A 72,089-nucleotide genomic window follows, 5' to 3' on the forward strand; every position below is an offset into this window, starting at 1 on the left:
ATTTTTGCCCACGCATGTAGTCTGGGAGATGGGTACCTGCTTCACAAGGGCAGTCTTGCAGGGGGACAGCCCTGGCCAAAGACTGCCACAAATTGGCACCCAGGTCTCCTCCCACCCACATTACTTTGGTGGAGGAATGAGTATTGTGACACATCACAGCCCAGCTCCTCCTTTTTAGGTACCTGATAAGAATGGTCAAATCAGAGAAAGCAGAGACCAAAGGGGACCTAGGGCATTGGAGAGACCCATTTCTCAGATGAGGAGACTGAGGCCTGATGAAGAGAAAGGATGAGCTGAGCCTCAGGTCAAGGCAACCCTGGGCTGAGTGGGGCCTGACTCACTTTCTCTTACCTTCCATCCCCTTGAAGGACAGCAGATGCCTTTTCTGGGCCTGGCAACTCAAATGCTTGACAGAAACTGCTTGTGTTTGGTTTTCGGGGGTTGTTTTACATATTTAAATTTTGTTTTTATTTATTTTTTTTTACAACCAGTACCTCCTCACCCCCTCCCCTGCCCATTTTAGACATTTTAAAATATAGACACAACCACAACACTGGGGACTCCAATGGAGGACAACCTTGACACCTGCTTTCTTTCCAAGGCCTCTTGGGTTCCTGTCGGTGAAAGTGTCAGACCTAAGAGAAATAGTTGGTCAGTTACGGGCAAGGCCACCCCTCAGCTCTCCTAGATTTAGAAGTAAGGTATGTAAATGTGGAGTCCTAGCGTCAGAGTAAGAAAGAACTGAAGAGGTCATCTGTCAGCAGTTTCTAATCAGGGGCCTTCCTCAGAATTACCTGGAAAGCCGTTGAAAATCCACATACCTCATCTAACCCCCAGAAATTCTGATTTAAAGGGGTTTGGGTGGTGCCTGGATAGCCAAATCAATACTAGACTTCCCAGGGGTTCTTAAACCTAAACCTGGTTAAGATGACCGAACCTGGTTAAGAAACCCCCCCTCTAGTTCAACTATTTTACTTTATAAAGGAAGGATTTGATCATTCCTCGCCCCCAATAGATTCAGCTTCAATCACTGCTGTTTGAGACTTTTGTTTAATGTTCTTCAAGTTCCCCCCAGAAGGACCCCAACCACTCCCTCTCCACCCCCTCCCCACCCCACACCCATATCCGCTCAACTCTGGACCCTCCACTTACCCGTTTCAGTCACTATTGGGGGAGTATCGGTGTGCTTTCGAATCCATCTTTTCCCTTCAGAATTCCATCATTCTAAGCTTTGAATCTCCCTTCCTCTCCTCTCAATCACCCCCACCCCTCACCACCACCCTGGATCGCTCAGTGCTTAGTTCTCAGATGTGGTTGAGCATTTGAATCCAGGACGCACACTACACGGGGAGCTTTACACGTCATGCCCAAAACCTACGCCTAGAGATTCTGATTCCACTGGTCTCGGGTCTTGTTTGTTTGTATGTTTTTACATTTTCCCCAGAACTTTTCATTTGAACATTTTCAAACCTATAGAACACACATTTATTTACCCTTTCCCTGAGCCACCTATTGTTCAGTTTTTGCCACTGATAACGTTTTGCGATTGATAAAGTTTTGCTTTGTCTTGTGTATGTACATTTCTTTTTTTCTCTTTTCTCTCTCTCTCTCTTTTTCTTTTTTTTGGTTGAACGATTTAAAGTTCATTGTATAATTTATAATATCTCCTTAAGTATTTCAGAATGAAATTCCTATGAATAAAAACATTCTCCTACATATCTACAATCCCATTTTCACACCTAAGAAAATTAGCAATAATTCTGTGTCATCTAATATCTATCTAATATGCTACCTTCATCATCAATCCAATTTCCATGTATATTAGGGCCTTTTGCTGGACTTTCTGCTGTTGCTTTGGTCAGTCTGTCTCTTCAGGCACCAGCACAACACTTCATAATTGATTTGATAACGTAGGTTTTAATATCTGGTAGACTGCCCTGCCTGTGACTTTTTTCCCCAGGGTTTTCTTTACTATGCATGCATTAAATTTAGAATCAACTATCTAGCTCCAGAAAAAAAAAAATTGTCAGTAAATTTATAGGGATTGTATTAAATTTATATATTAGGTTGGTGCAAAAATAATTGCAGTTTTTGGAATTATTTTTAACTTTTTAAGCTGCAATTACATTTGCACCAGCCTAATACTAACTTGAGTATAAATGGCATCTTTATAATGTTGAATCATCCTATCCAATAGCAAGAAAATGTCCTTTTGTGTCTTTCAGTATCACTTTTAGGTTTTGCACATATCTTCTTAAGTTTATTCTGTAGTATTTTATCTTATTTATTGGAGTCTTCCTTATGACATCATATCTTCCAATTGGTTACGCAAAGTTTTAAAAAAAAAAAACAGCTCCTCAGGTGATTTTAAGGAATCGCCAAATTGAAAATCACAACTTTAAATGAAAATTCAGTGTCATCATTCAATTTAAAGGCTACAGCTCAAATCTTAATCCATCTCCACCCCCCAAATTGTCCAGCTTCCTTCCAGATGCCTAAGGTCACAGTGCTGTTTGTTCTCCATTTCATCCTCTCGGCAACCCCCTGGTCGATCTTTGATCTTTGCTTTCCACACCGACATGCAGCCAGTGAACTTGTTTACCTGCTTCCTTCTCTATGGCGTTGTTCAGACTCATGCATTACATTTCATTCCTGTCCCCAAATTCTCTGGCAAGGCCTTGGAGCTTGCCTGCCACTTTATTATCTCCTTTCCCTTGGAATGCCCATTTTCTCCTGTCTTTCTCGCTCCAAGCATTCTTCCTTGCTTCAATCATGTTGCTCCACGCTCCCAGCCACAAGGGCCCATTAAATGCAGGCTTGTGACAGCAGCCACAATAGCCCCACTTTAGGTAGGGGAATCATCTCCTCTTTGCCACTGAGTGTCACTCAAACCTTCGCTCACTCTCATCTTCATTCCTCTCCTTAGGTTTTCCAGAGGGTGTGGAACCATCTCCTTACTGGGTCACCTTTTACCACCAGTTGTCCCTTTCACTTCCAGATTGAGGTTTGATGTTTTCAAGAAGTTTGCTCTGATTAACTTCACAAACTTCTGGCTCCCCTCGTAATTCCTGAATCATCCATTCCCCGATGCCCTCTCATACAGTTAGTGAGGGGGATTCATAGCTTGGCTTTGACATCCCACCCAACCGCATTATAATCCTGGGAGATCATTTACTATGCTGCGTACTTCCCAGTACATTTGAAATTTTTCATGATAGAAAGTGGGGGGAAGTGAGTGTTTGTTGAATTGAATTAAAGGAGAGTTATGGCCTCTCTGCTTGAATTTCTACCTGGGGCTCTGGGCATTGGCAACGGTCTTAGCTCAGAAGAAGTGAGTTCCTCATTTCCAGTGGCACCTAACTCCCCTCACGGTGCCACATGGAGGAGAAGGCACTTGATCCAGGAGGCAGCTGCTCCCCGCAGCTGATGTCACGCTCTGGCAGTCAGCAGTCCTGAGCAGGCCGGTGTGTAGCCGGAGCCCCGTGTCCACGTGTCCACGTGGAGGGGACATCAAACAGGCAGAGGAAGATGGCTGGGGAGGAAGAGCCAGGCTCCCCGAAGGGGAGCGCAGTGGCCCTCCATTCGTAGCTTCTGGAACTACTGACCATTCTTGAGACACAGTACATCTTCTTTCCAGCTCATCCAAAAATAAATGCAGCTCTCTGCGCTGGCTGTGGGGATTAGCTCTAGCTGGGGCATGGCTGAAAGAACAAGGGCCCCTCCTGTTCCCCCAAATCTGGCTAATAATACACTTTTAAGTCATCTGTCTCGGTTGTCCAGAGGAGGAATTCCACACGCAGAGTACCCAGTTAGCCCCGAGAAAGCTGCCTCTTAAAGTAACAACATGAGGTTCTCTTCTTTAAGATTTCTCTCCCTTTGGATGGATTTTTAAAAAAATATTATGTATGTTCCTTTTCCCTTCCCCATCTCAATAAAACAAATATTCGATATAATTGACTCAGGGTCATCAAGAAAGCCAGTCGTACTGTGCTATATAACACATGGAAACCTTCAGGGAGAAAAGAAAACGTAAACATCTACAATGTGCCAAACGCAGCCCAGGTATAGTGTGTCTGATATTCTAATATCCTACTGAATGCCTATAACTAGCTGTGAGGCAGCCGTATCATCTCCACTTCACAGATGAGAAAGAGAGGCTCAGAGACGTTAGGCTCAATGCCCGCCATCACACAGCTTGCAAGAGGTGGGCTGTGGGCCTCACACCCAGGCCTGTCTGACTCCCAGGGTCCATGCTGGTGATACGACAAGCTGCAGCTGCCACTGTTACATGTCATTCTTCCTTCTCCTGAGGATAATTTCCCAAATGACCGTACTTTCTGATTCCTGATACCTAGCTTTTAAACCATTTTCTATGTGGCAATTGTTGTCACTTCTGGCTTCAGGGTTTCTTCTGGAGAGCTGAGTTCCACCCCTCACTCAGATTCTCTAGTTTATGGCTTGGGGCACGCTTCCTACCACTGCTGGCTTCCCTTTTCTCATATGCAAAAGGAGGTTGTTTAGCAAATGATCTATATGATCTTCCGGCCAAACGCTCTGATTCTACGATGAAGTTTGATGGAGAGAAGAAAGAAAGGATGGGGTGGGAGGCCATCGGTGGTTTAGAGCTTATATTGGGCTCCATAATGGACAAGGTGCTGTATCACAGGAACTCCAAGAAATCCTATAAAGACTATGTCCCTTCAGTTTCCTGGAGGTGGATAGGGACCTGGTTAAACAGAGAGATGGATAAACTCGTGACTACAAAGGGAAACATCCAAACTGACCCATGTTTCATTTCCCACAGAGTCCCTCCCAACAACTCCCTTGGAGTTTAGGAAGAAGGGACTGAAAGCACCCATCCCCCACCCATGGCCCATGCTGCATCCATCACGGCCTGAGATGTAGCTAGGGCCCCGCACACTGTCCCTTGGCCCTATGGGGCTTGTTAACACCTGCTCCCACAGGTGACCAGGCCTCCCAAGGAGATGGCCAGGCAATGGCACACAGACTGGGACTCATGTACCACTGAGCAGGCAAGAGAGGGCCGCAAGGAGAGCACTCCCTTTCAGGGCCTGGATGGACCCTTTAGGAGCATCAGCGCTCTCTCCTTGGATGAGCAGGGGCTCCAAGGATGGGCGTTTCATTCCAAACTACAGGAGATGGAGCGACGTGCAAGCAGTTTCACAGTAGACTGGTAGGCAGGCAAGTAAGTGTGTTAGCAGCCCGTCCGACATTCTCTGCTGGTGGCCACTTACCTTGCTTGGCTTTCATAGAATGGGCACTTAATAAATGTATCACTTCCAACTGAAATTGCCCAACTCTTAAAACCAATTGACTCATCATTTCTAATATAAACTATTAAGAGTAAAAGCTGCATCTCCCTTTTCTTTTGTATCGTCTTAAAGTGCTTTGTATTGGGGCCTGCATACAGTGATGTTTGATTAGTGTCCCTTCCTCCTGAGGACTGCTTCCCTTTCCCACCCCCACCTCTTTGAGTAGCCTCCATATCTGGCCTTAGTGTGGGTGGGAGGAGGCAGTCTTTATTCTCAAGTGGGAACTGTTGACACCCAGTTCTATTGAGAATCAGCAACCAGGCGATGCTCACCAACCGCCCTCCCAAAGAGTCAGTCAGGAAAAAAAGGGACAAAACAAACAAAAAGCAGCAGGGAATGGGCAAAAGCTTCACCTATACCCGGATTCTTCTCTGAGGCTTTATTTTTCCAATCCTGATTTAGAAACAAGCACAGTTGTTAGACACCCCTTTGACCCCCCCTTTCTCTGCAGGCCACTACTCTTCCCCCTACCCCCCACCGAGGCTAGCAGCTGGTCTTTCCTAATTGGTAATATATCTTAATAACAACAGGGCCTGAAGCAGCTGTTGCCATGAAGAAGGGCTGGTGGAATAGCTCCCTGTTGTTAATTTACTTCTTGGTCCTATTGGTGTTTAAGAAAGGATTCAGTTAATAATGATACTAATGAAACAGAAAGTTACACAGTAAAAGGAGGAGAAGAAGAAGAAGAAGAGGGAGGAGGGGAAGAAAAGCGAATTATTATTGTTGCTGTTCCTGGCATGAGTATTACAGTCACCCAGCCCTGTCACAACCCTGTGTCGTGACTAAAGTCACTCAAAATTCCAAGAGGATTCGAACTTTTTCAGGCTCGGTTTCATTCATTTCTCCATATGATGAGATTTCCAAGCAAATTGCTGACAGAATGTGCTCCTGGCTGCCTGCATGTGGAAGCAGGCAGGCCCTCCACAGAGAGGCTGTTCCATCACATCAGGGGAAGGAGCGCCAGGCCCAAGTTCAGAGAAAGGCATTTCAAACTCCCAACTTTCTATAGTCGGAAAAATGGCTATGATCCTGCTCATTTCTATATATACCTTTCCCTTGGCAATGACAAAAAAAAGAAAAAAAAAACGTGAGGAAGGAGCTGCTTCTCAGCTTATGGTGTGGGTCATTCTCTTTCCAAATATAGAAAAGGAATGAACTGTGGGGGTTAGCGGGACCTATAAAAGCCCAGGCCAGCAACAGCCCCTTTGTAGCTGCTCTCTCGTGGGCAGAGGTGAGTCACAGCCCCTCTTTACCTCATGTGGCTGGGCACTCTGTGCCATGGCCCTGCCTGCCTTTGGTGAGAAGTAGTTATGGAGCTAGAACCCCCTAGCCCCAAATGCCCACCCACCCTCTGCCTCCAGCACCCCACCGAAGCAGGGATCCTTCAGGCCCCCTTACTCCTCCCCAATCTCCCCTCATGGGCAGGATCTGTCTGGATACCCCATAGACCGCGGTCTGTCCCTTTGCCTCTCTGCGCCGTGCAGAGGACCATGGGATCCGGTGCCTTCTCCTGCCCCCACCTCTCCACCTGGGTTGTACGCCTGTCAGGTGTCCTGTCTTCTCAAGACCACACTGGCTGTGTATCAATTAGCCCATCTCAGAGATTTTTCCCTGTTCGCAGAAGAAAAGAGAACTGACCCTGGCCTGGAACCACAAGCTTTTCAAACAGAGATTCTGTCTTTCTAGCCCAATTCTAAATGGGAGGCATTGCAGACTGATGAAGGTGCCATAGTGGGCTGGTAGGAGCCAGGTTTGGGGGCAGTTGGGGGCTTTTACTACCTTCGTGGCTGACCTGTGGGTCATGTCCCATCTGCTCCTGCAGCTCGCCTCCAGTGTAAGGCTCTTTTTAAGTTATTAGTCCTTTATCCTTGTTTAGTTAATTTATCAAGAGCTGATCGGAAGCGGAACCAGACACTTCCAGGTGTTCTGAGTTTTCTTTTTGTGTATTTATGGCAGGTCTGATTCCTCAGCTGTTGAGAACTTCTGCTGTCCTGCGGGTGTGACTCAGGTGAGAATTCTGGCCCTGTCCCTTGGCTGGTGGAGGTCTTCAGGTGCTGTGAGATTCCCAGTCCCTCCCACCTCCCAATGGCCTGAAGGGAGCAGAGAGTCTAAGAGTGGTCACATAAGGACAGGTTAGGCTGGAGAAGAGCATAGATTTTCCACACGGAGCACCAGCCCGTTTCTTTGTGTGAGGAGGTAGCCACCTTGATTGAAAATGGTTCAATAATTCCTTAGCTATTTTCCATTGAGTATACTCTCTGTGAAGAAGGACCTTTATTTTTTATGGTGTTTATTTATTTTAAAGCTTCCCTCAGCAACACCTGGGTTTTCCAGCAAGTGAGGTCCTGAGAGAGTTGCACTCACCTTTAGGTCCTTCACCCATCCGACCGAGCCTCAGATAATCGAGGAGCTTGAGGTACATGCACATGCTCTGGGCCCTTTGCACAAAACAGCCACTCAATAAATATGGGCCCATTTGACTTTCTGAGCACTTAAGTCCTATGGGTGGAGTTCCTAGGACCGAGGACAGCCTTGCTCCCAGGGCAGCAGGACCGCAGAGCAGATGCAGAGACAGGACTGGAGCGTGGCTCCAGGGGTGGCTGGGCTCACCTGCTGGGCTTGCCTTCCAGCTGACAGCATGAGTAGTGACACGGAAATGGAAGTGTTCGGCATAGCCGCTCCTTTCCTCCGGAAGTCGGAAAAGGAGAGGATCGAGGCTCAGAACCAGCCCTTTGATGCCAAAACCTACTGCTTTGTGGTCGACGCAAAGGTAGAATATGCCAAGGGGAAAATTAAGAGTACCCAGGACGGGAAGGTCACGGTGGAAACCGAAGATAATCGGGTAAGCCTCGTCCTCACCGACCGGCCCTCTGTCTGCCCCTCGCGGCTGCCCAGTCCCTGCCTCCACGCCTCCCCAGCCACTTCCTGATGTGGCTCTGGCACTGGACTGCCGCTCACAGGGTCTCTGTTTAGCTTTCCCTAGTGTCCTTGGAGAAAGCACCGTGAATTCTGGCATCAGGTTGCAGGGTAGGAGAGGAATCTGATTGTGTCTGGTCAGAGCAATTAGTGTTCAGGTGCTTCTGTCATGTCGTGTTGCTCCAGGTCAGAGGGGACTGGCTCTGTGCGTCCCGAGGGTGTGGAGCTGGAGGTTAAACAGTAGGAAGACCTCTTCTAGAACACTCTCTTTTGGTAGCCTAGGTTTTCCCCGAATGCTTCTAGCAGTAGCCAGCTAACTGAGGAAGTAAGGAGAGTGAGTACGGGACCCTCGTTCGTTAAATATTCAATGTGAAATGGCAGCCATCTCATATCGTGAAGGCCACAAGCAGTGTAGCCTGCAGTGGGCCATTGTGGGAGAGCTAGGAGGAATTCTGGACTTTGCTACTTTCTGGAATCTAGACCAGAAGAATCTGGAATGTCCCAAGAAAAATTAAAAAAAAAAAAAAAAGAAGAAGAGAGGAAAAGGAAATGGGAAAGAGAAAAGTGTCTAGCTTTCCCAGGTGTCTGCACCCAGGTTGGGTGTGAAGGAAAAAGGCCAGGAAAACTGCCCTTCAGTGCCATCAAGTATTGGCCCTGCCAGGGCATGGCTCTCTGTATATTTCAAATAACAGGGCTAAGAATGGGCTTACAAACCAGCAGGGAAGACAGAAGCTAAACGTAATGGATGACAGTCTAAGACCATCTAGACTACGCCCAAGGAGGGCTGGCTGCACAGGTGGTTTAAGTGAATCTCTGCTTGAAGGCAGGGAAAGGCAGGTTTCCCACCCGCCTTGTCCAAAGATGGGACCAGGGCAATGATTCATCTTCAAAGGAAGTCTCAGAGAGGAAGGAGTTGAGGGCCGAGCAGGGGAGAGGAAGCCAAGCTCACACCTTCTGTGCTTGAGGAATCCTGAGGGCATTGGGGCTTTTCCTCTCAAGGGAAGTACAAGCACACTTGTCAGTTCCTGGAGCCCTGCTCTGCCTCATGGCCGCCTTACCTGGTGTGTAACCCTCTGACCCCAGAAAGGCGGGGCGGGGTGAGGTGGGGCTTGGTTCTCATTCATAAGCATGTGCGGGAGGGTGGTGAAGAGGCACGAGAGCTCTGAGTGTGGGTAACTCTGGGTGCCAGCCTGCTAATCCAGTGCCACCTCCCACCTTCTCTTCTGTCCCTGCCTCAGGGACACCCATGGACATGCCATTCTCTGAGTAGATAAGAACAAGCTCATCAGCTGGGGGAGCAGGGTTGTGGTCCAGTTCTTGTTCCTGAGCTAGAAGGTTCCTCTGGTTTCCGTCCTGTACCATCTCCCGCATCCACCCACAGAGATCCTCTTTCCTTTTTTCTGTCACCTTTCCCTCACCTCAGGCCCATTGGAGAAGGAAAACACAAAAGCCCTGCATGACAGAAACAAATCACATTGTATCACCACCATCGCAAGCTGCCTGCAACCTTGCTGTTAAATGGGCATTTTCTCTAATGCGTTGCCCCTTCTAATCTCGGTTCACAAGCCTCTTGCTGGGGGACAGATGTCTACAGAGGGCAAACCGCACAGAGAATGGTGGGTAAGCACTGAACCTCTTCCCTTTCAGACCGTGGTGGTCAAACCAGAGGATGTGTATGCGATGAACCCACCCAAGTTCGACCGGATCGAGGACATGGCGATGCTGACGCACCTGAACGAGCCCGCCGTGCTGTATAACCTCAAGGACCGCTACACCTCCTGGATGATCTACGTGGGTGCTGACACTGGCGGTGGTTTCTTGGAGCATTGGATGGGGCTGGGGCCGAGATGCCTGTGTGGGTGATCGGATGTTGAAAGATCAGTGCTTGACTAAGCTGTTGAGCAAAAGAGGGGAAATGGGGGAAAAGAAGAAAGGGGGAAGAGAAAGCTAGAAGATGAGAAAGCAAGGGATAAATAGGGTAGGAAGAAGACAGGCTGAAAGAAGGAGGGCGGGGAGGAGGAAGAGTGAGCACAGAAGGTAGGAAAGCCCGCTCTGGGTCTCAGCCTTGTCACCTACCAGCTGTGGGAAGGCCGGCTACACTTTTCTCTGAGCCTTCCTTGCCTCACCTATGAATAGAAATTACATCTTCCCCCCTTTACTAGTTTATTGTGAAGAAAAGTAAGAAAAAAAATAATAAAGGCAAAAGGTTTTATATTTACATGCACACACATACATATGTATTTGTTACCCTCCCCCAGACCTACTCGGGCCTCTTCTGTGTCACCGTCAACCCCTACAAGTGGCTGCCGGTGTACAACCCCGAGGTGGTGGATGGCTACCGAGGCAAAAAGCGCCAGGAGGCCCCGCCCCACATCTTCTCCATCTCTGACAACGCGTATCAGTTCATGCTGACTGGTAGGTTTGCAAGGAGGACGCCTGGAGTGGTGGGGCAGGCACTGGACAGGGCCCAGGAGAGCTGCCCTGTGGCCCCGGATCTGCCCCATCTGGCCTGTGACCTCCACACAAAGGAGAGGAAGGAAAAGGTGCTTAAAGAGGCAATAAGAGGCCAGATCTCTCAGGGCCTTGAGGCCTTGATGAGGAGTTTGCACTAATGTCCGTATTGGTTAAACCATATGAAACTGACATTTTTGTAGGCCAAAACCAATATTGAAAATTTCATATGGTTCAAGCTAATATGATCAGGAACCACTGACTGGTGGCAAGCCACTGGCTGGTTTTAAATAGGGCTTAACCTCTCTGAGCCTCATTCTCAAGCTCCCACCTAGGACTAAACAGTATTGGAGGGAAGAAGAATTGTGCACTGAACTCTGACTGCTTGAGAAATGGGGTAGAACTGGGAAGCTCTTTTTATATTGCCATCAACGCTGTTTTATTTTTTTCCTCTTGCAGATCGTGAAAACCAGTCCATTCTGATCACGTAAGTATCCAAGGGGTAGAGCAGTTTCATAGCTGTGGCTCCTGGTCCCCAGTGCAGGAGGCAAAGGTGCCACTTGCTGTATTCTGTTTGTTAGAAAGTATTTAGAAAAAAATCTATACTGAAAAAATAGATTTAGGGATGGGCAAGAAGGTATGTGGAAGGCCTCAGAAGCTGGCGTTACCCATCCTTGGGTCAGCTCAGCGGTGGAGTCTTCCCTCAGGTCTCTGCCTGTCTGCATGGTCTCTCACTTTTGTTTTGGTAGGTGTGTATCTGATGTGGCTCAGAGTATGTCCAGGCCTCTGTGTGACATCCTGGGGAGCCTCTGTATACTCACAGAATGTGTTTCTTTCTCTCTCTCTCGTGATCGTTCCAAATAGCGGAGAATCCGGGGCAGGGAAGACTGTGAACACCAAGAGGGTCATCCAGTACTTTGCAACAATTGCAGCTACTGGAGACCTCGCCAAGAAGAAGGACTCCAAAATGAAGGTATGGAGAGGAGGAAGGCTCGCTTTGCTCTGACTTCTAACCTTTGTCTTAACTTCCAAAGGAAGGGGCAAAGGGAAAGGAGAGCAGGCCAGGATTTGAAATCTTGAAGGACAGCCAGTTATCTTCAACAACCCAGTGTGTGGTTGATCGTACAGGACCAGATCCTGTCATTTTTCTGGAAAATAAGGCTCTATGGCTTAACTAAGAAAGGTTAATTTGGGAGCAGCTCAGAGAGCTTCTTCTTTTATGGCAGAATCACACACACCAATTTGAGAGAACTGCAGCATGTACCAGGGTGCCAAAAAAATGTGTACAAGTGGACACTTTAGTCAATGTTGCTCAAGCAGTAGTTCATCATAATCAGAAGTGTCTGGACACTGATGGTAACCACTTAGAGCACCTCTTGTAATTGCAGAAGTCAAACGTGACTTGTATTCATCTTTTGTTATTCATATATATTGAGTATTACAATTTTAATCCAGTTTTCCTTTCTCAAAATATGTATACATGTTTTTGGTACCCTCTGTACTTACCTTACTAAATGAAAATATTACAACAGTTTGAAGTGAATACAGACACCCTAACTACTGGAGAATCAAGGAATTGAATGAGGCATTAAAAGAATTTTTTGTTTTTATTAGTTTCAGGTATACAAAACAATGTCATAGTTAGACATTTCTCCCTGACAAAGTGATAACCCCCTCCCCCAATCTATTGCCCCTCTGGCATCGTATACAGCTGTTACAATTCCATTGACTATCTCCCCATGCGGTACTCCATATTATATATATATATATATATATATATATATATATATATATATATATATATATATATATAAAATGATAGTTGATATACAATATTATTCAGCTTCAGGTGTACAGTGCAGGGGTCAAGCATCTACACTGTCCATGAAGTGGTCTCCCTAATAAGACATGTGCCCATCTGACACCCTACAAAATCTTTACAACATTATCGATTATATTCCCCAAACTGTCTTTCATTGCCCTGTGGCAATAATGTAGTTACCACTGTATGCTGTCTAATCCCTTCCCCTCCTCCCTCATCCTCACCCCCCTCATTAAAGGAATTTTAAGGCAAGGCACTCAACTATAGCTAAAGAAAACAAAATGGCCAAAGTGTTTTGAGCGTGACGCGCTGGTGATTTGGTTGATTCTCCACCTGGAAAGGGAGGGAGGGAGGGACTGGCTGGGCCATCGACAGCCAAGCAGCAAGGGCAGGCAGGACTGCAGAGCTTGGAGCGTTGCTTACCCTCATGCCGTGGCTTCTTTCTCCCTTGATTTCGCACATCAGGGGACTCTGGAAGATCAGATCATCAGCGCCAACCCGTTGCTGGAGGCCTTCGGGAACGCCAAGACCGTGAGGAATGACAACTCCTCCCGCTTTGTGAGTCTGAGTTCAGGACCGCTGGGATTTTCTCTGGCGCCTCCTGTCCTCACGGAGGTCACAGTGCAGTGGGAATAGAAAATGCAAGAAGGAAGCAAATCAACAAGAAACTTTCCGATAATAAATCGGGCGTGTGATAGAGTAAATGGGGCCAGGGTCTCCTGTAGACAAGGTTGGCAGGGAAGGCCTCTCACTGGACTGGCCTGTGAACCCCAAGATCTGCAGGATGAAGAAGGACAAAGGGCAAAGCAAGTGTACAGTCTCTGAAGTGGGGGAGGGCCTGGTCTAGTCACCGGATCTAAAGAGGGTTGGAGTGGCTGCAGCAAGTGGGCAAGGAGGCGTGCCCTGAAGTGAGGGAAGAGGCAGAAAGAGACTCGGTCACATAGGAGCAGGTAGGAGCATGAGAAGCAGTTTAGATTTTATTCACAAAGTAATGAATGATTCTATAAGCCGGGAAGTGATAGGTTTGATTTGCATCTTGAAAACAATCATTCCCTTACTTTGTTTGATTGGATGGGGTAGTGCAGGTTGGAAACATTGTGGGAAAAGGGGGATGGAAAAAAGGGAGGCACATCAAACTGGACAAAGAAGAAGGGAGAGAGAGGAGGACATGCGTAATTTCAAACTATAGGAAAATAAAGCTCCTGTTCACATGACCCAGGAGACTAGTAGAAACATCTGGAGCCATGGTAGACGCTGGTCTCTCCCCAACAGGGCAAGTTCATCCGAATCCATTTCGGTACCACTGGGAAGTTGGCCTCTGCAGATATTGAAACTTGTAAGTAGATTATTGGGATCAGATGATGTCTCAGGGTGGTGGGAAGCGGTTTGGAAAACAGTCCTGTATTTGTGTTCCTAGATCTGCTGGAGAAATCAAGAGTGACCTTCCAGCTGAAGGCTGAGAGAAGTTACCACATCTTCTACCAGATACTTTCAAACAAGAAGCCTGAGCTCATAGGTGAGGAAGTCCCCAGTGGGGTTGGTCTTTTAGGCATTTCAGCTCTAATATCACTGGACCACGGAGAGCTGCTCCTACCTATGTGTAGGGGCCTTGACAGCCAACAGGGAGTTTGCTGTAGAAATGGAATGTGGCTGAATGCACAGTGACATACCAATTAAAAACAAAAACAAACAGACAAACAAAAGAATCCAATTGACAGCAACAAGATTCGACTGCTACTGAATTCAGCACTGGTTTATAAAAAACAAAACAAACAAAAAAAACCCTTTGAACAACTAAGCATTTAATTGTCCTTTAGCGCCCCCTTGTGTTCTGATACGGAAACCAACCTTTCACCAAACGCTGTGAGGCCAATGCAAAATCAGATGAATAATCCATCCTGCGGATAGTCACCCTGTCCTTCCTTTGTTCTGCACTTAACGGAGGCCTCCTGTCCATGGTCTTCTTTGCCCTTTGGCTGTGTTTGCTCAGTCTTCTTGTCCGAAGCCTGGAAATAGGCTGCAGCTTTTCAACAGGCTTTGGGAAAACTATGGTGTTATACCCAACAACCTATGTTTCCCTCAGTGTGGGCTCTTGTCCCGACCCACACTCATACAGTTCCCCTATTACCTTTTCTGGTCTACGGCCATACCACCCTGAACGCGCCCGATCTCGTCTGGTCTCGGACGCTAAGCAGGGTCGGGCCTGGTTAGTACTTGGATGGGAAACCTTTTCTGAACCTGCATCAATGTGCACCTTTTGCTTGCAAAGCAAGAGAATTTAAATACTGTATTCTCTCTAGGGCTCCTTAACCTACATCACATAGGTGGGCTACACAGTCTTTCCTGGACTTGTTCATTCACAGCCTGAGTATCTGTTTAACAGGGAGTTCTAAGTCTAAATTCCACATGGGCTCCAACAGTGAAAGTCTCAGCCCAGAACACAGGAGTTCAAATCCACTGGGTGGATGCTTTCTTTGCATCTCTGTGACCTCTTTTATTCGTCATTTCAGAGCTGCTGCTTATTACAACCAACCCCTACGACTACCCCTTCATCAGCCAGGGTGAAATCCTGGTGGCCAGCATTGATGATGCTGAAGAGCTCTTGGCTACAGATGTAAGTAGAACTGAAACGTGAGGGGTGCTCCTCCTCGGTCATTGGGCTCAACCGAGTGACGTGCTGTCCTCTCAATGCCAGAGTGCCATTGACATCTTGGGCTTCACCCCAGAAGAGAAATCTGGACTCTACAAGCTGACGGGAGCTGTGATGCATTATGGGAACATGAAGTTCAAGCAGAAGCAGCGAGAGGAGCAGGCAGAGCCAGACGGCACCGAAGGTAGAAAATCACCGCAATGGGGTATAAGCCAAAGTTGAGGGGTTGTTCAACTGAGGTTGTTTGTTGCCTCTTTTGAAAGTGATTAATCCTTCTTCCACCCGGAGACGTGAACCTCTCTGGGGCTCAGATGCCTGTAGGCACTGCTACCACCCGTGTTTGCTGAATCACTAGAATGGTTCTATTTCAGCTGCAAAGAGAAGTGACCAGGGCTTTCTGGAACCCAATCCTGCCTTCTCACAAAATATAGCATATTCTCTGAGTGACTTAACTTCCATTGGCTGCATGTAAGCAGTTTAGAGATATGGAATGTAAAACACACTGAGATAAACTGAGCTAAGCCTTGCAACATCTGGGTGATTTTCAAAGTGGTTCTACTTTGCCAAGCATTAGGGCTTTCCCCTTGTGATCGTCTCTCTTTTCTTACCAGTGGCTGACAAGACAGCCTATCTAATGGGCCTGAACTCTTCAGACCTCCTGAAAGCGTTGTGCTTCCCCAGAGTGAAAGTTGGGAATGAGTATGTCACCAAAGGTCAAACTGTGGACCAGGTAAGCATCTGCTTCAAGGCTAAGAAGCAATGCAGGTACACAGTGGCCACTGCTTTCAGACCCATCAGCTGATCTTTCCCAACAGGTGCACCATGCTGTGAATGCCCTTTCCAAATCAGTTTATGAAAAGTTGTTCCTGTGGATGGTCACCCGTATCAACCAGCAACTGGATACGAAGCTTCCAAGGCAACACTTCATTGGCGTTTTGGACATTGCAGGCTTTGAGATCTTTGAGGTTTGTGGTGCTTATATTCATGCTTTCATGTGGCTTTGTATGGGGGGGACTGGTTTTCATGACCCTATAGGGGGAAGATGTCAAGGGGGCCAACATATCAAAGCATCACCCCTTGTGGGAAAACTAGATGGAGGGTGGATCAGGTAGAAGAGATGTGGGAGGGTCTATATTATTTTAAGAGAGAAAGAGACTTGTGTCAAGCGCAATTTTAAAGATATTGCCCAATGAATAAAAAAAATAAATCAAATGCAATTATTGACTTAGGGAGAGCCAGGCATATAGAGAATTTGATAATAAGCCAATCATACAATATTTTGTGTAAATATCCTATTGGTTCTGGGTTAGAAGCATATCATCATTCATCAAATTGTGTATTTGGGGTCTACCCGGTATAAGACATGCGGGTGAACAGAAGATAAGCTTGTAGTCTATAGAGGAAGATGAGAAGTATTGTATATAAGTCAGTGCATAGGAGAGGCCCAGACAAAGGACACTCAGGAGAGGGGGTAACTAACACCTTCTTGTTGGAAGTCCAGAGCAGACTCCAAGGAGGAGATATGATCTGAGCTGGGCCTTGAAGAATATGAGCATGTCTGAAAACATAAATGAGCTGCCTAGAGCCTGAGCAATGAGGAGGAAGGTTGGTGCGCCTTTGATTTTGACCTAAGTCTAACTTTTCGTGCGACCATTATATTTTGGTGTTAGTATAACAGCCTGGAGCAGCTGTGCATCAACTTCACCAACGAGAAACTGCAACAGTTTTTCAACCACCACATGTTCGTGCTGGAGCAGGAGGAATACAAGAAGGAAGGCATCGAGTGGACGTTCATCGACTTCGGGATGGACCTGGCTGCCTGCATCGAGCTCATCGAGAAGGTATCCTATTCTATCCATCCAATCTCCTCTCCACATATACTCTGTCGCTCATCACTGCAGCTCACATTTTCCCCACCTGCATTTTGCCTTGCCTCATCTAGCCAATGGGCATCTTCTCCATCCTGGAAGAGGAGTGCATGTTCCCCAAGGCCACAGACACCTCCTTCAAGAACAAGCTGTACGACCAGCACCTGGGCAAGTCCAGCAACTTCCAGAAGCCCAAGGTGGTCAAAGGCAAGGCTGAGGCCCACTTCTCACTGGTGCATTACGCGGGCACCGTGGACTATAGCGTCTCGGGCTGGCTGGAGAAGAACAAGGACCCCCTGAACGAGACGGTCGTCGGGCTGTACCAGAAGTCTTCCAACAGGCTCCTGGCGCACCTCTACGCCACTTTTGCCACCACAGATGGTAACAGACTCCGTGGAATACCTCGTAGTCACGCTTTCTCCCTCCATTCAGTCCACAGGACAGGACTGAAACATCCGTATAGATCTGCTAACAGCACGCACTATCTGTCTTTTATTTCTTTCAGCTGACAGCGGAAAGAAGAAAGTTGCCAAGAAGAAGGGTTCTTCCTTCCAAACTGTCTCTGCCCTTTTCAGGGTAAGAAAAACACAAGTTTATTTGCTTGTAGTTGGTTTAAGTCACCTCCCAATGAGCAATGGAGGGATTCTAAACTTGGTTTATTCAAGAAGAATAATGTGGTCTTAATCTGGTTACTGTCACTTAGTGAAGTTGAGTGATGGTGTGATGATACACAAAGGGGGTCTAACAAATGTAGGACTAGGCTGTCGTTATCACTTTGTAGTGCCACTAGCTGAGTTGGCTGGCCTGGGAGGTGTGTCCTCAGCACAAGCTCTCTGACTTGCCTGAAGGACATAGGCAATAGCACCTCATTCTCCCAGTGGGGCTGGATACATTCTTGAGTTGATTTCAGAGGACATTTTGTGCTTGGTTAGTCTCTGGCTCACTGTGCAGCAAAAGACTACTATATAAGTTATTTGCCTACTCCTCCAGCTGTAGGACTATGAAAAGACTTAAATAATTCCATCATTCTTTAGAATTCATAGGTTTAAAACATATGTCTTATTTTTCATTACAACATATCTCTGTGTTTATAAAAAGCTTACAGTAGGCTAGCAAACTTAGTCTTTTTCTTTTAGGAAAACCTGAACAAGCTGATGTCAAATTTAAGAACGACTCACCCTCACTTTGTGCGCTGTATAATTCCCAACGAAACCAAAACCCCAGGTAAGACACCTGTTGGCTCTCTAGATGGTGGTCAGTTTTTAAGAAATTCTGTGTAAAGCGGATGTTTCTTGCTTCTGTTCTCAGGGGCTATGGAACATAGCCTTGTCCTTCATCAGCTGCGCTGTAATGGTGTCCTGGAAGGAATCCGTATCTGCAGGAAAGGGTTCCCAAACCGGATTCTCTACGGGGATTTTAAACAAAGGTGTGTCATAAAAATGTTCTATGTGATTCTTGACGAGATGTGCAAATACTAGAATTTGAGACAGAGAAATACTGATGAAAAGACCCATTTCAACAGGATTATGGACTTCCACGTAAAATGACGTGGCCAAGGTATACATACTTCTTTCTTCCATGTTTTCTCAGAAGCTTATCTGATACATACATGGCAGAAAAATGCCTGGCTTGAGACTTAAGAGATCTAGATTCTAGGCCATTATCTAGCAGTGTGATTATGGGCAAGTTTCTGTCACTCTCTGGACCTGAGCTTTCTTGCTTATAGGAAAAGCAACCTGAATTGGATGGTCTCCCAGGTTTGTGTTTTTGCTAATAGTCTCTGATTGTTTCTGTGTCCACAATGGCAGATACCGAGTGTTGAATGCCAGTGCAATCCCTGAGGGACAATTCATTGACAGCAAGAAAGCTTGTGAAAAGCTGTTGGCATCCATTGATATTGACCACACTCAGTACAAATTTGGACACACCAAGGTAATGCGTCAGTGCTGACAGCTGCTGGCCTTTAGACCCTTTTAGACTTCTCCAGAAACCTGACTCACATCATCCTTCTTCCCTCTAAGGTGTTTTTCAAGGCTGGCTTGTTGGGGACCTTGGAAGAGATGCGCGATGACCGCCTGGCCAAACTGATCACCCGAACACAAGCTGTGTGCAGAGGGTTTCTCATGCGTGTGGAATTCCAGAAGATGGTGCAGAGAAGGTTGAGCAGGGTCTTTGTCCAAACATGAGCAGTTTGGGAGAAGTGGGAGTCTCTCAGAAATAACTGATATTGTGTTTTTAGGGAGTCCATCTTCTGCATCCAGTACAACATCCGCTCATTCATGAACGTGAAGCACTGGCCCTGGATGAAACTCTTCTTCAAGATCAAGCCCCTGCTGAAGAGCGCAGAGACCGAGAAGGAGATGGCCACCATGAAGGAAGAGTTTCAGAAAACCAAAGATGAACTTGCCAAGTCAGAGGCAAAACGGAAGGAGTTGGAGGAAAAATTGGTGACTCTAGTGCAAGAGAAGAATGACCTGCAACTCCAAGTACAAGCTGTATGTGTTTAGAAATCTTTTTCTCCCCCCACTTTCCTTCTAGATTTGATTATTTAGGAAAATAGAGTTTTGGTGGGATTTCTGCTTTTTAGTTGGGGTGTTTCATAAAGAACTTCATATATAACAAATACTGGACTGTCATAAAGTTTATCTCATTAAAGAAAAACATGAAATCATGATTCTTTTTTTAAAGGAAAGTGAAAACTTATTGGATGCTGAGGAAAGATGTGATCAACTGATCAAAGCGAAATTCCAGCTTGAGGCTAAAATCAAGGAGGTGACTGAGAGAGCTGAGGATGAGGAAGAGATCAATGCTGAGCTGACGGCCAAGAAGAGGAAACTGGAGGATGAATGTTCAGAGCTCAAGAAAGACATCGATGACCTTGAGCTGACATTAGCCAAGGTTGAAAAGGAAAAGCATGCCACAGAGAACAAGGTACTCTCTTTCAGTGTCTTTCCACCTTGATGTAGTCATTGTAAACCGTACTGTATCTCCTCTTATCATTGCTTATGGCTTCTTCTTAGGTTAAAAACCTTACTGAGGAACTCGCTGGGTTGGATGAAACAATTGCAAAGTTAACCAAGGAGAAGAAGGCCCTCCAAGAGGCCCACCAGCAGACCCTGGATGATCTGCAAGCTGAAGAAGACAAAGTCAATTCTTTGAGTAAAATCAAGGGCAAACTGGAACAGCAAGTCGATGATGTAAGTAAATACTGCTAACTGGCAGTCCTAGAACTTCAGGGTTTGAAGAGCCCCCAAGAAACCTCTGGTGCAAAGCATTTGTTCTCAAGAGGAAATGGTGCTTTTTGCAGCTGGAAAGTTCCCTAGAACAAGAGAAGAAGCTCCGTGTAGACCTGGAAAGGAACAAAAGGAAGCTTGAGGGAGACTTGAAGCTTGCCCACGAGTCTATCTTAGATCTGGAGAATGATAAACAACAGCTGGATGAAAGGCTCAAGAAGTACGCACTAAAACCACTGATTTCGATTTGCATATTACTGAGTACTTTGCCTTCACACATCCTACATTTCCCTTCACAGGAAGGATTTTGAATATTGTCAACTGCAAAGCAAAGTGGAAGATGAGCAGACTCTAGGTCTCCAGTTTCAGAAGAAAATCAAAGAGCTGCAGGTAGGGGGAGTTTGGGATTTTTCTTTTACGTGTGGGTCCTTCACAGTGGGCTGGGTGCTGTGTGCTGTAAACCACTTAGAGCAAGGGAACAGCAGCATGGGTCTGCCTGCCTCAGTGGTTTCCTTTCTGCTAGGCTGACACAGCAGTGATGGGTAATTTTTCCATAATTTTAAATAAAATACATAATTGAAGTATTTTGAGCCAACGTTTAGTTGAACGGACAATATCCTGGGTTGGTCACTGCAGGGGAATGACCATGATGGAGCAGGGAACGTTCACATGAAAGGAAATGAGCAGCATTCATATTTCTCTTGGAGAAGTTCCAGAATTGGTTTGTCTAATGGGAATGGACACTAGCCTGTTCTTGACATGCAGAGACAGTCACTCCGGGGTTGATTGGCTGCCCTCTACAGGCTCGAATTGAGGAGCTGGAAGAAGAGATTGAGGCGGAGAGAGCCACTCGAGCAAAGGCAGAGAAACAGCGCAGCGACTATGCCCGGGAACTGGAGGAGCTGAGCGAGAGGCTGGAGGAGGCCGGAGGCGTCACCTCCACCCAGATAGAACTGAACAAGAAGAGGGAGGCTGAGTTCCTGAAACTGCGCAGGGACCTGGAGGAGGCCACCCTGCAGCACGAAGCGACGGTGGCCGCCCTGAGGAAGAAGCACGCGGACAGCGTCGCTGAGCTCGGGGAGCAGATAGACAACCTGCAGAGGGTCAAGCAGAAGCTGGAGAAGGAGAAGAGCGAGTTCAAGTTGGAGATCGACGACCTGGCCAGCAACGTGGAGAGTGTGTCAAAATCGAAGGTACTTGGGTTGGATGGGGCCCAACGCTTTCTATTAAAGAGACCTCTTATAGTCATTCAGATCTCCACGCTGACTTAATTTTCTCCTCCTTTGCAATCCTTTAGGCAAATCTGGAAAAAATATGCCGAACTCTGGAGGATCAGTTAAGTGAGGCCAGGGGCAAGAATGAGGAAATTCAGAGGAGCATGAGTGAGCTGACGACGCAGAAGTCTCGTCTGCAGACTGAGGCTGGTGAGCGATGGGAAATGGGAAGGGGCAACCAACCTCACGGACACCTAAAAGGGGCAACTGGTCAAAACTAAAGGGCGGTATTTGTTGGGGGGGAAAGCAGTTGGAATAACCTACCGTACAGCCAGTCAAATTATCCTGAAGGAGGAAAACATTGAGAGTTCAGCAAAAACGAAAGAGAGAGAAGTAGACCAGAAAAAGAAGGGACTCAAACTATCACTTGGTTCACACACTTTCAAAATTAATATAACCTGGCATCAAAAAGAGTCTACATAGCAGAAATGGGATTGGAAATCAAGCCCCATGGCCTTTCTACTTCTTGCTGCACCTAAATCCAGGTTGTCCTCAGTTAAGTGAAATGAAGTGTTTTCAGATTGTCTGTAATCAAGACAATAAAGAACATGGCTAAGTTGTGTAGGCTCTTGGTGTGTAATAAAAATACTGGGGAACATTATTTGCGGCTTTCACCTAGAAAATGTGGCTCCACCTAGTACTGGGCCTGCAGCCAATCATCACAGGTGACTCAATCCTTTGATAGCAGACACAACCAAGACAATGAAGAAAAGCAGGTAGCTGCCACTTCTAAAATACTTTTGGGATTACAAAGAGTCCGTAAGCCTCTCAACCCCTCCTTTTTTCTCTTACTTTCATATAAGCATATGAACCTGAACTTAACATATTCACCCAAGAGTTTACCTTCAAATTATTAGAGATATTGAGTCCTTGAGAAAACAGTATTTCCCTTAATGACAAATTGACAAACAGCTGGAAATACCAGCCCCTGAAAGGTCTGATGGGAGTTTTTAGCTGTTTCTGATAATGTTTAAATTGACAGTTGTTCTCAACGGGCTTTCCTGACAAAAGTCACTCTGTATTTCTAATAGTTTACAATACTTATCAGGTTGTGCTTTCAGTTTCCTTTTATGGACTCATCCCTTCACCCCGAAGAAAGGACCACACCTTATAATTTACTCTCTCCCAAGATCGTAGCACAGTGTTTTACACACAGTAAAAACTTGGTGAATGAATGAATGGGTGAATTAATAAAATGAAAACATTTCCTTCTGGACACAGGTGAGCTGAGTCGTCAACTGGAAGAAAAGGAAAGCATAGTATCCCAACTTTCCAGGAGCAAGCAAGCGTTTACTCAGCAAATAGAAGAGCTCAAGAGGCAGTTAGAGGAAGAGAGCAAGGTACATCCCCTGAAGAAGTGCTTCCTTGCTCTAATTTTCAAGTACCACCTGCAGGAAAAACAGGGCAACTTTATTCAGTAGGTGATGATAGCAAGCACATACATGGGTAGTATCATGCACATGGCATTATCACATTAATCCCGTGGGGGCTCTCGTCTTTCTTGACTTTTTCAGGCCAAGAACGCCCTGGCCCACGCCCTGCAGTCCGCCCGCCACGACTGTGACCTGCTGCGGGAACAGTATGAGGAGGAGCAGGAAGCCAAAGCTGAGATGCAGAGGGCGCTGTCCAAGGCCAACAGCGAGGTTGCCCAGTGGAGGACCAAATACGAGACAGACGCCATCCAGCGCACGGAGGAGCTGGAGGAGGCCAAGTGCGTAGCTCTATTTAACTTCAGAAGAACTTGAACCTTTAAATGATTATATGATAGAGGGCATTGACTTTAGAACTGCTTGGGAATGAATTTTTTTTTTGTTACTAGATGTTTCCTCATCTCATCTATCTTTTAATGCAGTGCTGTGCCACTGGAGGGACCTGGCCTAGCACATTTCCTTAAGACAAACAACTTCAATCTTGATTAGAGATATGGAAGGTTGTTGATCACTGATTTTTAGCAGCTAGGAAATTCTCCTGAGCTTATGAAAGCAAATGGGTGGTTGAATCACAAAGGATTGAAACTTAAATAGCATCTGCTTCTCTTTCATATTCTCCAAGGAAAAGACTTGCTCAGCGCCTTCAAGATTCCGAGGAACAGGTTGAGGCAGTGAATGCGAAATGTGCTTCCTTGGAGAAGACAAAGCAGAGGCTGCAAGGAGAGGTTGAGGATCTGATGGTTGATGTGGAAAGAGCCAACTCACTGTCCGCTGCTCTGGACAAGAAGCAGAGGAACTTTGACAAGGTGTGGGGTCAACTCCGTGCTAGCTAAACACCGCCATGTGTGGAGTGCCTTGTAGTCATGGAAGGGAGAGCCTAGGTCCAAGTCCTGACCTTGCCCCACTAGCAGTGTGACCTTGGGCAAGTCCCTGAACTTCACTGAGCTGTAGTTTCCCAAAACGAAATGAGGATGGGATGGGGGTAGAAGTTCCTTTCAAACACTGTCAGTGGAGACAAACGCATTGCCACAATGTTATTCAGCCTCAAACATTTTTCTTCCCCCATACTGCTGGTCTGTCTGGGCAACTGGCATGTGGGAATCTAACTTGGGTCCCATTGAGAAGCTTTTTGGAAGCCCCTGTCAGTATGGCAGATAGGTTGATTTGAACCAAAGTTTTAATGAAATATTTAAAAATGCAGGGCCATTTTCATATTAAGAAAAGGGCAATTATGCCCAGCTAGTTCCTTCTCAAAGGAATCCATTTGCTTTTTGGAGAAATAATTGTTACTGATCAATTATTGATCTTGAGTAAATTTGTAGAATGAAATCTTGGTTTGTCCAATAATCAGAACAAGGAACTAGGCAAGAGAAACTGCCGAGCACAGATCCAAGTCTAAGAGGATTTACCTTAATGGTTATATTTAATTAGAAGCTTGGAGGAGAAGAGCTAATAAATGGAGATGTCTTCCATCCCGGTGTTCTAGGTGCTAGCTGAATGGAAAACAAAGTGTGAGGAGAGCCAGGCAGAGCTGGAGGCATCTCTGAAGGAATCCCGTTCCTTGAGCACTGAACTCTTCAAACTGAAAAATGCCTATGAAGAAGCCTTAGATCAACTTGAAACTGTGAAACGAGAAAATAAGAACTTAGAGCGTAAGCAGTTCAACACCATCTGAAATCTCCTTCACACTATTGCTAGAGTGTATGCTGGAGTGGGAGTGACTTCAGGCTCAATCCTTACACAGACGTCTGTTAATGCGTGCACAGAAAGTGTTCATCATCTAAAGGGTTATTTTTGAGTCTCTCTCTAGGCAATATCTTATCTCTAGGAAACAACATCCTTAGAATTATAATAAACTAGTTAAAAAGAATCTAGCTGATGCTTACCATGCCTGGAAACCTGTGCAGAGGTGTTCAAATGTAATCAAAAATTATTTCTTTGCAGAGGAGATAGCAGATCTCACAGAACAAATTGCTGAAAGTGGTAAAACCATCCATGAACTGGAGAAATCAAGAAAGCAGATTGAGCTGGAAAAGGCTGATATCCAGCTGGCTCTTGAGGAAGCAGAGGTGAGCAGAATGCTAGGGGGGCGAGGCAGAGGCAGGAACAGACACATCATGGCGGAGCTCCCCCCAGGAGGCTAGCTGGCCCCACTCTGTGTCTTAATTTTTGCCCCTGTAAAATCACAGCCCTAAAACCTGCTCCTTTCCTATGAAATAACATAACTATGAGGTTCAACGAGATATTACTGTGACTTGTCTTGAACTTATTGGAGAAAAGCATTACACTAAAATAGGTCTAAAAACAAGATTTTACAAAATCTTAGATGGATTTAAACTATCCATAAAGTGCCTTACACACCTAAGAAATAGATCATTTAAATGTTATTATTGTTAAAACAAAAGCAATGAGTCAGATTTTATTTCTGCACTGAAGATAAATTAGGGATTTCTTTTTTTAAGATCGTTTTGAATTGTAGAGTTAGAGTTACGAATATTCCACTGAAACCCTAAAGGGCAGTATAGCAGGCTCTATACCATTACTGACACTATTTACTATTTTATTTGTCCTCTAAAGGCTGCCCTTGAGCATGAAGAGGCCAAGATCCTCCGAATCCAGCTGGAGTTGACACAAGTGAAGTCAGAAATCGACAGAAAGATGGCCGAGAAAGATGAAGAGATCGAGCAGCTGAAGAGGAACTACCAGAGAACGGTGGAAACGATGCAGAGCGCCCTGGACGCGGAGGTGCGGAGCAGGAATGAAGCCATCAGGATCAAGAAGAAGATGGAGGGGGATCTGAATGAAATTGAGATCCAGCTGAGCCACGCCAACCGCCAGGCTGCAGAGACCCTCAGACACCTCAGGAGTGTCCAGGGACAGCTGAAGGTCTGAGAGCTCCCGGGTGGGCAACCTCTCCTGTCCACAAAGACTCAATTAGGCGTATGCCCCTAATGCCTCAACTTCAACTAGACTTTTCCTTTTTCCACTGGCTAGGATACCCAGCTCCACCTGGATGACGCCCTCCGGGGCCAGGAGGACCTGAAGGAGCAGCTGGCCATGGTGGAGCGCAGAGCCACCCTGCTGCAAGCCGAGGTGGAGGAGCTGCGGGCATCTCTGGAGCAGACAGAGAGGAGCAGGAAACTGGCTGAACAGGAGCTCCTGGATTCCAACGAGAGAGTGCAGCTGCTGCACACCCAGGTGAGGGAAGGGGGCAGCAGAGGAGAGAGCTTTCCACCTCAGATCTGCCTGGGTAACATCTGTTCCTCTGGCCCTAGAACACTAGCCTCATCCACACTAAGAAGAAGCTGGAGACAGACCTCATGCAGCTCCAGAGCGAGGTGGAAGATGCCAGCAGGGATGCAAGGAATGCCGAAGAGAAAGCAAAGAAGGCCATCACGGATGTAAGGCTCTTCCTTTTTGCTCCCATTAGGCTGCCCAGGCTGTGTTTCATTAAAGACCCCTGCCCTCTCCCAACCCTGCAACTGCTCCCATTAGACAGGATAGCGCCTCCCTGGGAACACACATGGTGTACATTCTGCTCCAAAACCACTGCCCACCTCCCTCAAACTCAGCATGTCCTCTCTTGCACATTTAAAAGGTAGGTATAAGAAATAAGGGAGCATAGAAAAAAAAAAAAAGACCGGAAGGGATTGTATTTTGTCTCTTATGCTCATGAGGAGGTATACTTTCTTTCCTTCAACATATGACTTATTCCAAATATAAAAATGAGACTTCAGATGTCAATATGCCACCAAATTTCACCTCACAAGAAGCCAGCGTGGTTTCCACCACCACCTAATTTTTGTGGGTCTCAGAGGCCTTCTCCCTGCAGCCACAGCGCCATCTGCTGCCTGAAGGAGAACATTATGTTGCAACTGTTTTGCTCTCTTGCGGGTACACGCATACCCTAATTCTCTAGAGGCCTTCTCTTAATCTCACTATCTCCAAACCTGTGATGCTAGGTATCAAATCAGTCTTTTCTAAGTCTCTGGGTCCTTTGGAAAAATATATTGGTGATCCCGGTGATAATGAAAGAAAGAATTTCCTTGAGGTGGGCGAAGGTCCCAAGGAGGCCAGGTTAAGAAAAGGAAGAAATCATTTCCCATCCAGTCCTTGAAGGTTTCGTTTCTTAGGTTCTTTGATATACCTGGTGTAGCCCTTCTCATATTCCCTTGTGGCAGAACGGGTTCCATCATCTTACCTACTGTCTTTTTCCTTCAGCCTGGCTCTGATCCTCTGAGTACCCAAGTTTTGCTGGCTCCAAGGCACTTGATCTTCGCCTGCATCTCAGTGGGTATGATTTGCTTTTCAGGCGGCCATGATGGCTGAGGAGCTGAAGAAGGAGCAGGACACCAGCGCCCACCTGGAGCGGATGAAGAAGAACCTGGAGCAGACGGTGAAGGACCTGCAGCACCGTCTGGACGAGGCTGAGCAGCTGGCCCTGAAGGGCGGGAAGAAGCAGATCCAGAAACTGGAGACACGGGTACTTGCAGGAAGAATCCCAGCATACGCAGAGTTTTCTGACTTCCCCCGTTGGGGCTACAGCCCCACACTAATTTCCCCACCATGTCTCCCAGATCCGAGAGCTGGAGTTTGAGCTGGAAGGGGAGCAAAAGAAGAACACTGAGTCTGTAAAGGGCCTGAGGAAGTACGAGCGGCGTGTCAAGGAGTTAACTTACCAGGTAAGTGAAAAGAAAACCAGAGAGGCATTTTTTTCTTTTTCCCCCCGTAAAGGGCAACCACCACCCTGGGTTCTCTCTCCAGGATAAAAAAAGACACACTTCAGCCCTAGAAAAATGGCCGGAGCTCATTCAACTCTGCCCCCTCTTCTAGTTACATTCCCATGCTCTCACTTTTAGAGTGAAGAGGACAGGAAGAATGTGCTGAGATTACAGGATCTGGTGGATAAACTTCAAGTAAAAGTCAAGTCCTATAAGAGGCAGGCTGAGGAGGCTGTAAGTACATGTTTGTGATTTTAGACCAGCAGCCTGGTCAGTTTCTCGCACTGAGCTCTGAGAGAGGTGCACGTTGATCTTACCTGCCCGGGCTCTTTTGTTTTAGGACGAACAAGCCAACGCTCATCTCACCAAATTCCGAAAAGCTCAGCATGAGCTCGAGGAGGCTGAGGAACGCGCTGATATTGCAGAATCTCAAGTCAATAAGCTTCGTGCTAAGACCCGAGACTTCACCTCTAGCAGGGTAGGTGGTTCCTACTGGCACCAAATGGAGAGCAGCAGACGTGCGCTAGATGACCTGGAAGAACCCACTGTGATGTCGACATTTTTGAGCTGGAAGGAACCTTAGAGAACCCCCAACTTTAGAACTGGTCAATCTTGGACTCAGGAAGGGAAAGGATTTGCTGAAGGTCAGTTAGCTGAGAAGAGCCCCTCTAGAAACCAGGTCTTATGTTGCAATAAGACTTAAACACCATCCTGAAAAGGAATGAACGTTTTCCCACCGAGATCTTTCAAGTGCCCTCTGCTGGCATTGTCTTCAGTTACTATTATTATACAAGATACCTGTAGGTAGGAAGTCCCAGTGTATGGGGCTAGTTCTCTCCGAGGGCTAGTTTCTCTCGCTATGGGCTGAGTTCCTCCATGTATGCAATCGTGTATTCTCCGGAGGTCCAAAAGCTATCCTGTGTCCTACTGAAATACATAAGCAAGCACCTCTCTGACGCCAACCAGGAGAGGGAGCAGGAGGAAATGTGTCTCTGCCATGTGACATAACTGAAAACCCTATGTTCTTTGCAGATGGTGGTCCATGAGAGTGAAGAGTGAGTGATCTTCTTCTGGAACAGGACAGAGAATATGCAAAATGTATATTTTCATGGTTCCTGACCATTTTACTTAATTTCCATATGACTGCTTTTCACATGCAATAAACTTTGCTTTGTTTTCAGTTTGGGGCTGGTTCGTTGTATTTGTTTTCTTATTCCCTGTGGGGAAATGATTCATTGGTGATTTTTAATGCCTAATGTTGAAATCTCGGTAAGCAGGTGGCTTGATAAATTCACTTGGTGTGTGTTCTGTGGGGATAGGGAGAGGTTGCTTTTGGTTAAAACTTGAGATTAGATCAGAAAGAAAAAATACTAGGTTAACCACAGCTTTGGGGAGGGAGGGGGAGGAGGGGGAGTTTGTCATCTCTCAATATGATGAGGGAAACGCAAAGGTTTGGTTTGGAAAACCCCACCTCAAGATGGATAGGTTTATAAGGTAAGGGACAGTTCCCACCCCCACCCCCCACCGCACCCCCCCACACAGACACATATTCTATCAGGGATCCTCTGGAAAGTTCATTGGGCAGTGCTCTAGGCAAGCACTGTGCTAACTCTTAGGAATACACAGAGGAATAAAATAGCATCTGCTCTCTCCAGGAGTTCAGTGTAAATCTACCACTGAGTCTTTGGCTCAGTCTACACTATTTCAAAGCCACACAACAAAGACATCTCACTCCTTACCCAGGGTAAACCTGTCTTTACCTTAAAAGAGAAACTACGGCAGAAAGTCAGAATTAACTATCTGGCTGATCGGCTACTGGAAATAGCATCTTTTAACCTGGAATTATTTGTTTGTTATCATAATTAAACTTATCAGACATAGTTGTCAAGTTCCCTTCTTTATCTGATTCTAGATGATTAGGAGAGAACCACTTTGACTCCACGGGAATTAAAGACCCAGGGGAGTTCTCTTCAACACCCAACATTGAATCTAGGAGCTCCTGGGTTTGTCATTTATAGAAAAGAGGACACTTATGATGTAAGATTTGGCCTATGAGTGGTTTCAGATAATTCTGTCTCAAGGACCATGTTTCTTTGACTTGCTTTCAATACTTCATGGCAAAACTATGACTGAAATGTGGCATGTGTTCTGGGGGTGGCTGTCTGTCACTGAGAGGAAATCACAGCAATGAGAACAAATCTGATCCAGGCCCGGGCCTGACGCTGGGTACAAGGGGCTGCAGTACTTCAGAGCCTCTCAGAACTTCACAAGAATGGCTATAGATTGTCTTCTGTGCAAAGTGGGTGATAGAGAAAGCAAGTGGAGCTTCTTGTTACAGATGTATTCACATTGGTAAAGAAGGAATGAAAGAACTGGAATATCACCATTTTTATGTGAATCATGAAACCCAGGTAAATTATGACTATTAGTGTCACTAAAACAGGGACAACCAGACAGTATATGCCTCCTGATAGAAGTACACACCACCTTCTAAGAAGAATTCTTGCCCGACAATCTCACTTGGGCCCCGGCAAGCCTCTAAATGTGACCACCAATTTATAGAAAATGCAGGGGACCCAAGATACAACCAATAAACTCCAGGATGCGGGGGAATGCAACCAACCAAACCATCTAATTTTTTCAATAAATAAATTGCAAGGCAAAGATATAAAAGGAATGAAAGGGGGAATTGTAGATTGAAAGAGACTTAACAGACCTGTCCACCAATTGCACTACATGGACCTCGTTAGGACACACACACACACACACACACACACACACACACACACACAGAGTTGGTGAAATTTGAAACTAGACTGCATATTTCACTAGGATCTGGATTATCCTTCGTTTTCAAGGTATAATGTGATACTGTGATTGTTTTCTAAAATAGTCTTTATCTTTTAAAAATACATCCTAAAATACAGATAAGAAATGAAGTGACAAGGAGAGAAAGAAAGAAGGAAGGAAGGAAGAGAGGGTGGGCCATTTTTGATGTGAACTTGTTTTATAGAATTTCAGACATAAAGAATTGATGAAAGAGGCTCCTGATACATTTTACGCAGAATTTGGCCACAAACTTGAAAACCTCTTAGGCTGTAGAATCTGATATGTCCACTTACTTGGCAAAGCACGATATTTTACACGAAGGAGGTGAGCAGTTGGGAGCTATCCTTGACTGTTTATCCCTGTAGGGCTTTGATTTTGTGAAGGATGTACCTAGAAACACTCATTTTCTAGGAGTTAATATTATGACCAACTGTGCCAGTGTTCATTTATTCTATAAAGCAGAAGATGCCCGTGACTATAGGAAATATGAGCCCTGTTGCTGAGGAGAGAAAAAGGAAAGCTCTGATCTCATTCCAAATAAGGACCTGCTGTGCCACCCAAGCGGCAGAGGGAAGCCTTGTCTGGGAATGAGGAGGAGAAGGATGATCTCAGCCACTATTTACTCAACTCTTACCGCAGGCTCTGTGCACGTACTGCCTCTTGTCTTCTGCGCAGCGACTCAGCAATGACAAGCTGGGCCCACCACGCCTGCTTTACAGATGAAGAGACCAAAGCACAGAGTAATTTGCTCAAGGTCAACATGGCAGAGCTGGGATTCTCTCTAGATCCCAAGACTCCTTTACACTACAAAATGTTGCCCACTTGAGCCGCTGGTGAAACAGACAGGAGAAACACCTTAAAGGGGTGGAGCATGGGGCAAAGGTGTGTTACAACTGGGCGATAAAACCCAAACACACTTTTTTTTCCTTTTTGACTGTTGACTATTTCTGCTACCTTCCTCCAGGCATTCCACTATAACCCTTCTCTTGCCCACCAACCCAGCCCGCCCTGTCTTCAGAGAGTCTCCCCTCAGGCCATTTGATCTTCAGCAGGAGCTTGGGGGTTCTTGAGCTCATTTGTGATATCTACCGGTTCTTTGCACATGAGCCCAAAAATTGGATGGCCAAAAAGGGTGAAGGGTCCCTCTCCTCCAGCTAACTTCTTTGGGTGGAATCCGACTATTTCCAAATTAAGGGCCACTTTAAACTACTTTTCCATTTTCTAAGTAGCCTCATTTTTCTTTTTTTAAATTTCCCCCTGTAATTCTTATACTGTCCAGAAACCTCTGACTTTCTGAATTCTGTACCAAGCCTCAAATTTCTTAGCGGTAGATTTCTATTTTTTATTACTTTTTGTAATTTTTTAATTATACAATAAATACATGCTTAAGCACAGGATTTTTAAAAATGCCTGTCAACTATAAAAGGACCACCAGCTGGGATGGTAGGCTCCTTCTTTACTAGGAATAGGTGAGAACTTGATTTACGATTGGCAGATGGCCTCCCCTTGTTAAAGATATGTGAAGGACACAGTTCTAATAGAGTAACATGCCTTTATTGGGGGCAAACTGGTTGCAGTTTGCAGGCTGCCACCAGCTGATAAGGGCTGCCTTTCCTTTCTCCACGCCTGGCTCACCGCGACAGCTGAGAGCTTTAATAAAGCACAGTGTGCCTAGGAATGTGGGGTGAGGAAGCCGCCCAGAACATGGAGGTTTATTTCCGCCCCTGCCAATAATCCCACTGCTAAAAACAGCTGAGGTTGAGAGGTTCTGAAGCTCCTTGCTGGAGCCCAGCCGTGATCTGGTTACTCTGAGCAATGCTGAGACATTCCAGAGGCCCTCAGGCCCTGGCTGGGAACCATCAGGAGCCAGGGGCCCAGGATGAGACTGATTATTTTTAGTTAAGATGTTTTAGGCTTTCCATGGCAGCACGGAGCAAGAAGCCCCAATGCCTGGGTATTTGTGGGCCTTCTCCATGTTCTCTCAAATCAGATGTGTCCCTCCTTCAGGAGCTCTAAGGAGATTCAGGGGAGCAAGAACCCTGAACCTGAACCACCTTTGTCAAGAACCCTGACACCAGTTTACTGACGGGGGTGGGTGGGGGGGCAGCTTAGATACAGAAAATGGACCCTTGTCACTGACAGAGGGTTACCCAATGACCCAGAAATACAACAGTAAATGAGACAGAAACGTGAAGTTCAAGCACAGGAAAGGAAATATAAGTACTCAAATAATAATGATGAGAAACAAAAACAAAATACAGAGTTAATGGGAAATTGAGGAAAATGACAGGGTCACATGCTTTTATACTCTGAGACCAAAAGAAAGGCAATTCCTTTAGCAATGGGCACAGGGCTCTGTACACAGCAGCTGCTCAATTCATGTGTTGGACTGAATTCCGAGTAGAAAAGGTAAAGTGGTGGGGGAATCCGTGTGCCCTTGGGGAAAATAAGTTATTCCTATACTGACTTGCCTCTGCCTAGAGACACCAATAACCCAGATGTCGGTCTTTACAAATTCGTGAGCAATCCTAACCATGAACTTGATTGTCTTGGCTTTCTGGAACAACGGGTGTGGGCACGGCTGTTTGCAATTCAAACTGGCTCCTAAGCCTGAGGAGAGAATCAAATATCAGAGAGGAGGCCTTTGGGGGTGGAGTGCTACCCTGTGAAGACAGAACAGCGTCAGCTCATGTGCCCCAGCAGCCATAGCCTCCACCTGCCTCCACCTTTATGCTGGAAGTTCCGGGTCTGTGTTTCTTGACACATTTAATCACTCATCTATCATTTACCCACTGGCTACTATAAGCACAGGAACAGGGGCTGGGCGAAGCAGAAGTCCCCAAGAACGCTAGACGAGGAAAAGGGAGAGAGAACGCCTGTCTTAGGTCCCTCGAGGCTCAGAGTGGGGAGAGCAGGTGGTGGTGGGGGGGTGAGGGACAAACAATTCCAAATATGGCTCAGCTTGTGCTCTGGGCCAGATAAGCCTCTGCAGCAGCTGCACCTATTTTGGGCCTGGGGTCTCTCTTCCGTGGGCAACAGGTGTGGTGGTGACCTGAAGACCAAAGGTGCTTATTATCTGGGCATCCTGGCATCATTCCAGGGGCAAAAGCCAGCCTTTCAAATAATGGTTGTCAGCCAGAAACAAAAAATTTCCTCCTTCTTTGTTTCCACTGTGGCCCACCAGCCTGTGGCTATCTGAGCCTGTCTCATCTCCACCCCACAGGCTTGCTCAGAAACCTGCAGGTTTCTGGAAGGGGGTATGTTTGGGACGCGAGCCCCTCTCTGGGTTATACATGTTCTACTCACAATTCCTGTTCTGCTCTGTGAGAAACCCCCAGAGCAGAGACAAGTCAGAGAGTCAAAGAGAAGTTGCCCCAAGGCTTAGCATCCGGTGCCTGACCCACCGTTCTGGGAGAGGAATGACAACAGCAGCTACTTGGAAGAACTTGCCTGTGTGCTGCAATGGTTTTAGGCACTCCTGTCATATACCGTAGCCAGTGTCATGCTGCCACCATTCCATGGGGCAACAAGGCCGTAGCCTTCACACATGATGACCCTGTTGGAAAGTAAATGAAAAGGACACGAGTTTTTACCTTTGGAAGTGACTTGATTTCAGTCCCACAGCAAATCGAGACCACAACAGGGTCTTACCTGTAGTGTAATGAGTGATTCATTCATACACACTGATGAAATTTGATGTGGCCACAATTAATCTCCCATGGCCAAGGGTGTGCTGCCCCATGGGGCTCATTCTCACCTTTTGAGAGGTTCCCTGGGACATGGCAGATGAAGAGTCACTCCCTTTGGGAAGATCAAGCTTCAGCCATGAGCTCAGCAGGTCCTGTTGCAATCTGAGGGAACCTTAAATAGTGTCTCCTGCCACCTGTTTCTCCCCCCTTCTTCTGTGACCCCTTAGGAAGGGGTCAGAGGGCAGCATCGGCCAGGCTGCCCCCAAGTCTGGAATCAGTCCTGTCAGCAATGAGGGACCCCCAAACTTCTGAAACCCCCAACAGCTCCACAGCTGGGTTTCGAATTCCTGACTCTGACCCCAGGGACATTTCTGCTGCCTGAGTGGCTGAGTGCTGACACATAGTTAATGCTCATTCGACCTGGGTTCCCGCCCATCCTTCTTCCTTTAAATTCTGTCTTGTTTTGTAATCCTGAATAATCTATTGCTTTTGTTTCAGAATCTGGAATATGGGGTTGAAGATGAACGTGGGCCCCCTTTTTTCTGTGGCTCGAGCGAGCTCTGTAAGGAAATATTTATAGCAGTTCCATGTTTTAAATCATCCTGAGTTCCTGAGATAAAAAGACACTTTGAATATTAATCATTACTCTACAGCAAAAAGAAGAAGCAATTTTGACAGGGCTCTTTCCTGCCGTTCATGGTTCCATTGAAACCCCATGGGGATTTTAAGGCTGGTGATATGAACATGTGGTCATCTACACGGTTCATAAGCCATTTGGCCAGAAGAGAGTATAGGGTTCAACGTCACAATGGAGTCCATTCAAATTAGTTGATACAGCTTAGCTTTATTTCTATTTGAAACACCACTCTGCTCTGTCACTGCTTTGCCCAAACACTGTCAACAGCCCCCTCTGCCTATCAGTTGAGTGCAGAAGCCTCAGACTGACAACCCATCCAATGTCCACATGCCTGTAAATGTGACTGTCCTTTGCTCTTCCTGCCGGCCACCTCTCCTCAGGGCCACCTCCACCTGTGGAAATCCTAACACACCTCAGGCTCTCTTGTTCTTCCCCACCCAGCAGTGGGTACACATTTTGTACACACTTTGGGGGGCACCTTTTTATTTCTTCTACTCTCCCTAAGGAGAAGTTGTGGTTTACTGTCTTACTTATCTTTGTATCACAGTTCACACACACACACACACACACACACACACACACACACACACACGCACACACACGTACACTTTAAAGAGTCACTGGAAGAACAACAAACTAGGAATAAGAAAATCTGCATTCCAGCCTTAACTTTGTTTCCAGTTTCTTTCATCATCTGAGGGAGCTCATTCTCCAGGTTTCAGGCTCCTGACCTGCAAAATGAGAGCGCTGAACTATATCCTAAATCTAGCTGGGCATCAGAACTGCTGCATGCTTTTTTAAAAATATAGAATTTAGGGCCCCACCCCAGAAATTCTGATTTAGTAGGTTGGGTGGAGGGCCTGGGAATCTGCATTCAAAGGCTCCCGGGCGGTTCTCATGCTCTCCCTAAAGATAAACTTTTAGAACAGCTATTTTAAAAAGCAGATTTCTGGGCTCCAAGCCAGATCTTCTACACAGGAATTTCCAGGGAAGAGACCTGGTGACTTGCACAGTTAACAAGCACTCCAGGTGATTTTTTTTTTTAATCCTAAAACTGGTCTGGGAAACATAGGCCTAGGTCTCTGCTACACAAAGTGGCCCAAGGGCCAACCATGTCACGTCACCTAGGAGCTGGTGAGAAATGCAGAGTCTCAGGCCCCCCCCCCCCAGACTACTGAATCAGAATCTGTGTTCTAGCAAGGTCCCCGGGAGCTGGTAAGCACACTCCATTCCCAATGAGTTCCCAGGTGACGCTGAGGCTGCTGGTCTGGGGGACCCCACTTTGGGAACCACTGCCTTGGATGATTTTTCAGAATCTTTTTAGTTCAAAGAGCCTTTCTCCTCCTCCTCCTCCTCCTCCTCCTCCTCCTCCTCCTCCTCCTCCTCCTCCTCCTCCTCCTCCTCTCCTCCTTCTCCTTCTTTAATTCTCCAAGTGAAGCCTGTCATTTTTTTTTCTTGTTAACCTACTTGGACACTCACAAACTCCTATTCACCCCTCCTGAGGGACTAAGGGTCTATGAGTTAATGATCAGTGCAGCTATGGAAGTGCTGAATTGTTTGGCACATACCACGTTTGCTCTAAAAGTTTCAAGAATGAACTGCATCCCTGAGGCTGTTACAGTCATCGGCCCTCTCCCCCTCTTTTCTGTGGGATATGCCCGGTCGGGAGATGCCACTCCTGGACTACCACTTGAGCTTGTGACAGGAGTATGTTTTGTTTCTCCCAGAGCTGGTTTTCCCACACTAGTCCCTGGAACTAGAGACTTGGTCACAGAAGGTTGAAGAGGACATAGCATAGAAATGCATAGAAATGTGCTATGCTGACCCTCTTATTTCCCACATGAGGACGTAGAGGATAAATGACTGCTTCAAGGTTACCCCGCCTGCCCGCAGCAGTGCTGAGTGTAAGAGGAATTACCTGTCTTGGGGTACCCAGCCCAGGAACATCTCCCACTTCCCTACTTCCTGCCTCATTTCTTCATTAGTCCCTGCCTGAACTGCTACCCATGTCTGTCTCCCGCCAGCATGACAACTGTTCTCTCCTGGACAGTCTCTGGGCATCTCCGTCACTCAGTCTGGCATCCATCTCCTTTCATTCCGTGGCTCTGGAGTTTCCCACTAGGTGGCACCACTGCGCAGCCGTCCCAAGCCCGGGCTAAGGTACTAAAGTTCCCTAGGTGCCAACACTGATGGGTGTGGCTCTGGCCAAGTGCTGTGGAAAGTGGGAGAAGACTCCCCCCTCTGCCTTTTGGCGGAGAAGTCCAGACAGTGTCATTCCATATGGGAGCCAAAACCCACTAACACTACCCCGTGTTAACTTAAAATGTCTATATTTTGTTCACCATGGTTCTTTTGTATGAATTTTGATTGAAAAAATATTGCCTTGAAATATTATTAATTTCAAGGTTTTTTTTGTTGCCCCCTTAAATTTTGCACTCACGCACCTCACCCCAGTCCCAGCTGGGTCAGAGCAACATGGATCATGCCCCAGTGTCTTGAAGCATTACGGAAATAGCTGTTTCTACTGTTACAGGTGGCTCCTTCTCTCTGTGAGGTCCAGATGCTGGGCTGCTGCAGATCTGAGGGTACCCACCATGCCTGGGCATGGAGGCTGTGTCTGGGTCAGTTCACTGTCTCTGGCAGGAGCCCAATTCCTCTCAGGATAGGTTCTGCTCCAGGAGGCCCCTCAGTGTTCCTGTAAATCTACTTCGGCCAGCCCACGTCCCCAGGTCCCCACAGTACTGAACCCTAGAACTGCCACTGTCTGGCCACAAGTCAAAGCCCCCGCAATTGGAGGAGACGAGTCTCCCACCCCCCAACCCCCCGACCAGTGCACCACCCTGCCTTCTAGAGCATTCCCTGGTCCCCTGTATGGTTGGATTTAATTCACTTCCTGAGGAAATCGAATGCCTATCACTTCCTCGTGTGCACTGTTTGTGCTCCTGTTTCTTCATTCCTCTTGCTTTGGGAGGGACCTTTATTTTCTTTCACTTAACGAACTAGTATTTTTTACAACTTCTAGTGACACTTTTGATGCCCGCAGATTTTTTTTTTCTCTTGACCCCAGGTCCCTCTACAGAACACAGTGAAAGAAAATAAAGTGAAACAGGCTGCCCATTGAACCAACGGAAATAGGATAGTCAAAGCACTCTCTCAGTTACTCCCTTTAGAACCACCTGGGAGTTCTTAAAAAGTCCAACGGTCCAGGCCTCACCCACGACCAATTAAATGAGAATCTCTGCTGGTACAGTCCTATCCCCCTCTCCCATCCCCTACCCTCCAGGCATCAGTACTTTGTAAACCCCCTCAGGTTGGCAGATACCCAGCCAAGACTGGGAACCCCAGCACCAAACAGGTTTGGGCTCCTACTGAGTCAAGGCTGCCACCTACAGGCCAGAGCGGATACTGCTACCCACTGGCAGGATCACAGACTGGGGACACATGGACATCGGAGACATTAAGGCTTTAGAACTCATCTTCTAACTACCAGTGATTCTTCTGTATAAACTTCCCAATGACCTCCAGTCTAAGCCCTTCCAAAGATGCCCCACATCCACAGGCCACCATTTTCACTGGTGGGACAGCCCCTGCTGGCTAGCCAAATACTCTGACATGCAGCGGAAATATGCCTTGAGAACTCGGCTCTCTTGGCCCTGTCTGCACACTGGAGACACACACAGAATAAACCTACTCTTCTGGCTCTTCAAGGCTCATAAAACAGCTACCATATTCCTATGAATTCAGGACTCTCCAGGTGAAAGAGCCCCAGTTCCTGTTTCCGGCCCCTCCCTCCCCCCCTTCCTGCTTGTCGTCTTCTGGACATGCTTGACTGGCAGTATTCCTTCATCACGGGAGATACTCAGAATTTAGTCTACAATTTAAAATACACACAGAAGTAACATATATTCATTATTAAAATACACTTGTAAATCAAAATAGAAGTGCCTCTGCCCCTTCCCCCATTCCCCTCTCATTCCCACTGTCTGGGATGGGGGGGTTGGGGTGGGGCACCATTGGTAACAGGTTGGTGGCACCCAGAACTGAATGTCATATTCTTGCAACAAGAATGAGACTTCCTCTTTGAGCCTCGGTTTCTTCATTTGTACCATGTGAATAATTACAGCACCTTTCCTAGAGATTAATAGTATGAGGCAAATTAAAAGGCCAATCACAATGCTTGTCACATTTTAACTGTTTAGTAAGTGGTAGTTCTTAAAGGCTAACTGAATTGTCTCAGGCTATTGGTGGAACCAGACAGAGGCATAAAGTACATTACTTTCCCTGATTATTATACTCACATCACAGCAGAACTGGGTTCATGTAGGTTAGTAAAATTAGTCCTAAAGCCCAAACGCTGAGGGCATCTGCTAAGAAGTTGTAAATTAAGGAGGCTCCGAAAGGAATCCTTTTCAGCCAATATGCATTGCATGGAGCTTACCACAAGAGGGCAGCGCAGGGTTACTTATGGAGGGATTGCTTTCCTGGTCAGTCAGTGCAGACCCACCAACACAGCTGCTGTGGAGGCTTCCTCACTTCTGGTCACCTTGGGTTGAGCTTGAGGGTATCCTGTCTGTTAGTCTGTCCACGTCTGAGCTCAGCAGAGTCTCCTGGTATCAGGTCAGCTTTTCTGGTGGTGCCCACCTGCATTTAAGGCCATTTCAATGTCTTCAAGCTGGGATTCTATTCTCATTGTTCACAACAGGACTAACACGTGCACTGTGCTTCTCTCCACTTGCTCACTGGCACCTGTGGCAGATCAATCCTAAATTGGAGCATTTCCCACCGTGCCTAGCCTGAGATCTGTCTCAGTATTTCATCCCAGACAGTCCCTACCAACTGCTCAGACTCAACACCAGAGATTCGATCACTCAGCAGGTATTTACTGTCTGCTACGTGCTAGGCACTCTTAAACAGTCAATAGTATTTTAACTTTTCTTGATAATTTAGGCTTATTGTTATTGACAGTATACTCATGATGACTCAAGAAATACCGAGGCAGGGAAGCCATTTCCTCTGGATTCCATCGCCCATTAAGTTGTATGTGACTTTGTTAGAACTCTGTTGTTCAAGCCACGGAGAGTCTTCTTGAATACCTTATCTTATGACCTTTAACTCTCCTTTTATCCATCATTTCTTTTCTGGTCCTCCCATATGTGCAAAGTTGGACCATTAGTACATCAACTGGGTCAGGCCTGAGGTCTCATGTCTTCTCTTGACCCATGCTCATAATCTAATTCAACTGCGAACTGTGTGTTTTATTCCTTCTCCTGGAGTGATTAAACAGACTGAAATATTCCCTTCTTGTACTGCTATGTTGAGCATCTCATATCATTCAGTCCGCTAAATTCCATCTCAGCGATAAATCCCTCACAAGTATTTTATGAGCTTTCTGGTTTAAGCATGTTAAAAACCCTTTGATTCCTTGTATCCTTCCTCTCCCCTTTCTTAAAATAGTCTATAGCTCTCATGTCAAGGACTTTATTGACTTCTCCTTCTCTAAAATTGTATGATTATAAAAGAACACGTTCCCTTATTTCCCTTGAAGAGCGTGCATAATCAAAACATTCTTGAATGCAAACCTCTAGGCAGGTGGGGCAGAATAGCCCCTAAGGCAACAGGGCACATGTCAGCCAAGTCCAAGGGCATTTGAATGTTTGGCAGGGAGAGAGGACATTTGACATCTGCACTGTCCTGGAAAGTACAGTCTGGGTAAGTATTTTCTTTACCTTTTGGTAAGAATGGGGTGATGGGAAGATTTAGAAATATGCTCCTAATTCAGTTTGAACCTGCAGCAACATGCTCCATACTTTTTTTTTCTTTTCTTTTTTTAGATAAATACCATACCTGTGCAACACCAATCCATCTCTGTTCCTCTGATCTTAGGTTTATATGGAGGCTCACAAACTGTACTAGTGGGGGTGGGAGATGGAGGTGGCATGTAAGAGGATTGTGGCTGACACACATGGAAGCTTACATTTGCATGAGAAAAATGAAGCGTTGGCATCATGCACAGGGCAGGCGGCTGATTCTGTATATTGAGGCTAAGTGGTGATGGTGCCAACTGGAAAATCACAGGCAGCATGGTTATTGGGTACATTTTCAGGGAAAAGGAGACATAATCACAGGGCTCCACATAAAGATTGGCTTCTAATCAACTATAATACAAACTATTGGTCAAGCAAGTAATGATGCAATTTGCCATAGTAATAAGGCTATTACTTTGAAATATGATACCAAAATACGAGGAATACAGTGCAGGTTGAAAAGTCCCCTTGAAGATTCTTCACCCTCCAAAGTATTTTTAGTTCAGTAATTGTAGACAGTGGACAAAAAGCACTACAGCCCTCAAAATGAGATGGCTCCCAAAACATGAGGTCAGCAGATGCCATCTCCGTAAGTCAAGCCTACAAGAAGGATGGGATTAGCTGTCTACAGGACAGCTTTCCAGAAGTAACCCATCTTGTACGGTGATTTGGAGTGACCTTACTGAGGAGATTAAAGTGCCTGTCCCAAATATGTCATTAGCAAGCAGCCTAACTTAACGCAAAAACAATCTGACACTTAGGAAACTGTGTGTTGTAGTAACGAGTGTGTAAATGGCAGCGTGGTGGTCTGCATGAATATTTGAAAAGGAAAGCTGGAAAATGAAAACCTCTCAATGTGTCACCGGGAGGTCCTACAGGCACTCTGGCTCTCCAATGATTGATCCTGACCCTTTACATAAAAATAGCCTTAAGGAATTGGAGGCCAGGCATCAGATAGGCAGAACTTGACAGAAATAGCACATAAGAAAATTCAACTTTTGTTCTGTGCTCACCAAGTAAGCTTCTGATCCCATTCCCCAGGAAGAGACTGCATTGGGACAAGGACTGATCCCATTTCTTGGATCCAGAGAAACTCCCTTTAGAAACGAATACACTGGAATTCAGGTATAAACGTCAGACTCTTGTGTATTTGCTTAGTAACTTCTGACCACTTGTTTAATCCTGGATGCCCTGATAAAATCATGTTCCTGAACTTCAGTCTATCATTCTTTTATTAAACGTTTCTTGAGCAGCTACTCTATACCACACACTGCGGTAGGAACTGGTGAAACCCAGAAAAGGACATTGAACCTCCTCTGCCATTATTGAATCAGTACTTACTTTGCATTTATATTCTATTTCTGGGATCAAAAAATGAATGAATCTTACATCGGGGAGGAATCTCAGACAATCATATATAGTGGTTTTCCATTTTGCCTGCACACAATCAGCTTTTAAAAAATACGGGTGATGTTCACTGTGTTGGGCTGGAGAGGATGCCAGACGTCAGTCTATTTAACATTTGCCCAGGTGATTCAAAGGTGAAGGTAGGGCTGAGAATCCTTTTCTAGTCCAACCCCTATATTTTCTAGGTGGGTAAACCGAGACTCAGGGAACTGAAGGGACGTGCCCAAAGCAACACTCACATAAGTGTAATGCTCATGAAAGTTCAATGACTCAAAGTACTTTAATCCAGACCATGTTTTGGCTCAGGCAATGTCTCCTAAATTTAGTCACCTACATATGATCTGCAAAATATTTGCCATACAAACATGCATCTTTATGTACTTAATCATTTTTCCTTAAAAGTAATGTTTTTTGGAACTTAAATGTATTTTAGCCATGTCCTTAGCCAGACCATTTGTGAACTATGTCTAAAAATGAATAACTATTAAAATGCAACTGATTTAGCAGTCAGCCACTTTAGTGCATGCTGGATATCGTGCCTAGTACACACAGCACACTTTGGGGAACAGTAACAGAGCTGAGTTACTGGCAGCTCTGACAAGTCTCGGGAAGATCTAGGGCAGGTGCTGTGCACCTTTGCAGCAGTTGTTCATACGTGGGGCTGAGGAAACTTCACGTGACCACAGGCGGCAGCTATCCTCATGGAGTCCGTCAGTCCTTGGTGGCACTCAGCTTGGAAGGACTGATTTATGACAGGGTTGGTATGAGGAAGGAGGGGACCTCGACAGTAGGATTTATTTTACCTCTTCCAGAAAGACCACAGGTTACTCCCTACCGACAGACTATTAAAATGCTGCTGCCTATCCATCCCCTGGAATCCGGTAACGCACACACAATGGGATTGATTTAGTTGGAGGGAAAAATGACCACGACAGGACGCTCATCAAATCCCAGCACTGAAGGGACATCCTTCAATCTGGGTTCACAAAGATTCAGGATTTTAAATTTCTTATTCTACTTACAAAGACATTTTCTTTCTTGAATAAACTTGTTGATCTCGATCTCTTGTTTAACATGTGCTAAATGGATGTGCGATATTCTGAGAGAAAGGATGGAAAAAAGAGCGGATTCCCCAGTCTCACCATCAGTTCTGCTTCAGGATGAGTTCGTTCTTTGAGTTCTAACAAATTGCTCATAACCAGGGCTTTGATTAAGAGGTTTCCCAGTATTCAAATTTGGGAGAAAAGTGGTGGAAGGAAGTAGAGAATTCATCCTCAGATGAAATAAAGTGACCTGGAATCATTGAAATCAATCTCCCTGAAGAAAAACGAAGACTGTACGTTTCTCTCTTTCTCTCTCACTCTTAAAATGTAAAAGATGTTTTAATAATGCAGAGGTTCTACCGCTAGGACAATCCCTGGGAGGGCTCTGATTCACGTACGCAAGACACAGACGGGATGTTCAATACAGCACTTTTTACAATAGGGAAAAATTAGAAATGTCTTAAATGTCATTCTATAAGAGAATGAATAAATAAATTGCTGTCATTATACAAGGGAAAGATACACAGCAATGAAAATGAATGAACCAGAGCCACAAGTATCAACTTGGATAAATCTCAAAAAAAGTTGATGAAAAACAGCAAAAAGTAATTATATAGGCCATACTACTTTGGTATAGCTTTAAAATATAAAATAATAGTGCACATTGTTTAGGGATACAAGCAGAAAAGTATAAAACATTGGACAGGAAGATACACACCAACTTCAGGGAAACAGTTGCTGCTGGGATGAAGGCAGAAGAGAAATATCTGTAGTATTTTTATTATTATTTATTACAATAATCTTTAAAGGTCTGAAGCAAATATGGAAAATGACATTCGTTAAATCTAGATGGTAGGTAATGGATATTTGTTAAATTATTTTTCAGAGTTTTCTGTCAGTTTGAAACTTCATAGTTGAAAAAAAGTTATTCAAGCTATTGAAGCTCTGAATTAAATACGCATATATGAATTCATTTGATGGAAACATTTGCTTACGACAAAAAGTCCTTTATGGGCCATCATAAGGGACAAATGCAAAACACAACTTTTATCAGGTGGTCTGACACATGTATAACTGTCGGAAAGGATTTGATAAAGAGTTAAGAAAATAATGTTCAATTAACAAACTTTTATACAATTTAAAAAGTAGTGAATTAAAAGTGTTTCACTTAACGAAACAGCTTTCCTTTTTAAAACCGTGTGGCAAAATTTTTTCTTAAGTTTTCTTTTATGCTTGAATTTACTTTTTAAATGACAAAAGTAATAGACCCTCATTTTAACGATATAGAGACAGTTTAAAAAGTTGCCAAACTCCATCTTTTTTCCAATGCCACCTCCATCCCACAAATTGACCAAGGTTCACATTTTAATATACACATATCCCTTCACCCCTTTCTCTGTAAAACATTTTAAAATTGTTTTGTGAACTTTTTCAAACCAATTCAATTTTTATAATTGAAAATAATTTATTTTTTTCATTGCCAAACCAATTCATATTCATTTTAGGAAAATATAGAAAATGCAAATGAGCAGAAGCAAGGTGACATAAAAACATTTAAATGGGTGTGCATTTGAATTCATTGTTTGAAAACACATAATGCATATTTAAATACTGGATTTAAATACTGAATTTAAATTTAAATCCTGAATCAAAGGTTTAGGGCAAAGTCCACTTGCCAGCTGCACAAGGCTAGCTCCAGTTACAATAGCTGCTTTCTGTGAGGGGACCCTAATGAGTCTGGGGGAGTCAGCCACAATGGTTTCCATTCAGGCAGGGTGTAATTTGGGTTGGTAAATTGCCAGTTATGCTTTGAGGTTCAAAGTAGGGCTCTAACCTTGTCCCCCAAAGTCAGGGACGGGATGCTCCTGCTTCCTTCCACCAGGCCGCTTGACAGCTGTGGCCCGTTGGTCTCATTCTGCTTCACTTATTTCTTGCTCCCCCCCCCCTCTTGTCACTGTCCTTCCTCCTCTGTCCTTCTCTCCACCACCTCCTTTGCCCCACTCCTTTCCTTTCTCCAACTGGCAAAGTGACTATATCACTCGCCTCTTGGGTGTAACTAGAGCCCTTCAGCTGTTCGCGTTTCTGTTTGGAAGGTCATCCCAGCCTTCCCCGGGCTCCTGGGACAGCCAACTTCCCACCAGGTTTCATCTGTCAAAGCAGGAGGCCGACTTAGATTTCCTCATGAGAACTTTGCAAGAGCAATTAAAAGAAGTTATCTTAGGTGCTTTAAAAAATCTCTCCGGAATTGCTCAACCCCTTTCTGAGGCCTGCATTTCCAAATAAAATGTTCAAAGAGTATGGAGAAGAGTGTGGACATTTTAGGCAAGAGCTATCACTAACCTCTACCTGTGAAGAGCTTCAGAAATTGGGAGTGGGACTTGTCTGAGTGAGCGGGGGGGTCCTTTCTTTTCTCTGTCCTCCCTTTCTTCATGCTTTTCTTTCTCTTTCGCTCCCTCTCGCTCTCAGCCTCCCTCCATCCCTCCCTTCCTCCCTTCCGTCCTTTTTTTCTTTCGTAGTTCTACTCAATCTTAAATCCTCTTCTTCAAAACAGGTTATTTGGAAATAGGTTAGCACCACCAGCCTTACCCCAAATTATCTGGATAGGCTTTCCCAAGGCAATTTCTGGTGTAAAAAGTCAACAATTCCCATAAAAGGTACACCCCCAAGAGTGACCCCGAGTGTAAACTATGGAATTTGGGTGATGGTGATGTGTCAGTGTAGGTTAATCAATTGTAACAAATGTACCACTGTGGTGGGGGCTGTTGGTAGTGGGGAGGCTGTGTTTGTATTTGGGGCGGGGGAGTAGGTACACGGGAACTCTCTACTTTCTGCTCAGTTTTGCTGTGAACCTAAAACTGCTCTAAAGAAAGCCTACTAAAAAATGTTTCTTAAAGGCAACCACCACTGCCAGGAGGTGGAAACACACCCTTACCCACTTATACAACACAGCTATTAAACACACAAAGACAAATGGGAAAAGAAACAAGGACTTGACAGACAGTCTCCAGGGTCTAATATAAGCAGGCACCGAGTGATCATCTGGGGACAAGGAGCCTTGGAGAGGGGACACATTCCCTTGCTCGGTGCCAGGGACCTTTGGCATTATCGTTTTACACAGGGAGATGCAGGAATGTCTTCATCATCCGAGACTTGGACTCCCCCTCCTAGATCCCCAGGAGAAAAGAAATCTGAGGACAGAATGAGCCCGCTGTGTCTGTCCTGACGTTAGAAATCTGGCTGAGAGATGGGGTCAAAGCTGTAAATCCCACCAGGGCTGCTCTTAGAAACCAAGTGACAGGGTCATCTGACCTCAATAGATCTATCTGACCCTGGGCTTCTCTACTGACCCTGACCAAGGAAACATTATTAGTAATCTTATTATTCATCAGATATTATTAATCATGTATTATTATGAACTCAACAATTGTTGCGTCCTTACTGTGTGCCAGTCAACATTTGTGGAGTGTGTCACATACATTATCTTACTTATCCCTTATATGCCTGGTTAAAAAGGTGCTACTCTTATGGCAGAATAGTATTCCACTATGTATATATACCACATCTTCTTTATCCAATCATCTATTATCGAAGGACACTTTGGTTGTTTCCATGTCTTAGTGGTTACCAGAGGGTAAGGCGGGAAGGAGGTGGTACGTAAGGGTAAACGGGATCAAATATATGGTGATGGAAGGAGAACTGACTCTGGGTGGTGAACACACAATGGGATTTATAGATGATGTATTACAGAATTGTACACCTGAAACCTATGTAACTTTACTAACCATTGTCACCCCAATAAACTTTAATTTTTTTTAAAAAAGGTGCTACTTTTATCCATATTTTGTAGATAACGAAACTGAGGTTTAGGGGAAGTTAATACTTTTCTAAAACCACAATTATAGTATGTTTTGGAGCCAAGGGGAAAAAAAACCTCACACACCAAAGCCCACACTCTTACCACTTAAATCCTGCTCTCTCGGTCTCAGTCAGATTATAGATGTAAGGCTGAGTAGAAGAGCCCTTTGGGGTTTACTAGTGGTTGCACCTGTGTCCGAGTATCCAGACCTGGACTAACTGAAGACCCCTGGTCTTTCACCTCCACGTAAATCTCCAGATTCTTCTGTGCCCGTTCTCTTTGCCACACCTCATAACCTAGCCACCCTGGACAATTTACTTTTCTCCAGACTTATCAGATTTTCCTGTATGTCCATATGGTGTATGTTGCACACGTGGCTCCACGTGCTGGAATGTGTTCTCTCTCTGGCAAAGCCCCCTTTCAAGAGTTAATTCCAATGTTGTCCCCTCTTCAGTGAAACCTTTCCTAGTCTTGCAAGAATTACTTCTCCTCGCCCCACTGCGCTGTCAATCTGTACCCCAGGCATTGCCCTCTCAGAGAGCCATGGTGAGGCGGTAAAAGGGCTAAGCCAGGAGGTTGGACCCTGCCATTTCATCCTCTGTCTCTTCTTCCCACCCTCATCAGTTCTATATTATTTTTATACACACAATATTAAACTCTGGCCACTCTCCCAGGTCACTGTTGGACTTGATATTTCAAGTTTGGTGAAAACCACTAGGTTATGTGCTAAGAAATAGAGGATCCCAGGTTACCTATTGCTATTCAAAAAGAAAGCTTAGCTGTGAGTTTCCTAACCTTGGATCATGAGTCTCAGGACGGGTTACTAGTACACGTATGTTCTCTCTGCACAGTTAGCGTGTCTGGACCGCTGTGATCAGCGGGACAAGCAGCAGAGTGGGTTTGGAAATAGGTGTGGGATGAGAATGCTTTCTAGGAAATGTCACTCGTAAAGCACCACTTTTTATTGTTTAGAAAACTGGGACTCCTTGGTAGGGTGAACTGCTATGTCTTGGTTTCACTGGAAAAACAGCATCAATCAGAGTGCTTCATCCATTTCCCCATCTGAACAAGTGGCCACTATCTCTCTGATTTTACAACCTTACACAGTGGTACTGGGAAGAAGTAGAACAGCAAAAGAATAAATTTCAAAGACGTTTAGAGCATTTTATGCTTCTTAGATTTCCTTTGGAAGCTGAAGTCGGTCTATAGTTCCCACTATTGTTGTTTGAGATGGGGAGGTTTTCTGGAGGTTCATTATTTTAACAAAGCTTTTGATTACGTTCTTTATTCTATACTGATGTTTCTACATCATTGCTTTACGTATGGACAGTCTCCTGGATACGCTAAAAACACCACTCGGCCAGGGATTACTTTGAATTGTTGTAGCATAGCCTTGTTCACCAGAGAATGCAAGAGAAGGGCCAAATGGGGCCCCTGGATTACCACAACAATAAACTGAGCAGCAGGGAAGGTAAAGTGTCCTGCTAAGAGGATGGAATGCTTTATTCACATTCCAAGAGCTATAAAGAGGTGCAAGCTTTGGAATCCTACAGTAGTGAGCGCAGGGTCTGGTCATACTGCATTCCCACTGCTGCTTGGGGAAAATTTAATGTATAATGACTTCTGGCCTCCCACCTGTTAAGCCATGTAGCAGGAATCGCCTGAATTTACTGAGCAGCTTCCTAAAGTTCCAAACATTTCCTATGTGAGATCTCACTCATGTGTATAACGTTCCTCCATAAAGGAAGTGAGTGCCCATTGACCGGATGGTAGTAGCAGAGATTAGAAGGGTGCTGGCTCAGCACAGACTGACATTTTGGAAATGAAGGGGTTCTTTTGTTCATTCTGGCTCTTCTGCAAAATTGCTATCAGACCAGAGATAAGTCATTCAGTTACTCAGAGAGCATCCATCCATTCATTCATCAATTTGAGTGTCTAGTGTGTGCCAATCACTGTACTAGTCATGGAAAGCAAGATAGGCACAGAGTCTACCTTCACGGGGACGACAGTATAGCAGTCTTGTTATGTGCTAGATGCTGTAGGAGAAATACAGTAATCTTTGAAAAATGCGTTTTTTAAAGGAAGCCCACACGCCAAGCTTCTTCTTGCCTCAGGGCCTCCTACCGTCTAATGTTCTTTTTCTGAGTTTTGCATGACTAGTACCTTCTATCATTATAGATTTCAACTCAAATTCTTTCTCCTCGCAGAAACCTTCCCTGAGCATCTTATCTCATCTTAACCCTCTCTCCTTCTCAGTCACTTTATCACATTATCTGGCTTCATTTTCTTTGCTCTTTGAAATCATTGCATGTATCTGTAAAGTTGTTTATTCGGTTTCACACGCTTGAGTATTATCTCCATGTGAACAGAATCGTGTTTGTACCTCCAGAACCTAAAGGCGTGTGGTAAGTGCTCAACGCACTTTTGCTGAGGGCGTTCCACAGAGAAGTAGCTTATGAGTAGAAGAGATAACATTTTGTAAATACTCGAAGGAAAATGAGGATGGTCAAGTGGGTTGATCAGCCAATGCTACCTGGAAAATTTAGATTGGGATCTAGACCATGATCAGTAAAGGAAAGATAATGTGTGGCTGGGCCATAAGGAGGGGGGGTCGAAAGAGCAGGAGCAAAGGATTCAGGAGAAAGGGGCTTTTAGCATGGCTGGACCCAAGAGTTCCTGGAAGCAAGCAGTGAGCCTGCACAGACAGGCTGGGTGAGCCCACGGAGAGGCTTCAAATCCAGCTGCAGAAATATTCTTCAAGAGGAGAAAGAACTCAATTCTATTCAGTTGCATCCCTCCTGAATGAAGCCCATAGATGTTGGTTGTTGTGATTTTAGAGGAATGACAATCCACATTTCTTAGAAAACGCCTTACAGCATTTAGACTTTTCGCTTCCTATTGAGAATGTAGGTAAATCAATGGGAAGCTAGAGAAAGGATAAATAAATCCATTCATAGTTAACTTTTCTCAAACCTGCTCCAGTGTGAAGAGCAACAGGGAGCTGGGGGTGGGCACAGACACATGGTGGAAAGTGCTTCCCTGGGGTCCTGTGTGGAAGGCATTCGTGGCAATGGTATACACAGCACGTTTAAGACCAGCCTTGTTACATAAGGACCACACATCATTTGGCAGCTCAGGGACTTAATAAGAAGTAGGTTACCAAGGAGCTTCACTTTTATGAAGACTGACTTTGCCATTTAAGACAGTTTAAAGTAGACTAAAGTAGAGGGCAAATAAAAACTTTCATTCTGTAACCATTTTGGAATAGCAAAAGGAAAATCGTTCAAAACTTCAGGAGTGAAAAAAACACCCTTTTATTGCCACTTTCTTCTTTAAAAACATAAATGCAAAAAAAGAAAAATCTACTTTCACAGTCAGATGGGAAACACTGAACAGGGGTCTGTGGGCATGTGGAGGGAGAATGACACTGCAGAACTTAAAAAAAGAACCCGATGATATCTAAAAGCAAATGTGTAACACTTGAAACTTCCTTGACACAGATCAGCTTCTGTTTGTAGCTCAGCAAACCATATGCTGTATTCACTCACTCCTCAAGGATCATCCACTGTTTTCCAAGTATTAAGATGTCAGCGAAAATCTACCTTCTGGGGAAATTTAATCTGCCAGAGAAGAGCTGCTGACGCTCATAAAAATAGCTGTCAGACCTTATGACTCCTCTGGGACACGTACGACGGGACATGAAGGGGTCATGGAGCCCAGAGTAAAAAAGCAAAGTTACTTAGGGTCCTCAAAGATCAGGCAGGCCAGAAACTCTCCACTTGGGGGGCAGAAGCCCTACGGGGTCTATGGGAAGGCTTCAGGGTAGCTAGAAATTCCCTGAAACTGAACAAAAATGTTCGTGTCTTTGTGGAACTTTTAGGGGGGAAAATCTTTCATCAGATTCTCAGGGGTCATGACTAAAAAATGATTAAGAATCATTGAATCAGTATATTATTTCCATAGATATGTTTTTCACTCTCAAATATCATTTTTCATTACTCAGGAAATACTTGAATAGGTAAATATTATAAGAAATTTAAAAAGTATAGATGGGTTTGAAGTCTCTTTCATACTTCCATGCCAGGTCTGTTCCCCACAGGAGTAACATGTGTTCTACCCTTCTAGGCGTTTTCGTAATTACACACTCACAGAGAAAATGTAGAGCATTTGGGTGTATGTTTGTCTTAACTTCAGTGGTACCGTATTTCATATAGATTTCTGCAACTTGCCCCTGCATTCTGCAGTGTCCTGGGGAGAGCTCCACAGGTATGCAGTTACCTCATCCTTCTCACCTACTGTATTGCACTCCACAGTCAGGCTCTACAGATAAACATTTAGGTTGTTTCCAGTTTGCCCCATTACCAAAAACAGCACAATCAATATTTTTGTTTGGGTCTGTTATGCTGTTATGTTATGGTACAAGTATTTCTTTAGGAGAGAGGCTGAGAGGGGAAATTTCTTGGTCTTGAGATATGCATATTTTAAATTTTACATTCCACTGCCAAACTCCCCTCTAAAGAGGTTGTATTGGTTTAGCCTCCTACTGCCACACTAAGTATTATCAACCTTTTTGGTTTTTTATTTTTTTTAAATTATAGTTTGTTGGGCTGATGATTGTTAGTAAAGTTACATAGATTTCAGGTGTACAATTCTGTAATACATTATCTATACCTCACATTGTGTGTTCATCACCCAGAGTCAGTTCTCTTTCCATCACCATATATTAGACCCCGTTTACCCTCTTCTAGAGTCCCACTCCCCCTTCCCCCATTACCCTCTGGTTACCCCTAAACTATTGTCTATGTCTATAAGCTTTTGTTCCTTCATTTGTTTGTCTTGTTCTTTTGTTGTTTTCAGTTTTATATACCACGTATCAGTGAAATCATATGGTTCTCTGCTTTTTCTGTCTGACTCATTTCGCTTAGCATTATCATCTCAAGATCCATCCATGTTGTCACAAATGGTACTGTTTCATCTTTTCTTACTGCCAAATAGTATTCCATATCAATCTTGTTAATTTTCACCAGCCTGAAAGATAAGAAGTGTATCATGTTGTCATTTTCATTTGTACTTCCCTAATTGTGAGGTCGAGCATCTTTTCACATGTTTATTGACTATTTGTATTTCCTTTCAGTGAGTTGCGGGTTGGAAGAGCAACAGTTGTCACACCTTAGCACACATCAGAATCGTCTGGAGGCTTTAAAACACTGCTGGGCCCCACCCCCGGTTTCTGATTCAGAGAGTGAATGTGCATTTCTAACAGATTCCCAGGTGATGCTAATGCTACGGGTCTGAGGACCACACTTTAAAACTACTAAACTAGAGAAAACACCTGGTCCTTGTAACTCTGTATTATTTTGTGTCAGTGATTCTCAGCCCTGAATGCGTATTAGAATCATCTGGAGAGCTTTATAAAAGTATTGGTATCTGAGTTCCTCCCCAGACCAGTTAGGTCAGAGTCCCCTACCCATATGTATTTTTTAAAGATCACCAGGTGAGTCTGATATTCAACCAGGAAGGAGAACCCATGCCGGCTGATGCTAGCACTTTGAAGGAGGCAAGGTCCTTCATTCTACTTCCCTCTCTTAAAGCAGATATCATAGTTGGAGAATGCGTTTGCCTGGGGCCACCTCAAACAGCTCTTGCCCTGTGTTTTACCCAGAGTCACAATCCTGTGAATTTACAGGGGAAAAAAAGTTTCAGTTATACGGTATTTGTTCGAAGTATTTGTTGTTTGTTCTGTTTGAGGACAACCCTATGCGGTGAACATTCAGACCTGAGTTCTTATCCCAATTCTGCCGTTTATCAGTTACAGAAAGCTTTGATTAGTAACTAAGCTTCTGTTTATTCATCTATGAAACAGGCTTCATTACAGCTACCTGACAAGCTTGTATAAATAAAAGGAGGTATGGGAGGTGTCACAGACAGTATAAGTTCTTGAGGGTGGCATTGGGGCCCAGTACTGTAGGAACAAAACAAAACTACACTGTGGGGACAAAGCCCCGGAGAGCAGTTTCCAGGCTCTCTGCCTCACGTGGAGGGGTGCTGGCTCGGGTAGTAGATGGCCGTCGGCTGTGCCTAGTTGGCCGTCAGCTGTAGCCGGTTAGCCAATTGGCCACTGATATAACTGCCACGGCTGCGCTGGTTGGTGAGTCGAGTAGAGTTGGTCGGTTGGCAGGCAGAAAAGCAGACAGCAGGTTGCACGTCGTGTGAATCCAGCCTCCAGTGAGACTATAGTGGTACGACTCCCCTATCTATGGCTCTGTGGGTGTTCCTTTTTGGCCTCACCATGTCCTGTGTTCTTATGTGGGGAGCGGGAGCTGAGACCCTGCAGGCCGCCCCGCACGACATACACTCAAATCTCTTTCCACCCTGTGACTTGTTTGAGATAGAAATCTGGTTTCTAGATTCACTTCTCACAGATGGAATAATCTTGGAGAGCAATTAGAAGTCTTTTCCAGGCCTCTTAACAAAATCCTCATGCTACTCTTAAAATGTAATCACTCAGGCTGCTTCAAATTTACATAATTGAGTAGGAATTTACATAATTGAGTAGGAATTTACTTAGCAATAAAGGGTTCAATAAAAATAGTTTGGTACTGATAAAGGACAATCAATCAATCAATCAATCAATATTATTGAGTGTCTATTACACGCAAGGCACTGAAAGAGTTCAAAATAAGGGCCCAATGCCACCCTCAAGAACTTATACTGCATTTGGTGAGACTCGAAACTAAAAGACAACCAGCAAAGTCAGATGGGAAATGGTAGGTGAGCTCTAAGGAGTTTCAACAAGGAAAAGAAAAAGATCCCTTTGAATAGGATGGTCAGGAAAATCTTCAAAGACTTTGAAGGAAAGGCAGAGTATTACTAGGTAGAAGGGAGAGACATGTTTCTGATGAGAAATGTGGAGTAAGCAATGGCAATGTCACTGAAGTAATTTCGGGAGCAATGAGTAGACCAGATGGACAAGCTGAATCATGCATGAAGGGGGTGGTGAGAAGCAGAGGTGAAAAGGCCGAGTATGGCTATAGACTGTGCAGAAACTTAAAGTCCAGGGAAGGACTTTGGGTGTCACTTGATAGACTAGATTTTTAGTAGGAGTTCCTTTGTTTTCCTGAAATTGAAGAGAAATATGATTCAAGTGTATTTTTTTTTCATTTTATTATTTGCTTTTAAAAAAATTTAAAGTTTTTTATGGATATAATTGTATGGCACAAAAGATATTCTAGTAAAAAGTCTCCTGCCATGCCTGTCCCTCAGCTGCCTAGTCTGTTATCCCTTTCTTATATATCCTTCAAGGGAGCACCCACATATATGCATGGTGGATTCCCATTACTAATGGTAGATGCATATTGTAGAGTCACTGCTGTGAACACTGAGTTAATGGATGCTGAATGAGTACTCTCAGGGGAAGTATGGGGCTCAGGTCCTGTGAGCCTCTGGTCACAACATTTTCATCAATCAATCAGTACATAACCTTATTTTATGTGCTTCTGTTTAAAGATTCCTTATTTAATACACACTGTTGATTCATTAACCTTGAACTCATGGCCAAACAGCACTATAACTCATGCCTGAACAAAACGGACCTAACACACACGTTTTCTCCACAAAGCATATCACAGCCTTCTTGCACTTTGGAACACTTAAACAGAACGTTATCATTATACTTGAGGACCATTTTGTGTGAAATAGTAAAGTCACATACACACACATAAAAACCCCATAAAAAAACAAATGAAACAAATGTGTCACCAAAAACATTTGTTGACCGTATGAGAACTGAAATAAGAAGGCAAAGTGTCTGTCACCTTGTTTTCCCTCAGCTGAGAACGTGCAAGTTTGGTGACTCAAATTTTCACCACTCTGAGCATGCCCATGAATGAACACAAAAGTGCATGTGTACTGATTTAGGGGTTACAAATACATTTTAGCAACTAGGCAAATTAGCAAATATAGAATCACTGAATAATGAGGGTTGGCTGTACATACCAGCTTTTAGAGAGATATAATTTTACCCTATTTTCACACAAATTATAAAAGTTGTGATTAAGAAAGATAGATAATAAGTGTAGTGAGGGTGAAGAAATGCACTTAGGAGCAGTCCCCAACCCTGGGGACACCAATGTTCACAGGTGAATCACCAGAAGACTCCGCTCTCCTACCAGGATAGGAGGACGGGGCAGTGGTGGTTCTAATGACTCCTTCCGCACAGGTAATTTGGAAAGGAGAGGAAGTGGGCTGTCAAAGGGAGAGCAGGTGGGCAAATTAAAACCAAGTTGGATCTTGGGCAGATGGCAAGCAAGGAGCAGAAGCAGCTGGTGGGAAAATGAGGTAGGGCATAGCTGTGAACTTGGAAGAATCAAAGGGGTCTGTGGTAGAGCAAAGGGACTAGAAGGATGACCTTGGTGATCCAACTAACATCTAAGAAGAAAACTTGAAGTGTAGACGTTATCTCTCAAGCAAAAAACATTCAAACCCTGGGCTGGTGAGAAGACAATAGAAGAAACTATCTATGAGCTGGTGCTTAAGCAAATTCCAGTAGCCACATCAGCCTTTTTTTTTTTTTTTTTTTTTTTTAAGGGTCAAGTTCCCAGAGGCCATTTTAGGGGCCATCACTATTATCAGTCATCCCTACGACTCTGTGGAAGAGAGGATATTTGGATTGGAAGTAGAATCTTAGAGTGGGGGAGGATTTTAGAATAATGATTAGATTCAATTCTAATCCAACACTGTCCTCTTCCTGCAGAACCCCTGACAGGAGTGCTTTGCTTAAACACAGTAGGGAAGGAATTAGTTTTCTGACCTCATTGCCCTGCTATCAACTGGATGTTTATGTCCCGCCACCCCCAAATCTTTATGTTGAAACCTATCCCCAGTGTGATGGTACTGAAGGAAGAGCCTTTGGGAGGTGAGTAGGTCATGAGTATGGAGTCCGCGTGAATGGGATTATAAAAGAGACCCACACAGCTCCCTTGCCCTTCCACTATGTGAAGATAGAGTGAAACGATGGCTATGGAAGTGGGTTCTCATCGGACACTGAATCTGCTTGTGTCTTGATTGTGGACTTCCCAGCCTCAAGAACTGTGAGAAATAAGTATCTGTTGCCTATAAGCTACCAATCTGCAGTATTTTTGTCATGGCAGCATGAACTAAGACAGTCTCAATAAGGGTCACTGGAAGTCCAGGGCTGTGGTCAAAGGAGACAAGACCAGGGATTACTGTGCTTGTAGAGCTCTGAAGGAGACACCATTTTGCTCTTGAGAACTGATTGCTCTGTGTATACATACAGTGCTCTGGCCTGGCTCATGACTGTGTCTCCCAGGGTCTCCCAATTCCAAAGGCAGTAGGGGCTCCCACAAATCTGCAAGAAGCTGTTATACAAACCGTAACTGCATGTCAAAGGTAGAACAGAACATCCCGGAAAGCTGATGCTATCAGACACCAAGCCTAATAGCTAGGTGGCTTCATTCTCAAAAAATCCAACTTTCTCGATATTTCCAGCCACTGTGGAGAAGCCTCACTGTCTGATACATTGTGGCTACGATCTCCACAGAACTGCCAAAGAACAGATATTACCTTTGGTGAATACTTACCTTGGCATAAGGCAGTGGTTCTGAACTGGGGGCCATTTTGCCACCCAGAAGACATTTGGCAAGGTCTGGGGACATTTTTGTTGTCACACCTCAGAGGAGGGGAAGTGCTCCTTGTGTCTAGTGAGGAAAGGCCAGGGATATTTCTAAACATCTTACAACACATAGGTCTGTCCCCCCGCCCCCCAAAAGAATTACCTTGTTGGTGCGGAGGTTGAGAAACCCTAGAATAGGGAGATCAAAGTTGCTGTGTTTATCCTGCTGCACCATCTTGTTCAAAATGTATTTACAATATATTGGAATGTATTTCGAATATTACTTCAAGTCAGTTTGCTGACAGGCCATGATCCATCAGACTCATGATTTACAGCTCGGAATTTGACATATGATTGGCAATCAAAAGTCCAGACACGGGAATTAATTTTAGAGAATCATACTTTCTGTTACACGGTGTAACATTTCATTTTTAACACTTCTACTGCGGACTCAATATATTTACTTACTCTATCACTGGGTTCTCAAAATTGTTGTTTAACAATGACACTGAGTGAAATTGATTTGAGCTTTTTTGATGTAATCTGCAGTTTCATAGCCTACTGACCCCTCAGCTCCCCAGCCCTGCAGAAGTGAGAGACATGGCTGACTCCTACTTGCAGACATTTCTCTCAGGACGGCTTCAACCCGCTAAGTGGAAGGGTGATAAAGACAGACTGATTACGCTCTGTGAGGGATACATTGGTTGTGCATACATAACACCAGTATATCTGGTGACAAAACCATGCTAGAAAACTCCGTTTTTATTTCCTTCTGAGACTCTAGAATTTGAAAAATGATATTTTGTGCCGTCAATGTGAGTCAGGTGAACATCTACCTATGCATCCTGGACATCAGACTAGGAAGCATGCTTTGCAGTGCATGTGAATACCCCGGGAATCTTAATAAATACAGATTCTGATTCAGCATCTCGAGGCAGAGCCAAAGAGTCTGGATTTCTGACAAACTCTAAGGTGATGTGATGTTTCTGACCCATGGACCACCTTTGAGTAATACCAGGATATAGGGGATTCTAAGTAGCACTTTGCTAGAATCTGCCTCTATTTAAAAGCCATGGGGTCATAATATTTAGTATTTACAAATCGCTTCTGTCCCCTCACTTCCTTCACTGTGCAGGGAGATAGAAGTCTTTGGGTCTTTGCTCCTGTGAGGGTCTACAAGAAGGGAATGTTTATATTAATGGAAAAGTAGTAGAGAGTGGATATAGGTAATAATCATTAGGTGTCTATTTTGATTTGAAAGGTGGTCCTTGTTCAAAATGAATGTCAAATGTTTGCACTTTAAGCCATAATAACATTTTATAGCAAAACAGTGAAAAGCCCACTGGATCAAGGATCAGTAAAACCCGGTCCCAGTCCTGCCACTGGGTCTCCGTGGAGAGTCAGGAAGCCTGTGTAGACCCCAGCATGAAGGATATGAAGTCCTTATCGACTCTGAAAAGTTTTATTATTAATATTTAAACCATACACATGTCTTGTACATGCTCTTTTGTATGGTATATTTCACAATACTAGCAGTTATTTAAAAGGTCAAGTGGTGTTGTCAGGAAGTTAAAGACTGATGTTCTGTTTTTAGGTTAATATCTTATTTAATCTGTAAATAGAGCCAGTTGCAATTTTCTATAGAACAAGGATGTTCGTATTTGCTAGACATGTAATTCATGCTATGTGTGACTAAAGAGGCTTTAAAATACCTGTATAAATATATGTGTTAAAAATAAGGCGATTTAGCAAGTTATGTGCTTTAAATGTGGAATACAAATCATAATCTGATAGAGATTTAGAATGAAAGCTTTCATAATAGAATTTTAAGGAATTCCAGCCTTTCCTTAGTAGTTTTCGCTTCTGTGGGTTCCCAAGGTAGCCAGGGGTTACAAAGGTCAGTCGTCTAACAAACAGAATTTTTGGAAACTTTTATTACAATGTGATATTTGCTGACATCCTGGCAATAGGCAATGGATTCTCAAGTACACACTGAACGAGTAAACTTTGACAGAGGTTTACATCAGTCAGGACCTGTATACATAAATATATATAGTTGTTATTGCACAAGCCATTCCTATTTACATCTTTTTTCATCACCGTAACAAATCACTAATTATAGCAAATAGGAATATTAGAAAAGACAGGTACAGTGAGTTTCCAAATGTAACCTATACTCTCCGGTTTGGAAGGGCTTGTCTTTGGGTTTCTATGTGGTGACTGAATTCTTGACATCATGTTACGTGTGACTCCTGCCCTTGAGTGTAGCAAAAGTCCCAGATGGATCTGGTGGCTCTACGTCTCTCCTCTCCAGTATCCAGCATTAAGCAAACACCACAATTCAACAAATGATAAGAATTGCCACCCCTCTCCCCCGTCACGATAGGAGCCTATCATTAGAGGGAGCCTTGGATGTTGGTATGATGGTAACACTACTCAAGAGACTAGAAGGAAGGGAAGAAGAACACCGACAAAGATGAGCTCAAAATGTTGGCAGAACTCAGACCTCCATCTCTTTAACTAGAAACCCAGAATAGGTCATAACATTTCCATTGGAGAATTCTTCATTCACTGCTTCTTCCAACATGCAGTTTTTGCTTAGGGGGCAGCTAGGAAAGGACCATCTTTGTTCATCATTATGTCAATCATACTCAAGTATTCATACTCAAATTTGATGTTATTGAAAACTACCCAGTCCTAACCGTATGCTGAATGCTAGTACAGCTGTTTGTAGTTAAGACTAAGGCTGGTGGTGGTCAGAGGAATAGGATAAATGTTGATAACATGGCAATTTTAAGAAGTTGGACAGAAACTCAAAGAATAGTAAACCATTAGAAAGCTAGTTTTCCTTCCCCATCATTGTTAAATTAAATATAGTCACATTTCTCTTTGTCTTTCAAGTCAGAAAGGAATTGATTTATACAAATTAATGTACCAAATTGATTTGAAAACTATGTCCACACAAAAACCTGCATGTGAATATTTATAACAACTGTATGAAATCACCCAAAACTGGAAGCAGCCAAGATGTCCTTCAGTAAGGGGATACATAAACAAACTATGGTGCATCCATTCAATGGAGGACTGCTACACAATAAAGATAAATGAGCGATCAAGCCACAGAAATACATGCAGGAAACTTAAATACATATTTCTAAGGAAAAGAAACCAATCTGAAAAGGCCGCATACTGTATGATTTGAACTATATGACATTCTATAAAAGGCAAAACTATAGAGATGGTAAAAAGATCAGTGACTACCAGGGGCTCAGGGAGAAGAGGTAGCATGAACAGGTAAAGCACAGGGGTTTTAGGTCAGTAAAACTATTCTGTGTCATGTTATAATGGTAGATAACTGACATCATGCATCTGTCAAAACCCACAGAACTTACAGCACAAAGAGTGAACCTTAATGTATGCAAATTTAAAAAATCATTTAGACAATCGGGGGATCCCAGTAAGGAAGGCAGACTAAGACAAGAGAATGTAACTATATTACAAATCTATGGAACAATATCACCAAAGCGGGGTGGGGGGAAAGAAAAGGTGGTGATCTAAGTAACTTTGAGAATGAATGGAGTCTGTAAGACTAAAAGCAAAATGACCAGCCTGTAAGCACTGTACTCTAGTTGATAAAATTGTTTCTCACGGGGGTACAGGATAATAATTCTGATGCTGCTTTACAGATACACTGAAATCGAACGATTAAGTGAATGGCCAATGATGGGACCCAGGGTTCTCACTCTTGGCGTGGGAGTTTACAGACAAAGAAAGGAAGGAGGCTATAATGACCCAATGTTGTAATAAAGTTTATCAAGAGTAACTCATGCTTAGCTTACTACACAGATGGTTACATATATAGATATGTATATATACACAGGTTAGTATTCACCCATATATTTCTTTACTATGTCAGCTGACAAGGCCTAAAAGAAATGACACCCCAGTAGCAAAAAGCACACTGAAAGCCCAGATATTGATTTCTAATACCATTCCTCCATTAAAAGAACCAGGATTCCTTTAAGAAATGCTGAGTAAAAGATTAGGGAGTGAAATATAGAAGATGGGCCCAGAGTAGCTTGTGGTGCTAGAAAATAAGGAAGTGCTAACAACAACAACAACAACAACAACACACACACATACACACACACACACGCACACAAACACAAACACACACAATAATGGGAGATACAACTAAAAGAGCTCCCAAGGGCCAAAGTTGGAACAATTTGAGCCACAAAATAAAGTAGGATTATAACCCAAAGTATAAAGTAAACATCCATACTTATATAGATAAATTGTTGATTAAATTAACAGATACGGGGGAGAAGAGGCAAATTTATCATGCAGAAGAATTCCAAGTAATTTATGTAGATGCTCTGCCCTCAAGTGCAGGGGAGCATAACCCCCCACTCCTTGTGTGTGAGCTGCCCATAGTAACTTCCTTCCAAAGAATACAGATGGAAAAGGGGTAAAAAGAGTAATTTTAGAGTGGAGAACCTGGCAAATACTACTTCAGGCAGATGATCAAAATCAACGTTAATAGGAAATGGTATTTTACCACTGTGATCTTAGCCCCCAAACCAATAATCCCAGTCTAATCGTAACAAAAACATCAGACAATAGAGGGGCACCCATAAAATACCCAACCAGTACTCCTCAAAACTGCCAAAGTCCTCGAAAGCATGGGAACTCTGACAAACTGTCAGAGGAGCCTAAAGAAACATGACAGCTCAACCTAACTGGATGGGATCCTGGAACAAAAAAACGGATATTAGGTAAAAACTAATGAAATCTGAATAAACCATGGACTTCAGTTAATAATAATGTATCAATATTGCTTTATTAGTTGTAACAAATGTATCATACTAATATGTTAATAGGGGAAACTGAGCCTGGGGCATATGGGAACTCTCTGTACTAGCTTCTCAGGTTTTCTGTAAATCTAAAGTTTTAAAAAATGAAGTATATTCAAAAAGTAAAGTGTGTTCGATTGAAAGCCATAAAAATGGAATTGTTACCACAGAATAAATGGACAAATATTCCTTTTGGGTCCATTGATATGAGGAAGTCCAACCTTCCAATACATTTCTTCACATTCTGCCTTTTGTCCATTAAGACAGTACAGAATGCAAGCTGTATCCAGTTAATAGTAAGTGATGAGTGGCTAATCTCCTTCAGTCCTGTCCCCCCAAATCAGAGGGCCATACAGCATCAATACCATGGTCCTGAAAGCTGTCAATTAGAAGTTATACGCTACTAAGTTTCTAAAATAGACGACACAAGAGTCGTATGAATTTCAGTGGCGATAACAGGCGGCCAAGACTGACTTATCTCCTGCAACGAGGGTGCTAAGAGAATGTGCTTGTAAATGTAGCATCTCAGCAAGTTTTATGATGATGTCAAGTTTCCACATTTTCAGCAGTTCTTTTGAAACAAATCCTTAAATGCTCTCATAACATGTAAAGGAAAACGAGTGGCAGTTTTATATTCTGTAACGTGTATCTTTAACTAGCAGGTGTTATATTTATTAGGCTTTATGACTTCTTCCAATAAAGGATTAGGGACTGCGAGGCTATTTCAAATTCCTTTAAGAGTATCCAGGTATTCTATTGAAATGGCCAGAAAGGAAAATAAAAATAAACAGGTGGCAAAGAAATAACATAGCAAAGGGGAATGAAATCATGCTTTCCAACCTATCACAATACAGGGAGCGATTAGGTTCATGTTAGGATTTTAAGTCTCTTAGATTATTAATTCAGGAAAAGAACAGTTTTGAAATTACTGTCTTTTCACTAAGGATATATCTTCAAACGCCTTGATATGAAACAGTATAACCCCATCACGCTCATTGAAAACCCATATTCTTTTGAAATATTTTGTCTCATTTAAGGAATGAACTTTGCTGAGCTAAAGAGTTTGTGTTAAAACTAAACAAGGAATCACGTTAAATGTTTTCAAATGGAACAGCTGGCAATTCCTCTCCTATTCAGTTTTCAAACACAGTCAAAGCTGCCTGCAGCAGTTATCACTGCCTGTGGGGTGCTCTGAACAGGAACTGTTTGTGGTGGCTCTTTCCCTGCCTCCACCTCTGTAACCGCAGGGGCTGTCACCTGGATTTGGGATTAAACTTTATCACTACTAAACAAAGCCATCTACTCTTCAAGGGCAGGGTGGCATAAAATATTCATATCTCCTGCAATTGCAACTGGGAGAGACCGAGGATCCAATTATGAAATGCCTTGGGATATAGTGCTCTCCAAGCATTTTTAATAGGCATCTTTAGGCTCATTTTAAAAACTCATTCATCATTCTTTTATTCACTTAAAAAATTTATTACCACCCATTATGTTCCAGGTACTGTTTTAAATGCTGGAAGGAAAAAAAGACCAAAATATATGCCCTCATGGAAGTAAGAACACATACAGATGAACATTCGTAGATTTATCTCATACTTTTTAATAGTGATTAGTATTTCGTTGGATGGGTATTTATGATGTATTAATTCAGTCTCCCACTGATGGGTCTACACGTTCTTTTCCACCCTTTTTTCTTATTATAAACATTATATATGCCAGGGGTGCCATAAAAATGTATACACATTTTAAGAGACGTTTTCTATGCTCAAGCAGTAGTTCGTCGTAATCAGAAGTGTCTGGATGCTGATGGTAACCACTTTGAGCACCTCTTGTCATTGCAGAAGTCAGACGTGACTTGTGTTCATCTTTTGTTATCAGTATACATTGAGTACTACAATTAGTACAGTTTTTTCCTTTCTTAAAATTACATCTATATATACATATACACACACACATACATACACACACACACACACACACACCTATGAAACTAAGTGTACAAGTTAAATTTCTAGAAGTAGCACTACTTGGTAAATAGATTTGTACATTGTAAGTGTTGATAGTTACTCCCAGATTGTCTTCTTAAAGATGCTGCCTCAGTCTATACTACCACCAAGATGAGTGGAGAGTCCCTTCCACAGGCATCTTTAAAAGGCAGCCGAATGAGTGACCACAGAGGACTCTAGCTGTACCAGACCAGGAAGATCATCTAATCCAACCCCCTCAGCAAATGAAAATCCTATTTCTGGGGGAGCAACCAACCTGTTTACTTCAGGGCTGCTATGTGACAAATGTGTCCCCGGCTCAAATTTACAAGTTCCAGATGAAGGTGGTTTGTCATTCAACACAAATCATCTTTCACCAAGCTGATGGTGAGACTCTCAAGGGCAGCAATCTACTTAGCACTTCTGTGCTCAGGACACACCAGGGCACTGTAAACCCCAGAAGAAATAAGGACATTTACCTTTCATTATTAGTAGATATATTTCATTTATTGAACAGAGGTATTTCTCCTTCATATGAATCTATGTCATTGCTTTGGGAAGGTCACAGTGGGAACATTTCAGTTTTGGCTAAGACCCTTAAGTCTTTGGCTAAGACCCTTGTATTATGATGAATTGATTAATAAAGAAGAAATCTCTGCACAAGACATGTTATTCCAGTAAGATGGTTGTCTAATATAAGTACCACTAGTTATTAGCAAAATATACAATACCCATATTCTTGTACTACTATTGGAACACTTGACAAATTAAAATATTCTTTAAGCTGATCAAAAAAAGTGGACTCACTTTGATTTGAAGCAGGACCATGCCTTCAGTTCTCTGACTTAGACTTAAGTGGATGAGACAGAGTCCCTTCATTTTTCTTAGTAGAGTAAATGTTTAGTCACAAGTCAGGAAATTAAGCCCTTGTCTTTCCTGAGACTCAATAAACTGACAGATGCTCTATATCCAATTACTTTTCCAGACACGCTAGCTTTCCTTGGGAACTATTTCAAGGCCATCATTTTCCAGGCTGGTGGGTTTGCTGAAGACTAATGTCACTGCTCCATTCCCCCTTTTCTATCTACCCTGCCACCCCTGACCTCAGCTCCCCTGCCATCCCTGGAGACGACAGTATCAGAAGGTCCTCTTCTTTCATGTTCCAGGGATCACCTCTCATCTTACTTCACTTTCTCTGATTTCTTCCTGTCTGCCTCATCCTCCCCCCCCCCCGCACTCTCCAAGCCCTACACTCTCACCACCAGTATCCTCACTACTGCAATCTACTGTGATCTTCTATTCCCACTGGCCTCCTCCCTCTAACTTCTCCAATCTGCTGCCTTAACACCTTCCTCTGTATTTTACTTGGTCTCCAATGACCAGTCACCCTCACACTTTTCCATGAACAGAAACACATTTATAACTTTCTTGAGCTCTCATGTTAGTAACCCACAATTCCGAAACCTACTGTTTCTGTTCCACACAGTGCTAATACAATCCCACAGTTACTGTGGGTGCAAACTTTCCCCCTTGAAATGCTGCATTTCCAATAGTCCATTTGGACAGAGTGGCAGTGTCAAGGACCATTCATTACATTTCAATTACCTTGAATGGAAATTTAAATGAAGGTAAAAAGTTACAAACCTGAAGTGTTGAATTTAAAACACATTGGAAAAGAAAAAGGTAGATTTAAACTACCTTTGATAGAAAAAAAAAATCATTTTTTGAGAATCAAAGAGCAAAATCTTTCCAATATTCAAGTCCCTTTCTTATATTGAAGTTCTTTTCTTATGAAAAGTTAAAAGCTTAGAATGCCAGAACTACTGGCATAAGTGTTTCTTGAGAAGTACAAATTATACCCACGGTGACCATACTGCAATGAGATAGTTACTTAGTAACTTAAGTAAACATATCACATATTCACAAATGGTGTAGCTGGAAACAGTATGGAGTTTCCTTAAAAAATTAAAAATAGAGCTACCAAATGATCCAACAATTTCACTTCTGGGTGTCTATCCAAAAGAAAAGAAATCAAGACCTCGAAGAGGTATTTGCACTCCCATGTTCACAATAGCCAAGATGTGGGAACAGCCTGAATGTCCATTGATGAGAGAATGGATAAAGAAAATGTGAGATTACATACATATATATACACATGCGTGTATTTATGTGTGTGTACATATATATGTCACATATGGCAGGATTTCCTTCTTTTTAAGGCTGAAATATATATATATATGTGTATATATGTGTACATACATATATATGTATATATGTACATATATACATATATACGTATATATGTATATATATGTATATATACGTATATATGTATATATATACATTTGTATGTATATATAGGTATATACACACATATATACACATATATATACATATATATATATTTCAGCCTTAAAAAGAAGGAAATCCTACCATATGTGACAACATGAATGAGCTGGAAGACATCATGCTAAGTGAAATAAGCCAGTCACAAAAGGGCAAATACTGAAAGATTCCCTTATATGAGGAATCTAAAATAGTCAAACTCGGGGCGGTCGGATGGCTCAGTTGGTTGGAGTGCGAGCTCTGAACAACAGAGTTGCCAGTTCAATTCCCACATGAGCCAGTGAGCTGTGCCCTCCACAACTAGATTGAAGACAATGAGCTGCCGCTGAGCTTCCAGAGGGGCGGCTGGATGGCTCAGTTTTTTAGAGCCCGAGCTCTCAACAACAAGGTTGCCAGTTGGATTCCCATATGGGAGGGTGGGCTGCATCCCCTGCAACTAAAGATTGAAAATGGCAACTGGACTTGGAGCTGAGCTGTGCCCTCCACAACTAGACTGAAGGACAACGACTTGGAGCTGATGGGCCCTGGAGGAACACACTGTTCCCCAATGTTCCCCCGTAAAATTTAAAAAAAAAGTCAAACTCATAGAAGCAGAGAGTAAAATGGTGATTGGGGGGAGGGGAAATGGCGAGTTGCCATTTGAACAATGCTATATTTAAAACTGTTTTAAAAGGCCTTACAACAATTTTTTTAAAAAGTTGGTGTGCACCAGAGTTCTTTGGCTTCTGTTGATAAAGAGCCACACAAAAGTCAACGTTTGCCATTTTTCTGACAGTGTATGGTAGGATGAGAGCGCGTACTCATGAAGAAATGTACACATACAGACACATGGCCTGACCGATCCCTGGAGCCAGGGCACGGATGGAGGGCAGGGAAGAGGATAGCACCAAATCCCTGGAAGCAGGTGAGCCAGTGACAACCATTCTCCCAATCCTCAGTCCCGGCAGAAGCCAGCTGGGCTTAAGGGAGCCAGGGACACTGGAGGAGTGTCCCTCCACCTCAGCGTGGCCATCTGGTCCCCCTTGTTTGATAAACAACTTCAGCAGAAGTAACCCCCATGAGCTTTCAGCTTCCTATCTTTTCCTCCCCAATCCTGCTCTTTCCCATTCCAGTCCTCAACTACTTCTACCGTACCCCAGAAAAAAAATAAGTATAAAACTGTAGCTATCCACTGATGTTTTAAAATACAGGTACCATGTCCGTACTCACAAGCCCTACCTTCCATCTACAGAAGCATACTTATGTTGATTGGATTTAATAAAGATGATAGATGATAGATAGATAGGTAGATAGATAGATAGATAGATAATAGACAGATGATAGATAATTAGATCTATATAGATATATAAATAAAAAGGAAAGAATTGGAATAATTAAAGTGAACATATCAATGCTTTATAAAAAATGAAACTAGATACTATTGACATTATTACTAGTATAAAATAAAGTAAAAAGAAAACCTGTTTTCTTCAATAATCATCACCTTTACAAAGGAAAAAAACCTTAAAAAGCTATTAACAGGTTCGTATCCCTCACAGAGCATATATATAAAGTAGTGTCCTGAATCAAATTACTAAGGTACAGTCTCCACTGTTTTGTTATTTAATACTGTGCTGCTTTGCTCATTCACCATTGTTTAATAAAGACCCACATCTTGTCCTTCTCACCAATGTACCATTTCATTTGACAGATTCTGCTGATGTACTAAAGGATGAAAATTATCACTATGAGCAATTCAGATTTTTGCCTAAAGATGTGGTTCTTGGGAGCCAAAATGTTTCTGAAATCAGTTTTCCAGTAGTGAAAGACATAACCAAGAAAACAGTTTACTCTAAAATTGCCATCGTATTATTTCAAAACCAGACTACTTTTTTGTTGTTTTTGGTAGCTTCAGGCCTAAACTGGATTACTTATAAACACAGGTTAGCACGTGGAGGGGCCGCTGGGTTGCTGCCGATGTGGTGTTCTGTTTTTGACTTGCGTGTTAACCTCCTGGTATGCTCAGTGAGTAAAAATGTATCAAGCTGTAATCTGATCACGTTTACGTTTTCATGTTTATATTACATTTCAATAAATCATTTAAAAATAAACATGCTATCTTCATATAAAGACACAGGACACCTGGATACCTCCACCGACATGATTTACCAGCAGTCCATCTGTTTAAGTTGCAGTAATGGGTGCTGCTTGAAAAACCACAAAAAGGTAAATTCAGGGACCCAATCTTATGCTCTGGAAGTGCACTTTTATTTGTGGGTGCATGTCTGAGGACAGTCAACAATACCCTTTCTTTTTACCCCTGCTGTTTTGAGATACAGTTGGCATATAACTGTATAAGTTTAAGGTGTACAATGTGTTGATTTGACATATATACACACACACACATATATAGCAACATGATTACCACCCTAACGTTAGCTAATATCTCCATCATGTCACATAATTACCAAATTTGTTTTGTGTGTGGGGGGACATCATGTAAGATCTCTTTTGGCAACTTCCAAGTATATAATACAGTATTATTAACTATAATCACCACGCTGTATGTTAGATCTCCAGAATTTATTGGTCTTATAACTGGACTTCTGTACCCTTTGAAAAATACCTTTTTAATAATGCTTGAAAAGACGGGTTTTGCTCTCAGGTAGTGTGGGGGTAGGGCTGTGGCTCAACCTTGCAAAAAAAAAACAAAAAAAACCTGCTCTGTGATCACAGCAATCCCTAACAGACTCCGCTGAGCAGTAACCAGCTGTGCCTGTCCATCTATCCTGCAGTTCAAGTTCAGGGATGTCAGAGCCAGTTGCTGCAACCTATTTACAAAGCCACACACCCACTGTCTCTCTGTCTAAATTCCTTCTCTTCCCTTCCTCCCCCAGAGCATCTCTGCTAGAGCGCTAGATCCCACTTCACCACTGGCTCCTCCCTCTGCCTTCAAACAAGCACATATGCACCATATTGACAAAGGGGGGAAATTACCTTGACTCTATTGACCTTTGTTGTTGCTGTTTTATTAAAGCATCTTTGGCATACAATATTATATTAATTTCAGGTGTACAACATAGTGATGTGACATTTCTATAACTTACGATGTAATCACCACAATAAGTCTAGTCCCCATCTGTCACCATGCCAAATTATTACACTATTACTGACTATATTCCCCTTCACCTTTTTCACCCATCCCTCCACTATCCTCCCCTCTGGCAACTGTCAGTTTGTTCTTTGTTTCTATGAGTCTGTTTTACTTTGTTTGTTCATTTGTTTTGATTTTTTTAAAAATTCCACACATAAGTGAAATCACTTATTTCACTTAAGTCAGACAGAGAAAGACAAATACTGCATGATTTCACTTATATTGACCTTTGAATGGTTTCTCCCCTTGTACGTGATTGCTTGCCTTTGCATCAGCTAAACTTTATTCCCCCTCCTCAATATTCTCTGGTTTCTGGTTGGGTATCTACGCAGTTCCCAGGAAGATGATTCTATTCCTGTTACCTCCAGAGGTAGATAGGGCACGTGGCCTAAGCCACCATGTTTATTTGTTGTTGTTCTTGTTCATATACACTTAAAAACCTACGTGTTCCCTTGCACATTTTTAATTTGACACCCAAAATCTTTCATTATCCGTTTTTAGATGGTTACAAAAGAAGTAATCTTGTGTATATAACTTGTGACATTTTAAAATAAAACTGTTAATTCATCCTTTTACAAGTACACAACCGAATCTAAACACTATGCCAACTGGTTTCCAACATCAAAATAACATGAATGAGGCCAAGTTTCCCATTATTCTTTTTTATTACTTAAAATTGCATTTCTATTTTCTTACTTCCCCAGAATTTGATCATAGTGTAATGTTCTTTTTACTTTTATTAAGCAAGCTATTATTCCTTTGTGCAATAAAATGTATCCATTAGTTGAGATTAATTTCTTATTTCTTGTGACCATAAGATCCTTGATGTTAACTTTTTCTGCATTGAGTTACTATTACAATTATTGCAAGTAAAAATTTTGATAAAAATCTGAATATATGATAGATTTTGACAAATAATAACCAAGTACAAGTAGTAAAATTGAACTAGAAAGGCATTTTTAATGAGATGGATGGGACTGCTTTTATATTTTAATTAGTTCATAAATCCATGGATAAATATTACTAATTTTGAGAAATAGACAGTTTCCAGACTTCATGCTATTGTTATTTTTTTCTTTTGATAGATGTAAGTGCTGAGACCTCATTCACACAAATGATAGAAGAAAGAGAAGGAATTTTATCATAGAAATGAATATTTTATTGTTATGCACGCAAGTTATATGCCTAAAATTATACAGCAGTCTATTGAAAAATTGTTTTTAATGACCAATTGGTAAGTCAGTGTTGTTCTTTAATTTGTTGGAAACAAAGATTTGGAAATTTAATATCTTGCTAATGGACTTATTTACCAGTTAGTCATTCACTCCCTCAAAAGACTTTACCTAGATAGCAAATTACTATTAATTGTAATTATTATTCTTTCACTAAGAGACACTTTATTTTATCTGATATACCCAGAAAGAGTGTGGAAAAATAGGAATAGTGCTAATTTCAATAAACCACTACCAATATTTTAAAATAAAATGTTTATCATATGGTTTAAATGTATTTTATAGAAACCTTAGAACAGCAGATTTCATTCATTCACTGGAATCACAGAAATTGTCTGTCATGTAATCACGTTGACAAATCCAGACCTCATTGTCAAACCTGCAGACAAACAGACTTAGTTTCTATCAGAAAAGTATCTTTTCGTTTTGTAATTCAAACACCAGTGTTACTCATAGCAATCATCTCATCTCACCTCTGAATTCTAGACTGATAGAGAAGGCACCATTTCCAATCTTTCTCATCTATTCCCCTTTGCTTTGTTGTCACAAAATTCTACCTCTGGAACGATGCTTTCTTTAAGCACAGCTGAGGGAAAGAAGATCTGAGGGCTGTAAATGGAAACTGTCCCACCACTACACTTTATATTACACCTGAATTCAGAACATACCACAGTGGGTTTAATATGTGCTTTCTAAGTCATGTTTTGCTCTAAACAGACATATGTATAAGACAGGGAAAATCATAGTGCCTTGGTTAAAGAAGCTTGCCCAACAGCAGCATTTCAAAACTGTCCTTTCTGATTGTACAGTTATATGTTTACAGAAAAATTGAGCGGAAAGTTCAGAGTCCCCTTATGACCTCTTCCCTCCTGCCACAGTTTTCCCTATTTGCATTGGTGTAGTGCATTGGTTAACTATTGATGAACCAATATTAATAGTAACTGAAGTCCACAGTGTACATTAGGGTTCACTTTTTGTGATGTACAGTTCTGTGGGTTTTGACAAATGAATCGTGTCATGCATTTGCCATTACAGTATCATACAGACATTAATTTCTTAACAATCCATCATCCCACCGAGGCTTGAGTTTGAAATGTCTCCTGTCCCACCTAGTTCCTGTTTTAAAAAATTACCCTGAAATTTATGATTAATACCCCTAGGCTTATTGATTACAATCTCAACGATCTAGCATTTTTTCCAGGCTACTCCCATCGTTGTTCCTGGGTTGCTGATGCCATCAGAGAATCATGTTGCCAGAGGGAAGGCTCCATGCAGACCCCCAGAACCATCAGGTACCCTCTGGAGGAAGGCCCAGATTTTCCCTTAAATACCTTAAGCCAGTCTGAGAATGTGAAGGCAGTTTTTGAAGGTGTTAACCTGCTGCCTTCTCAGACCACCGGTGCTCTGATAATAAATGCTTATTTTATTAGCGTTTATAGCTCAACTCCTGTGTCAATCTATTGGCTGAATGGCACAGGCAGCTCAAGCCCTGGACCTGTTGCCATCCAGTTTCAGTATCAGAATAAAGAACAGAGAATCTACAGCCCTGAGAACTGGAGAGACCATCCTGCAGCTGCAGATGCTCAGTGCATCTATTCTGATAAGAGAGAAGGAACTGTAGGGGAGAGACAGCTATGGGCTGGAAGTCACCATTGCTCGGAGCCACAGACACACCAGCCTCCTCTCACAGCCCACCCGGCCCCCACATTTCTGGGCAAACAGAGCCAATGAGACACACAGGCTCTGCATCCGGCTGCAGGGGCAGCATTGGGGATTCAGAAGCTCAGAACTCTATTGCTCTCCACATCCATCCATGGTGGCAGTGACTTGAGACCCAGGCAACCTGCTCACAGAGGAGAAGCCCACTGTCCTGGAAACCCCCCATCATGTGAAAAGCAGGAAGAGCACAAGAAAAAATAAGACACTACAGCATGAGAGAA

At 43.6% G+C, this 72,089-nt stretch overlaps 1 protein-coding gene across 2 annotated transcripts; it reads left to right on the forward strand.

Annotated features, from left to right (window-relative positions):
* Window positions 1–7,287: 7,287 nt before the first annotated feature.
* LOC109460127 (myosin-3) lies at window positions 7,288–28,878 on the forward strand. 2 transcript variants are annotated; one of them, XM_088801914.1, is made up of 40 exons: window positions 7,288–7,341; window positions 7,964–8,175; window positions 9,897–10,040; window positions 10,508–10,664; window positions 11,160–11,187; window positions 11,565–11,673; window positions 12,988–13,080; window positions 13,795–13,858; window positions 13,940–14,038; window positions 15,033–15,136; window positions 15,218–15,356; window positions 15,784–15,902; window positions 15,988–16,137; window positions 16,843–17,013; window positions 17,115–17,421; window positions 17,546–17,616; window positions 18,177–18,264; window positions 18,349–18,466; window positions 18,849–18,972; window positions 19,062–19,198; window positions 19,280–19,535; window positions 19,729–19,971; window positions 20,061–20,237; window positions 20,348–20,493; window positions 20,573–20,663; window positions 21,077–21,466; window positions 21,571–21,697; window positions 22,769–22,887; window positions 23,062–23,258; window positions 23,600–23,783; window positions 24,464–24,629; window positions 24,922–25,046; window positions 25,555–25,863; window positions 25,972–26,175; window positions 26,253–26,378; window positions 27,290–27,460; window positions 27,555–27,659; window positions 27,837–27,932; window positions 28,039–28,176; window positions 28,731–28,878. In XM_088801914.1, the coding sequence occupies exons 2-40, from the start codon at window positions 7,972–7,974 to the stop codon at window positions 28,755–28,757; spliced, it is 5,823 nt and encodes a 1,940-aa protein (XP_088658040.1). In that variant the 5' UTR covers window positions 7,288–7,341; window positions 7,964–7,971; the 3' UTR covers window positions 28,758–28,878. The 2 variants fall into 2 exon arrangements, with proteins under 2 accessions (XP_088658040.1, XP_074175757.2); XM_074319656.2 differs by lacking the exon at window positions 7,288–7,341 and having other exon boundaries at window positions 7,930–8,175.
* Window positions 28,879–72,089: the final 43,211 nt, after the last annotated feature.

This window comes from Rhinolophus sinicus, chromosome 12 (genome assembly GCF_057876585.1).
Source record: "Rhinolophus sinicus isolate RSI-liver-muscle chromosome 12, RSI-T2T, whole genome shotgun sequence".
NCBI classification, from domain to species: Eukaryota; Metazoa; Chordata; class Mammalia; order Chiroptera; family Rhinolophidae; genus Rhinolophus; species Rhinolophus sinicus.

Bases quoted from the DNA above. Each gene is read 5' to 3' on its own strand.
- LOC109460127 (XM_088801914.1), top strand. From the start codon at position 7,972: ATGAGTAGTGACACGGAAATGGAAGTGTTCGGCATAGCCGCTCCTTTC. The intron at 13,859-13,939 runs GTAAGTAGATTA...TTGTGTTCCTAG, and splicing joins CTCTGCAGATATTGAAACTT to ATCTGCTGGAGAAATCAAGA. The intron at 26,379-27,289 runs GTAAGGCTCTTC...TTTGCTTTTCAG, and splicing joins CAAAGAAGGCCATCACGGAT to GCGGCCATGATGGCTGAGGA.